The sequence below is a fragment of the Gossypium arboreum genome, chromosome 9 (genome assembly GCF_025698485.1).
Source record: "Gossypium arboreum isolate Shixiya-1 chromosome 9, ASM2569848v2, whole genome shotgun sequence".
Lineage (NCBI taxonomy): Eukaryota > Viridiplantae > Streptophyta > Magnoliopsida > Malvales > Malvaceae > Gossypium > Gossypium arboreum.
Genome location: NC_069078.1, coordinates 33,740,925 through 33,813,013, shown reverse-complemented (window position 1 = coordinate 33,813,013; position 72,089 = coordinate 33,740,925). Strand labels below are relative to the sequence as shown.

The 72,089-nt window shown below is 35.5% G+C and overlaps 2 protein-coding genes and 1 pseudogene across 3 annotated transcripts; 2 read left to right on the top strand and 1 right to left on the bottom strand.

Annotated features, from left to right (window-relative positions):
• The first annotated feature begins 38,507 nt into the window (after positions 1–38,507).
• Positions 38,508–43,791, top strand: LOC108456666 (short-chain dehydrogenase TIC 32, chloroplastic-like). Its single transcript, XM_017755238.2, has 8 exons — positions 38,508–38,802; positions 39,825–40,056; positions 40,277–40,356; positions 40,738–40,891; positions 41,259–41,337; positions 41,885–41,969; positions 42,124–42,170; positions 43,422–43,791. Exons 1-8 carry the CDS (start codon positions 38,697–38,699, stop codon positions 43,578–43,580), a joined length of 942 nt encoding a protein of 313 aa, XP_017610727.1. The 5' UTR covers positions 38,508–38,696; the 3' UTR covers positions 43,581–43,791.
• A 452-nt stretch (positions 43,792–44,243) lies between these two features.
• LOC108456667 (cell division cycle 20.2, cofactor of APC complex-like) lies at positions 44,244–46,946 on the top strand (annotated as a pseudogene).
• Positions 46,947–47,089: 143 nt separating this feature from the next.
• On the bottom strand, positions 47,090–54,050 carry LOC108456665 (mitogen-activated protein kinase kinase kinase YODA-like). Of its 2 annotated transcripts, XM_017755237.2 has the most exons (13): positions 53,937–54,050; positions 53,757–53,833; positions 52,071–52,829; positions 51,174–51,914; positions 50,813–50,900; positions 50,615–50,677; positions 50,145–50,305; positions 49,950–50,025; positions 49,696–49,755; positions 49,458–49,565; positions 49,096–49,335; positions 48,432–48,517; positions 47,090–48,334 (listed from the first exon to the last, which is right to left on the bottom strand). In XM_017755237.2, the coding sequence occupies exons 3-13, from the start codon at positions 52,625–52,627 to the stop codon at positions 47,824–47,826; spliced, it is 2,691 nt and encodes an 896-aa protein (XP_017610726.2). In that variant the 5' UTR covers positions 52,628–52,829; positions 53,757–53,833; positions 53,937–54,050; the 3' UTR covers positions 47,090–47,823. The 2 variants fall into 2 exon arrangements, with proteins under 2 accessions (XP_017610726.2, XP_052875197.1); XM_053019237.1 differs by having other exon boundaries at positions 53,757–54,050.
• Positions 54,051–72,089: the final 18,039 nt, after the last annotated feature.

The window sequence follows — 72,089 nt, the reverse complement described above, 5'->3', positions numbered from 1 at the left end:
CACTCTAACATGTACTTATGAATATTAGGTATTTTTACTGATTATGTCATTTTACTCGTTTTTACGAAAAATCACTTAGCAAAAGTTGTTTAACACAATCTCAAACTTCATATTCTACCATAAAACATCAAAATTCATACATATCATCCATGGGTAAAATTTTAAATATAAACCCTAGCTCAAAATATTGGTAGAAATAGGTAAACCAAGCTACGAAGATTTCAAAAATGTAAAGAACATTAAAAAGGGGCATAGAAATCACTTACAATCAAGGCTTAAAAGTGTTGAAACCCTAGCTATGGTGGAGAGAAAATTTCAGCAGCAACTTATGGAGAAGATCATCATTTTTGTGTTATTTTTCCCATTTTATTTCATTTAATATCTAAATGACCAAAATGCCCTTCCTTACTAAACTTTAAAAAATTCCATCCATGTCCAATTTTTGTCCATAAACTTAGAAATTGGTCAAATTGCTATTTAAGACCTACTAATTAATATTTCAAAGAAATTTCATACTAGAAACTTCTAGAATGCAAGTTTTGCAACTTATTCAATTTAGTCCCTAACTTCAAATTAAGCACTTTATGCATAAAATTTCTTCACGAAATTTTCACACAATCATGCAATCATATCATAGACCTCAAAACAATCATAAAATAATTATTTCTATCTCGGATTTTGTGGTCCCGAAACCACTATTCTGATTAGGCCCTAATTCGGGTTATCACACCGTAGCTGGGCTATTAGCATCGATATGAGATCCCATGTAAGACCATATCTGGGATATGGCATTGGTATGGTGCTATGAGTGTGAGATTTCTCAAGTATCTTTTAGTATTCCAAGTGGTTCAACGGGAATTGTAACAGAAATGTTAATGTTGGGAAAAATCATGGTATGTTGCAAGATGGTCAAGGTATGTACGTAAAACTTATGCTTAATGAGCTCGATATATGATGAATCCCTCGGTGAGGTTATGATTGTGCAAGCTATGATACTAAGGTTATAATAATATCCATGCCAAATTGGACTATGAAATTTATAATGACATATATGTTAAATCACTTCATGTTAATTGCATGATAAATGGGTGTTTATGATGCTTATTATTTGCATAGGAACTTACGAAGCTTTAAAGATTACTCCTTTTTTTCCCTTGTTTTATAGTGTCACCAAGCCAGCTTGGGGATAGAAGACTATTGAAGATCCATTCACACTATCAACTTAACATTTTGGGTACCAATGATTTTAATGTTTTGAGTTATGGCATGTATAGGGACTTGGTCTTTTGTTATGTGTCATAATTGATTTGGCCAAATGTGTTGGCTTATGTTGGTTGATAATTCATTTTGTAAATGGCCATTGAAATTGGCTATTATTGATTTAAGCATATACATATGATGTTACCTTTCATGGATATGGAAATTTGTATGGTTTAAGTTGAATAGCATGTGATGGTTACATGTGATAGATGATAGTATGTGAATGATGTGTGGATGCCTTGTTTGTGGCTGATTGGGTTGAATGTATATGCTTGGATTGGTATTATATGTTGTTGCGTAGGTTGTGCATGGAAGGGTGGCAAAAAGGCTTGGTAAATAGCATTATTTTTGTCTACAAGGGTAAACACACGGGCATATGCCTAGGCTGCCCATGTGTGACACACGGCTTGCCCCATGGGCGTGTGATCTGGTCGTGTGTCCCCTACACTTTACTTATTGCAAAACAAAATGCTCAGTATCAAGCACACGGGTGTGTGTCTCAGCCGTGTGGATGACACAGCCTCAGGCACGGGCGTGTGCGCTGGGTGTGTGAAGTCTGCACCTATTTTATGAAAAATTAGGAAAATTATATCGACCACACGGCCTAAGCACACGAGCGTGTGCCTTGGCCGTGTGACTTCCTTTTTGTTCATGGATGACAAACAGAGAGTTACACGGGGTCTGGACACGGGCGTGTGTGACCACACGGCCTACCCATACGGGCGTGTCCCAAGCCGCACGGGCATGTAACTCCTGTTTGATGAAAATTTTCTATGTGTTGTGAAATTTTCTAAAGTTCTCAGTTTAGTCCCAAACCACTTCCAAAGCATGTTTTGGGCCTCATAGGCTCGTTATAGGGACAATTTGAATGTATATGAGAAGTTTTAAATTTGAATGGAAATTTATGTTTCGATTTGTATGTTTGCTTACGTTTAAGTCTGGTAATGCCTCGTACCCTATTCTGGCGTCGGATACGGTAAGGGGTGTTACATGAATGACGAATACTTGAATTGATAAAATGTATGCTAACAAATGTTTAATTGTTTTGTAAGTTTGGTAATGTTCTGTAACCCTATTCCGACATTGAATATGGGTGAGGGGTGTTACATACATCATACAAGACCTAAGAAGAATAGATGCTGAATTTGTTTATGGATTTATTCACTTGTGAGCAATCATAGTGTGACATACCTAAATCCTGAGTGGATGACAGACTATGTATGTGTGACTTGTACACTTTGATGTAGGTAAAAGTCTAAGTTCAAATAAATAAAGAACCAAAAATTGGTGCGTTGGGTGTATGACTTCTACAGTATGTAGTGCCATACACAATAGTAGAATTCATAGCCCAAGACATGGTAAATGATATCCTCTCATTGACACTACATGGTTGATGAAAAGTAAACGTGGTCATGGTTCATTTGTCTTTGTGATGGATGACTTGATCACTATTTCATAGTGATTGACTTTTCATAAAGGAAGATGTAATGGTTTGTAACACCCCTAACTCGTATCCGTCGCTGGATTAGGTTAAAAGGTATTACCGGACTCGTAACTTAGATCAAAACAACCAAATATCAAATACCATCGCAATTCAATAAAATATCATTCATAAATGTTCATTACGAACTTAAACCGAGCATACAAGGTCTAATCCATGCATCTAGGACTAAATATATAACATGTGAACTTTTCAGAACTTATAAAAATTTTCAACTTTTAAAAGGTCACACGCCCATGTGAACAGGCCGTGTGCCTCACATGGCATTAGACACGCCCGTGTATCTAAGCCGTGGTGAAATAGGGCATACATACTGACTTGTCCACACGGCCACAAGACACGCCCATGTCCTAGGCCGTGTGAAAATTAGGGAGGCTACTGACTTGGCCACACGGCTGACCAGACGCTCGTGTGCCAACTCGTGTGCCACACACGACCAATAGACACGCCCGTGTGTCTAGGCCGTGTCAAAACTAGAGGGTATACTGCCTTTAATTCAGAGGGTACCCCAGGGGACACACGGCCGTGTAACATGACCGTGTGTCGCACACGGCTGAGACACATGCCCATGTCTCTGCCCTTGTGGACAAAAATAGGCCATTTGAATAGCCAATTTGCCACCCCAATTTGGGTCAACCTACAAGCAAAGAAATAAGCATATATGCACAACCAATTCAGTCAAATTCCAAACCAAAACATAAGCCACTCATGACAAACCAATTCCAATCAAATACATACTCATAAGCCTTACCAATCTATATCAAAACATAAGTCAAAAGCTTGTCAAAACATTTCTTTCTATACATCATTCAATTTCATGCTAAAACTTGCCAAAGCTTACCAAAATTTACCATTTCTTTTGTCCAACTAAAACATATCAAATATATCATATTGCATCACATATCTTATACCAAAACCATGACATATCCACAACCATACCAAGCCATATCACATGGCTAAATATATATACATCACAAAACATAATCCCACAATTTCTAGCCTATACATGCCATACTTTAATATATACATTTTCAAAGTACCAAAATGAGGTTCGATTGTGTGGTGATGATCCTTGACGATCCCCGAGCTCACAGTAGCTTCGATATCTATAAAACAATGCAAACACACACAAAGTAACTTTCAAAAGCTTAGTAAGTTCGTACCAAAATCATCAATAGTATATAAAATATGAAACACCAACACATAAGTACTTATAAATTCTCAACTCATCTATCAATTTCATGCCAACATCATCCATATGTTTACACCAATTCAATAAACTTTATATGCAAAATACCATCTACCACATAAGTATTATACTTACCTGAACATTCCCGTATTCATTCATTTTCATTCTCACCTCTTATTCGAACATTTTAAGACTTTCTGAAGATTACCAATGCTTTAAACATCTGCACAGTTAGTGCTTTAAAGATTAGCCGAAGCTATAATAATTCCGCACACTTAGTCCTTTCTCAATTAACCGAAGCTATCTCGGTATTGCACCGAAGCTAGTTTAAATCACACACTTAGTGCCAAATACCATTGATTTATTATCGTATTCATCCAAACTAAATGTATATACAATCTATGTATAAAAAAAGCATAAAACATACTTATAACCTCATGTTTTGCATACGAACTTATCTCGTACTCGAAATTGTCGACTTGGATCATCTACTCTATAATCTTCGACTTCCCTCGGTCTAAGTCTGAGTTCCTCTTTTCTTGATCTATGAGTATTCAAAATTAACCCTTTTATTCACTAAATTATTCAAAACAATCCATAAACACATATTTAGGGTATTTTGCAAACTAGCCCTCACATTTTCACATTTCGACACTTTAGTCCCTAATTCACAAAATCACAAAATACACAAAGTTTTCTTGTATACAAGCTTAGCTAAATTTTCATAGCTCTCATACAAATCCATACATTTCATTTATTTCACATTTTAGTCCCTCAAAATAACATTTTTTACAATTTAGCCCAAATTACTCAAATTCATCAAAAATCCAAAGACAAAACATGTAAACCCAACATCAAGCTTTCATATTTCAACATATAACATCACAAAGCTCATGAATTCATCCATGGAATATTTCAAAATTATCAACAAAATCAAAAATTAAGGCATGGGTTCGATAATATACTAAGCAACGATTACAAAAAAGTAGAAATAATCAAAAACTGAACAAAATCCATACCTTAATCAAGAAATTCAATGGTTGAACCCTAGCTATCCTTTTCTTTTCTTTTAAATGTGCTTTTCAGTTGATGAACATGAGAAAATGAGTTTTTTATAAGCTTTGTTTTATTTAACTTATATTATTAATCAAATACCAAATTTGCCCTTTATTAAAACATAGAAAAATCATTTGTAATAAAGCCATATATGTCCATTAACCATGTAAATGGCATAATTACTAGGTAAGGACCTCTCATAAATAATTTACATGGTAAGGACCTCTCATAAATAAAACCAAATTAATTAGGCACTTTTAACATCTAGCACACAGCTTTTACATTTTACGAGATTAGGTCCTTTTTATTAAATTAAGCATACAAACATTCAAATTTTCATACGAGACTTTCACACATGCTAATTCACACATCATAAACATAGGAAATAATATTTAAACACTTCTCTAACTCGGATTTGTGGTCCCGAAACTACTATGCCAACTAGGGTCTAAACCGGACTGTTACATGGTTACCATGAGATAAAATAAGATCATATTGGGAAAATGATATTATCTCAAAGAGATTAAGGATATCCTATGAGGGTAACACACTTATGACAATGTCATTTAAGGAGCATTGATCAAGTTATTTTCGTAATGGTATCCCATTAGGGAGAACTTAGACACGATATTATAGTAGAATGACTTCGTGACTAAATGAGTTTATAATTAATAGGTAAAAAGCTAGAACTTAATTATAAATCATTTGAGCCGTAATTGTATATGTCTAATTGGTCCCTCCGCTAGCTCGTTGAAACTAAAAATAAATTGCATGATGAATCAAATGAATAGAATTGAATAGAAATGGTGAAATCGAGAAATGGAAAACATTCAAGAAATGATTATGGTTTTCTCCAAAATGAAAATGAAAATGGAGAAAATGGAATATTTTGAAAATGAATGTGGTTTTCTCAAAATGGAAATGAAAATGAAATGAGAAATGAATTCATTTAAAAATGAACAAGGAATTCTCAAAAATGATCGAAAGATTGAATTTATGGCTTTGAGCTATTTTAAAGCTCAAAAATGAAAATAAATCATACGATCATATGAACAAGTTGAATGGTGATATATTAAATATATTTTCTTAAAAATTTTATCAGGGGTAAAATCATCATAATTTTACTAAGGGTAAAATTGAGATGAGAAAATTATTTAACTAAATATAGGTATTGAATTTTATTTTGAGAAATGGAAAAACAAAATTGGGTTGGATTAGATTACAAAGTACCGGGTTACAATTTTCGGGAAGTACTCGTAATTGAGCTCGATGTAAGAAAGGACCAAAATCCCCTCATAGAATATGATGGGACGACAGCCCTAGTAGGAATACTAGGGGGGTGTCGCCCACCCTAATCCTACTCTAAGTAGGAAGTGTTTTCCTATTGGAAATAAAATTCTCTAATTCAACAAGAGTTCTACCTTCTCTTCCTATAAATAGATGGCATCAATAAGGCTATTGACATAACTTTAAGATATCTTTATTCTACTCGTAAATAGAGAACTTTTATTCTTTAAAAATTAAATATATTTTTCGGAATAACGATTTTTCCAGTTTCTATTTGAGAAGAGAATTTTTGTTTTCACCCAAAAAGAAAAGAAAACTATTTATATTTTCTATGTTTGATTTAAATCATTTGAGCCCACACTCAAAGTAATTTGTGGTACGAGAATAGCAGAGAAGATCATTTCGTTGAAAGTTGGGAACGACAAGGATCCATCTATCAGAAAACACAAGTATAATTTTAGTCTAGGGTTTATTGCTATAAATATCACAAACCGGGTCGGTTTTTAAAATTTTTATTTTCTGTTGTGCAAGAAAATCAATTCTGAACTAGATTTTTTTCCAACAACCATGTCATGAGATGCATGATCCTAAATTTCACACATATTTTTTATTTTATTCAATTTAGCCCTTGAACTCGAGATAGACATATCTTTCAATTCCTAGCTTCAGATTAAAATCTGATTTCACATTCTTTCATTAGTGACCTTATAATTTCTATTCCTGGAATCATTTCATGATATATTTTACATTTTTTCAATTTGGTCATTAATGTTTCAAAAGCTAACAAACAAGCTTAATTAACTTTACAATTTAGTCCATTTCATAATCTAAACTCAATATCTATCAATTTCAAGTCTAATTCATCAATTCATCAATAATTAAAACTTGATAGAATTTCAAAATTTGAACAAATTGATACATGGGCTAGCTAAATCAAGCTCCTATTATCACAAATTTATAAAAATTACATGAAAAATAACTTGATTACCTAAGAATTTTGAGTATGGTCAAATGGATGAATGCTTGAAGCTTTCTCCTTTTTTTTTTTCTTCTTTGGATGGTAGAAGAAGATAAGCTTATAACTAATTAAGCTTAGTTAATTAATTAAATTAATGTTTTATTATACTTAATTAATCATTAGCTAAGCAAAGTGGAGTTCTACATCATCATCATCCACTAATTCATGATGGAAAATGGTTAAATAACCATTTTGGTCTTTAGGATAATTGCTATTTAGGTCCTCAAACCTTTTTTTATTTAAAATATTATAGCAATTAGATTTTTACAATTTAGTCCTTGAACTTTAATTAACTATTTTATCGCTAAATTACTTGACCATTCCTCAATATATTTTTACACTACCTTCGTAAATATTCCTATTTTATATTTATGGACTCAATTTACAAAAATGGGGTTCCGAAATCACATTTTTCTATACCGCTGAGAATCAGACTGTTATAGAAATCTTGGTTCAAAACTGAGGACCATGGGTGTGAACATTCTTTGAAGACTTTATTAAGTGTCAATTATTGATTCAACATACGCGAATAGGGACAAGTTAATTCAATTTAATGTACTCAAGCCACCACTTTTCAACTTTAGAAAATTAGTCAACTTGTAATGCTTTTTTTTTATGGGATCTAGGCATTTTTGGTCACGATGTCTTATAAATGATGAAATATTGATATTTATTAGCTTCGAAACATACTTTGAATCACTTGACTTCAAGTTTGGGAGCTCAAGTTATAGTCATTTTAGTGAAGATTGCACAAGCAGAATTTCTAGAATGGATTATTACGGGAATTACGAGTTTGCACAACATTAGCTTTTCCCAGGAATTACAGGAATTTCTAGATTGCCCAACATTAGCCTTTCTCGGGTGATAATCAATTACAAGCTCGTAGTCTTTTAGCAATTCCAACCGTCAGCGTTGTCTCAAATTCAGATCTTTTTGAGTCATCAACTATTTTAGGCTCTTGTGATCAGAATAAACATGACATTTCTCACTGAATAGATAGTGACGCCATATCTTCAATGTAAATACAATAGCTGTCAATTCTAAGTCATGTGTCAGATAGTTCCTTTCATGTGGCTTTAACTATCTCAAGGCATAAGCTATAACTTTGCCTTCCTGCATTAAAACACAGCCCAAACCATTTAAAGATGCACCACTATGAATAACGAACTCTTTACCCGATTCTGGTTGAACTAGCACTGGTGCTTCGGTCAATAAAGCTTTCAACTGATCAAGACTTTTCTAGCATTTGTCCGACCACTCGAACTTAACATCTTTCTGCAATAGTTTTGTCAACAGGGCTGTAATCATAGAAAAACCTTTCACGAATCGTCTATAATAACCAGCAAGTCCCAAAAAACTTCGGACTTCAGAAACATTCCTCGGAGGTTTCCAATCAAGTATAGTTGAAATTTTACTCGGATCAACCTGAATACCCGATGCTGATACAACATGGCCCAGAAAATTGACTTCGCTTAACTAAAACTCACATTTACTGAACTTCGTATACAACTGTTTATCTCGCAAAGTCTGTAACACAAGCCTCAGATGTTTGGCATGTTCAGTTTCATCACGGGAGTAGATCAAAATGTCATCTATGAACACAACTACAAACTGATCCAGATACTATCTAAAGATTCGATTCATCAAATCCATAAAAACAGTAGGTGCATTAGTAAGTCCAAAAGGCATAACCAAAAACTCATAGTGTCCGTACCTCATTCAGAAAGTGGTCTTCAGCACATCAAAGTCTTTAACTCGCAACTGATAATAGCCTGATCTCAAGTCTATCTTCGAAAACACTATAGCTCCCTTTAGTTGATCAAACAAATCATCAATTCGTGGCAACGAATACTTATTCTTTATAGTCACCTTATTGAGCTGTCTATAGTCGATGCACATTCTCATAGTTCCGTCTTTCTTTTTTACAAACAACATTGGTGAACCCCAAGGAGAAAAACTCGATCGCGCGAAACCTCTATCTGTCAACTCTTGCAACTGAGCTTTCAATTCTTTTGATTCAGTAGGTGCCATTCTGTACAGAGCTATGGATATCGGAGTCATCCCAGGCATTAACTCAATACCATACTCTACCTCCCGAATAGATGGCAAACCTGGCAATTCTTTAGGAAACAGATCCGGATACTCGCACACAACAGGTACTAATTCAATATTTCTTTCTGCCACTTTACTGTCAAGCACATATGCAAAGTAAGCTTCGCAGCCTTTTCTCAAATATTTCTGAGCTAACATTCAAGAAATCACTACTGGTAACCCATTCAGATCATTAGATTCAATCTAAATAATCTCATCATTCTGGCACCGTAAACCAATAGTCTTTCTCTTGCAGTTTACAACAGCATCATGCAAAGTCAACCAGTCCATGCCCAGAATTATGTCGAACTCATCAAATGGCAACAACATCAAGTCGCCGGAAAGCACGAATCTCGAACCATCAAGGGACAATTCTTACACACTTTATCAACCATAACACACCAGCCCAAGGGGTTTGACACTCTAATCACAAACTCAGTAGACTCAACACGCAGAGTCTTACTAAATGCTAAAGTCTTACACACATAAGAATGAGTCGAACCAGGATCAATCAGTGTAATTACATTAGTATCATAAAGAGTGAATGTACCAGCAATGACATCTGGGGACGAAGCCTCCTCTCGTGCACGAATAGCATAGGCTCTAGCAGGTACATGAACCTTAGATCTAACTGTTGTATCTTTAGTCCCTCTCTGACTGCTACTCACATTACTCAAGTTTCTAGGTGGTCTACCTCGAGCTGCTGTGTTACCCGATCTCGTATTCTGTACCGAATTTTCTTCAGCTAACTCTGGGTATTCACGAATGTAATGATCCATCGATCCACATTTAAAACAAGCCCAATCATGCAATCTGCAACTGTCGGAATGTCATTTACCAAAATGTTTACATTCGGGTTGATTTGGTCTAACATTACCCACACTAGCTACTAAGGTAGCTCTCGAGCTCACAGGTGGTCTGTTCTGATCTCGTTTAGAATAACCCGAAGTAGCTTTAGAACGGTTGAAATAATCTCAAAACTTTTTTGGTGCTGACTGGATTGACTTACTGAATGATCTCTTACGTGAATCTCTAGCTTCAAAGTCAGCTTTTCTTTTTTCTTTCCAGAGCTCTTCAGCTTTGCAGGCTCGCTCAACTAGTACTACGAACTCTTTTATCTCAAGTATGCCAACTAACATTTTAATGTCTTCATTCAACCCATCTTCAAATCTTTTACACATTATGGCTTCTGTAGAAACACACTCTCGAGCATACCGACTGAGTCTCACGAATTTTCGCTCATGCTCTGTCACTATCATGCAACCCTATTTTAATTCTAGAAATTTTTTGTGGTTCTGGTTGATAAATTTCTGGCTGATATATTTCTTATGGAACTCAGTCTGAAAGAATTCCCAGGTCACCTGCTCTTTCAAAACCACTAATATTAGGGTATTCCACCAGTGATATACTGTGTCTCGAAGTAAAAATATGGAACATTTCAAACACTCATCCAGGGTAGAAGACAGCTCATCAAACACACGGATAGTATTATCAAGCCAAAATTTAGCCCATTCAACATCATCATCAATAGCTTTAAACTCTTCAACCCTGTGTTTTCTAATTTTATCAACAGGTGGCTTATATAATCTCAACAGATCACTTACTTGAGGTATAACAGGCATTGAAGATGGATTAGTCAGGGGTGGAGGTTGTTGTGCAGCCAGGTTAGTCCGGATATATTCAGTAAACCAATCATTCATCATTTGATAGAAGGCTTGTTTAGCCTTACTCTCTTGATTACTCGAAGTCAGTCGAGAATCAACCGGCACTATCCCTTGCGTAGGAGCAGTCGTTACACTCTCGACATCATCAGCTTTAGCTCTGTCGGGATCCATTTACTATATGAAAACACATTTTTAAATGTCAGAAGTCATCACACTATCTCAGTATATAATATGGCATGTATGTTAGACTCACACGCGCTACATTAGTCCTAGAATCGACTAAACCGTATCTCTGATACCAATAAAATGTAACACTCCTATCCCGTATCCATCGCTAGGTTATGAGGCATTACCAATCATAATACAATTCATACAAAATATGCATTATAATTTACAGTTCAAGATTTTAATTTCATCAATGTTTAAAACTAAATCAAATATCAAGTCTTAAAAAAATTATATCATTTACAACATAGCATAAATAAATTATAATCCAAAATATATATCAACACAATTTATACATATACGTAACATATAACACATCAATAACTTCATTATTGAATATTAAACCTATTTTTATATAAGTCATGCGCATACTTTATACAAGCAAATGTACATCATTTCCTTTCATACAAATGATACATTCCATAATGACATTTGTTGTCTTGTTACTAACTCAACTAATTACACTACTCAAATAACTAACCAAAATTTACCAATAATGTACCATTAGGAACCGAAACTTACCTATACATATTTATTGATTTCGATTAGCTATCAAGCCACATAGCCAAACATATTTTTACTTTACTCAATTAGCATATACCAAATACATCTCATATAAATGACATGTATTTTAATTTACTTAAGCATTACATGTTATAACATAATACACATCCATTATTACTTCATAACCGAAACACATGATCAAACACCATTATAAATATATCCAAAAGGTCATGTACTTGCATATATCATTGCCACATTATGTACCAAGGCATATTAATATGAGCAAGAACCAAATTACAAGTCAAGTAACTACCTTATTTAAATTTCTACATATAACCAAACATATTTAGCAACCAAGCTTAATCATTTTTGTCCAACTTTACATAAGTACCCTAATTTAGAATGAACCACATTTTTGTCCAAATATTCCTAATATATATATTATAGCCAATACATTCATTCCACATCCAAGGTCATTAATCAACTTCAATGCTCAAAACACATATCATAATTACCTCCCATCCATGGCACATAGCATGATAATCGAAAATGAGCTCAAACCATAATTTAACCAGAACCGAACTAAAAGCATAGAAATTAAGCCATTTTCGCATGGCTCCATTTATACATAAACCAAAATACAACACCCAAAACATAGTCCAGCCTATACATGACATAGTTCCAAAAATTTAGCTTATAAAATACCGAAGACGGTCTATAGTGTGATAGGCTTAGCTTACGATCCCCAAGCTCGTAACTTGAATCCAAAAATCTACAAAATAGCGTAAACATGAACACATAGAATAAGCTATCATAGCTTAGTAAGTCATAAGCAAATAAATAACTCAATAATAGAGTCAACTAATATTAACTAAACGAATTACATTAACATTACCATGCTTGACCTCAAATGATACGATCACGGCTTCCCATAAGCCAAGTCCAAGCCGAGATCCGATGGTGCTACCTCAAGGGCCGATCACAAGGGCTCGTGCAAAACAATTTAAAGAAGTTTGTTATAGCTTTAGTTCAAGATGTGTGGGATGATGTCAATGCTAGACCTATCGAACCAGCTTAGTGGCCATTTTGGAAATCTATGCCGAACTTTTCTACAAGTTCATTTCAGCTCACCAAGCTCACCTTCGTTCAAGTCGGCTCCCATGTAGCTCCACACCAACTCATTAGCTCGGAACCACTCATTATCACCATGAGTTTAGGCCCCACTGGGTTTAGCTCATGAATTAACCATCACTCATGGAGTTCCTTTGAATTCATTTGACTACTATTGACTTTTTAATTAATAAGTTCAATAATTAGGTAATTAATATCCTACATATTAAATTTAGTTCACATTAGTTATATTAAGTATGTCTTAAAAGTGTTTATTGATGATAATTAAATTTGTCATAACCGAATTTAGTGTTGATATTTGTGTTCACATTAGTTTGAATTAATTATGTTCACATTTCTTGTAGGAACGCAATGGACATAAGGAGATTAAAAGCAAGCATGAATCTTGAAGGTGCATGGACGGTTGGGGGGCTTGAATCTCTTAGGTGCATGTTCGGCCAAGTGCATGTATGACCATATTCAATGTCTTTAAGGTTCATGAATGTTTCCATTCATGTATGGTGTGCTATCTCTTCATTCTCCAAGGTGACCATTCGGCCAAAGGGAACTCACACATGCATGAAGATAGCTTGGCCAATTAGCTTCCTCATGACTCTCCTTAATTCGTTCACACCTATGTTCACATGGCAAGACCATTTGGTTCACCTTGTTCACACTAGAAGACTCTTCAACATTCGGTTTCACACACATGATGGCCTTTGGAGTGTCCACAATTAATTCATACTTTTGGCCAAACATTACTTCATTTAACAAGGTTGGTAGAATCTACAAGTGACCATTGGATATCATGCATTCACTTTGAGTTTTCTTAAGCATGAAGATGCATTCATCCACCATTCCCAAAACCGAATCTGGTCATGCATATTCGAGTTATTTTTCTAGAATTTTCTTTTAATTAATGTGTAAGTATGAAAGGCCATTCGGCTACCTAGACTTAGGCTTATAAATACTTGTTCAATTTTCATGTAAAGGACTTTTGAAACTTTTGTTAATGTTATCTTTGCCAAAATCGTGAGGCAAACTTTTCTTATATTTCGCTCAAAGATTCGTTTGGCGCTCCTAACGTTCTAGTTGTGTCAACCGTGTTCTTTGTCGAACCCGAACTTATCACTATCGTAGTGTGGCGCTCAACATACCGAGGTTCCTATCTTGTTAGATAGTGGGTCGAGGTTTCCTTACCAAACCTATAACCGAACTCAAAAGGCTAAATCAACGGTCGATACCATTTCGTATTTGATTCTTGAAAGTACCTTTAATAGTTCAAACTCGTTCTTTCTTCTTTACCTAATCGAACCTAAACCGACCAATTTGTTCATACCATTTTGTTCCTACCTTTTCGTTCCTACCATTCCATTCGTACCCCTCTTTCTACTCTGATTATACCTTCAACTCAACTAATCCTAACGTAACTTCTCGTAGACGATCGGGCAATCTACATACGACTCGACTCTTCTCAAGACGGTTCGTATCATCTGGTATTAGAGCTACCTAAAACGAGAAGCTTAGACGTTCGAAGCGAAGCATTCCCGAGGTAGGTTCAGAAAAAAAAAGTATAGAAAAAAAAATTGTATACCGAAGTTTTCTTATTTCGATTAGTTTGTTATTGTGGCTATAAAAACAAAAATCTACGCAGCCGAAGAAAAAAAAATCGTGTACAAAAGTGATTTTATTGTATTTAGCTTGTCGATATAGTACAACAAAAAAGTTATACAAGTTAAAAAATCAAAAAAATTGAAAAAAATTGAAAAAAAGAAAAGAGTGATTTATGCAAATCAATTGATACTTGATCGTCAAGCTTTGATCCGATATAGTTCCGACCCTTCTTCTATTCTACTCTCCTTAATTCGCCACATTTTTTACCCAATTCCTATTCTTTCACCTACCCTATATCGAATACATCAATCACTTGCTATCCCTTTTGAACCGACCACCTAGACCAAGGACCGAGCCTTAACGAATCGCTACGAAATTACGAGAAAAGTCAAGAGAGGTAAAAGGCAAGAGAGCGTGGCGCGATTCGAGGGAGGTAAAAGCCGAACTAAGAGTGTAAACACGAAAAGCGAGTGTCATCAAGCTTCTTTCTTCTCGAAAGCGGATTGAGAGGATTTGTTTGTGAGGCTATCTTAAATGAATAGATGTCCCAAAATAGTGGACAAAACATGGAAGAACAACAAGGGCGACAACCCGTCAGAAACGTACCAGATTTGCAAATGCAAGCCCTTTTGCGTGAGATGGAATGATTACTTGATCAAAGGCTTAATCCTCTTGAAGATCGACTCTACCAAGTTGAGGCCCAAAGACAACGCGATGAATATCCTAAAGTTGTTAGGCAAAGACGTGAAGGGCCCGATCACCGACGAAGACAACCAAGGGTTAAAGATGATGTTGTTAATGAAAATAGTGAAGATGAAAGCGATCACGGGTCTAACATAAGCCTAGAAAAGAGACGTCCCCGAAATCGTGGACAAGTAGATCGAAGGCGGGAAGATGATGACTTGAAGAATATCAAACTCTCCATTCCTCCTTTCCAAGGTAAATCTGATCCCAAGGCGTATCTTGAGTGGGAGAAGAAAATCGAACTAGTGTTCGAATGTCATAACTACTCTGAAAATAAGAAAGTCAAACTCGCTGCAATTGAGTTTTCGATTACGCAATGATATGGTGGGATCGATTGACAACTAGTCGGAGGCGAACGGGAGCATCCCATTTCCACTTGGACCGAAATGAAGGCGGTTATGCGACAACGATTCATTCCATCCTACTATCATCGGGAGTTGCATCAAAAACTCCAAAATCTCATCCAAGGGATGAAGAGTGTGGAAGATTATTATAAAGAAATGGAAGTGGCTATGATCCGTGCCGATATACAAGAAGATCGAGAAGCCACAATGGCTCGCTTTCTAACGGGACTTAATCGAGAGATTGCAAATGTCGTAGAACTGCAATATTACATTGAGGTTGTGGACATGGTCCACATGGCTATCAAAGTGGAGAAGTAGTTGAAGCGAAAAGGTACCACCCGAGCCTATCCTAACACCAATCCTTCTAAATGGGGCCAAAGCACAAGCAAGGGTTTTCCAACAAATCGAACTAAGGATTCTTCAACAATATCTAAGGCGAATAAGCCTATTGCCGAGTCAAGTAAAGGTAAGGCTCCTGAAAGTTCCACCGCCCGTTCAAGGGACATAAAGTGCTTCAAGTGTCTTGGTCGTGGACATATAGCGAGCCAGTGCCCGAATAGATGTACCATGGTGATCAGGGCTGACGGTGAGATTGAAACGGAGGACGAGGAAGAGAATGATCCTGAATCGAATTCCGAAGTTGAGGAGGACTTAGAACAACCCGTTGAAGGTGAGTTGCTCGTCGTCAAGCGAAGCCTAAGTCTTCAAAGTGTGGAAGATGAACAACAATGTGAAAACATTTTTCATTCGAGATGTCAAGTGCAAGGGAAAGTGTGTAGCATCATAATCGATGGAGGGAGTTGCACAAACGTGGCAAGCACCCTCATGGTAGAAAAGTTAGTCATCAACCACCAAGCACCGAATCCATACAAGCTTCAGTGGCTTAACGATGGCGGTGAACTCAAGGTGACAAAACAAGTCCTAGTGTCCTTTTGCATCGGGAAGTATTTTGATGAAGTATTATGTGATGTAGTGCCGATACACGCGGGCCATTTACTTCTAGGACGACCATGGCAGTTCGACCGACGGGTGATGCATGATGGTTACACTAATAGATACTCCTTCAAACATCTTGGCAAGAACGTGACACTTGCACCTCTCACTCAAGCAAGTGTACGAGGATCAACAAAAACTTAAACTTTCAATTGGAACAAGCGAGAGAAAAGAAAAGAGGGCAAAAGAGAAAATTAAGGAAAAAGAGAGAAAAGACTAAAATGCGAGAGAAAATGAAAAGAAACAAAAACAAGTAAAAAGTGGAGAGGAAAAGAAAGTGGAAAAATGAGTGTGTTTGCGAGGGTTAGTGATATCCCATGACGATGTTTTTGAGATGACCTATGTATGTATTTGTGTACAAGGAGGCATTGTTGAATACTAACGAATTACGAAAACTTGCTCGCTTCAGTATTGTCTTTGATTCAGAATTTGAAGACATATTTCGGATGAAATACCAAGTGGGTGCCCCTATCCGAGGCATCGAACATCAAATAGACTTAGTACCCGAGTCGCACTACCCAACCGTCTCCGCTTATCGGAGTAATCCCGAAGAAACAAAGGAATTGCAAAAGCAAATTATGAACTCCTAGACAAAGGATACATCCAGAGAGCTTAAGTCCTCGTGCGGTGCCGATGTCTTGCTTGTACCCAAGAAAGATGGGTCATGGCGGATGTGCGTGGACCGTCGCGCCATCAACAAAATCACTATCAAGTATCGACACCGATACCCCGTCTTGACGACATGCTTGACGAATTAAGTGGAGCCCAGATTTTCACGAAAATCGATCTTAAAAGTGGCTATCATCAAATACGAATGCGAGAAGGCGATGAATGGAAGACGGCCTTCAAAACGAAATTGGGTTTGTATGAATGGTTGGTAATGCCATTCGCCTTACAAATGCTCCCAAAGACTTTTATGAGATTGATGAACCATGTATTACGTGCGCTTATTGGTAAATTTTGTGTTGTATACTTTGACGATATCTTGGTCTACAACCAAAACTTTAGAGGAGCACGTACCACATTTACGAGCGGTGTTGGAAACTTTACGAAAAGAGGTATTGTATGCTAATCTCAAAAAGTGTTCATTTTGCACTGATAAAGTTGTGTTTTTAGGTTATGTCGTGAGTGCCAACGGTTTGGAGATGGATCAAGAAAAAGTTCAAGCGATTCAAGAATGGCCGCGTCTGACGAACATTAGCCAAGTTCGAAGCTTCCATGGATTGGCTAGCTTCTACTATCGATTTGTGCCCAACTTTAGTACCATTGCAGCACCCTTAACAAGCGTGATTAAGAGAAACTCCGCATTCCACTGGTCTGAAGATCAAGAACGTTCATTTAATTTGCTTAAAGAATGTCTTGTGAAAGCTCCTCTATTGTCCCTTCCAAATTTTACTAAAACATTTGAAATTGAGTGTAATGCTTCAGGTGTAGGGATCGGGGCTGTGTTGACCCAAGATGGAAGACCGGTGGCGTACTTCAGTGAGAAATTAAGTGGCGCTTCCCTCAATTATCCAATGTACGAAAAAGAGATGTATGCCTTGATTCGATCACTTGAAACTTGGCAGCACTATCTAAGACCGAAAGAGTTCGTGATTCATTCCGATCACGAAGCACTTAAGTTTATTAAAGGTCAGCATAAACTCAACAAACGACATGCAAAATGGGTCGAGTATTTAGAGTCATTTCCCTATGTCATCAAATACAAGAAAGGTAAAGAAAATGTAGTGGCTGATGCCTTGTCACGGAGATATACCTTATTGACCACTCTTGATTCTAAGTTACTTGGTTTTTATCATATGAAAGAGTTGTATGCTAATGATGAGGATTTTGGAAATATATATGCTGCTTGTGAAAATGGGTCTTTTGAGAAATTTTTCAGTACGAAGGGTTTCTTTTAAAGAAAATAGGTTGTGTATACCACAAGGCTCCATTCGAGAGTTACTTGTGTTGGAGGCGCATAGTGGTGGCCTAATGGGACACTTTGGAATAAGCAAGACATTGTCGACCCTCTATGAACATTTTCTTGGCCATGAATGCGAGAGACGTGGAGCGGATCTGTGAACGCCGCCTAATTTGTAAGCAGGCTAAGTCGAAGGTCCAAACCTCATGGACTTTACACAAGACTTCCCATTCCCGACACCCGTGGACCGATGTCTCTATGGATTTTATTCTTGGATTACCAAAAACTAAGACAGGGAAGGACTCAAGCTTTGTTGTAGTCGATAGATTCTCTAAAATGTCACATTTTATTTCTTGTGCTAAAACTGATGACGCTGTGCATATTGCTAATTTATTTTTTAAGGAAATTGTACGATCGCATGGATTACCAAGAATGATTGTTTCCGATCGAGATACAAAGTTCTTGAGTCACTTTTGGCGGACATTATGGGGAAAACTTGGGACGGTTATTGTTTTCAACCACTTGTCATCCCCAAACGGATGGCCAAACCGAGGTGGTAAACCGAGTTTTGTCAACTTTATTTGAAGCGTTAGTGCGAAAGAACCTCAAGACGTGGGAAGAATGCTTACCCCACATCGAGTTTGCTTATAATCGCTCTGTTCACTCAACAACCAAATTCTCTCCTTTTGAGACCTGTCTATGGATTTAATCCTCTTACTCCTCTTGATTTATTACCTTTTCTGTTGATCAATTTGTCCATACAGATGCAAGGAAAAAGGCTGAATTTGTCAAGGATTTACATAGGAAAGTTCGAGAGAATATTGAATCTAGAACCGAGCAATACGTCCAACGAGCCAACAAAGGACGAAAACGAGTTGTATTTGAACCCGGAGGCTGGGTCTAGGTGCACATGAGAAAAGAAAGGTTTCAGCTCAACGAAGATCTAAGTTGTTGCGCGAGGAGACGGCCCTTCCAAGTCATCGGCGAATCAATGAAAATTGTATAAGCTTGACTTACCGGTGAGTACAATGTTAGTGCTAGTTTTAATGTCTCGACTTGACTCCTTTTGATGTAGATACTGACTTGAGGATAAGTCATTTTCAAGAGGGGGAGGATGATACGATCACGGCTTCCCATAAGCCAAGTCCAAGCCGAGATCCGATGGTGCTACCTTAAGGGCCGATCACAAGGGCTCGTGCAAAACAATTTAAAGAAGTCTGTTATAGCTTTAGTTCAAAGATGTGGGATGATGTCAATGCTAGACCTATCGAACCAGTTAGTGGCCATTTTGGAAATCCATGCGAACTTTTCTACAAGTTCATTTCAGCTCACCAAGCTCACCTTCATTCAAGTCGGCTCCCATGTAGCTCCACACCACTCATTAGCTCGGAACCACTCATTATCACCGCAAGTTTAGGCCCGGCTGGGTTTAGCTCATGAATTAACCATCAGCTCATGGAGTTCCTTTGAATTCATTTGACTACTATTGACTTTTTAATTAATAAGTTCAATAATTAGTTAATTAATATCCTACATATTAAATTTAGTTCACATTAGTTATATTAAGTATGTCTTAAAAGTGTTTATTGATGATAATTAAATTTGTCATAACCGAATTTAGTGTTGATATTTGTGTTCACATTAGTTTGAATTAATTATGTTCACATTTCTTGTAGGAACATAATGGACATAAGGAGATTAAAAGCAAGCATGAATCTTGAAGGTGCATGGACGGTTGGGGGCTTGAATCTCTTAGGTGCATGTTCGCCAAGTGCATGTATGACCATATTCAATGTCTTTAAGGTTCATGAATGTTTCCATTCATGTATGGTGTGCTATCTCTTCATTCTCCAAGGTGACCATTCGCCAAAGGGCACTCACACATGCATGAAGATAGCTTGGCCAATTAGCTTCCCCATTGTAACACCCTGCACTGAGTCCGTTCATCGAGTCGAACACAAGGTGCACACAGACTTAACTTAATTGTTTTCACAATCGAAAAAAATTTTCCAGACTAATTTGGTCATTTGCGTCACCGTCGCCTTAAAAATCATATCTTGAGTTTTAAAGCTTGAAAATCAGTTTTGTAATTTTTCCCTGAAACTAGACTCATAAGTCCATCAACATATTTTTTCTAGAATTTTTGGTCAGGCCAATTAGTATAGTTTAGTTAAAGTCTCCCCTGATCCAGGGTTCGACTACACTGACCTTCACGCATTAAGAATTGGATATCTCCCTGTTCAAGGCTTCAATACTGATTCCGTTTGCTTCTATAGAAACTAGACTCAGAGAGGAATCTATACATATATGGCATGACTCCTAATTCTCTCTGGTTAATTTACAATGAATTTCGAAAGTCGGAACAGGCGATCCAGAAACCGTTCTGGCCCTGCTTCACGAGAACTTTAATATCTCTTAACATACAACTCATATGACCGTTTCGTTTCTTCCATATGACAGTAGATTCATCAAGGTTCATTTACACAATTTATTCACTATTTAATACCATTCCTACTATTTTTAGTGATTTTTCACATCCACATCACTGCTGCTGTCGTGATCGCCTTTAAGGTAGGCCTTACCTATTTCATGATTTCCATGATTCAATTGGCCCTTTTGCATACATAGCACAAAGTGTGATCATGATTAACCATTCCAATGGCTAATCGTTTCAAAACAATTCCATACCTCATAATGATCAACATACAAACGATTATAGTACTATGCTAAAACGATATAAGCCATTTTCGCATGGCTATCCAAGTTTACACAAAACCGAAAGGTACATGACCTACAACAAAAGGGTAGTCCTATACATGCCATTTCAAAGTTCAACCAAAATTGTACCAAAATGGGGGCTTTGATAGTGTGGATGACTTGACTTCAATGATCCCGAATCCGATAGCTAACGAGCAAAATCTATAAAACAGAGAGCCAAAGCAACGGGTAAGCATTTTAATGCTTAGTAAGTCTCAAGTAATGAAATCAGCTTTGACTAAAGTATTACATTTACATAACTAAATGAATCACTTTATTAATACACATTCTCATAATCATACTTACTTCACATTACCGACCCTTATGTTCATACACAAAGAACAACTTAGCTAAAGGCGTAGAGCTCGTTTATCAACCGGCGAATACTTATTTGTAAGGACTCAACTAATTCAAGCACATACGAACATACCTCATTGCTGGAATTTTCACAAGTGTATAAACTGAAATTTTACAGCAAGATTGCTCATTTCGAGTCACGTACCTTGAGATTTAACCGGATATAACCACAAGCACAATTGCCTTGGTCTTAACCCGGATTTGGTAACTTGCACAATTGCCTTGGTCTTAGCCGGATATAACAACTCGCATACGAATGCCTTGGTCTTAGCCCGGACATAATCACTAGCATAAATGCCTTGGGACTTAGCAGGGTATCATTCAAATGCTCATGTACACATATATCAATAATCACGACACATCCATATTTCATTTTCATTACTAAGGCTCAAACACAAAATATTTATCAAACCTTTACAATTTCGGCTCAATAGCCACACACAAAGAGCATGATTTCAATATAATTCAAGTAGGGTCATTACTCGAAGACTTACCTTGGATGTTGTCGAGCGATTTCGACTACTATTCAATCACTTTTTCCTTTCCCTTATCCAACTGTGGTCCTCTAAGCTCTTGAGCTAATTCACACAAATTTAACTTATTAAAATCTAATTATGATAGCTTATGGCGAATATGACAAGGAGTTTAAATGGTCATATGGCCATCCTTTAGCTCAAATACACAATGGTCATGCACAATTTTAAGCACAATAAGCAATTCAATACAATTCATTCAAACATCAAAGTGAAGCTCAAGGTACTTAGCCCTTATACACATTAGACATTAGAGTCACATGTGTACGAAATCACGAATCAATTCAACACATTAGTTAGTACTCTCCTTAGCCGAAATTTCCAAGCCAAGAATAGGCATCAATATGCTTGCCTCTAACCGAATGCATGCACACCAACCCCCTTCATGTGGCCAAATATGCATGTCCATGTTGAGGCCAATTATGCACTTAATACCACACAAAACAGCATACATTTTACTAACTAACGATTACATATTGTAGCTCAATACACATCTCTCATGTACTTCATAACCAAACATCATCACAAGCAAATATATACCTTGAAATAGTATATATGTCATGCCAATACATCATGTGCAAACATATATACATATAGGTGCAAGGTAGAATCATAAGGATGACTACGACTATCTCATATATTTTCATTATGGCCGAATGCTCCTTCTACCCCATTTACCTTCACAAAGCATGAACTTCATCATCCAATTTACAAGCTTACAATGTCATGAAGTTTAACCTCATGGTATCTATCAAACTCTCACTCAAAAGTGTTAAAAGAATATTCAATAATCATCAATCCACCATCACATGCACCATTACAAAGCTTCACTTTTAGCATGCAAATGATATCAACACAACCTCACCTTAGCCGAATATCATCTCCATGACATAGTAAGGATTTGAACCATGGCTAGTTAGAACTCAAGCTAACTACAAAAACATACATGAATCTCATGGCAAAACATCAAACTTACATTAATCTAGGTACAAGTATGGCCAAACCTCCTCCTAAACCTCTTCCAAACCAACATGAAACAAGAATTCCTTCCTTCTTCCTTAGAATTTTCAGCCCAAAGGAAATGAAAATGATGAACAAAATTCTTCTTTCTTTCTCCACAACTCACGGCAATGGGCATGCATGAGACCATTTTTTCTCTTTTTTTTTCATTTCTTTATTACCCATGCTCATTAATTTATTTTTTCACCCATGATGCACCAACAAAACATGTCTATGACATGTTTTGCCCATATTCTTTGTCATGGCGGCCATCACTTGTAAAAAGAGGATATTTGACATGCAAGACCATTGTTTTGCATGCATGCTTTAATTAGTCATCACACATTTCCCTATCCTACTTTCAAAGTTTACTACTAGGTCCTTTCTAGTGAAATTCACATTTATAACTCTAAATTAAAGCATCAAGAATGTCACACATGAGTTAACACATACTATAGGCATCAAAATAAATATCAAATTATTTTTATGCCTCGGTTTTGTGGTCCCGAAACCACATTCCGACTAGGGTCGTTTTAAGGCTGTCACAACTCTCCCCCACTTAAGAAATTTTCATCCCCGAAAATCTTACCGGTAAATAGATTTGGATATCGCTCTTTCATAGAGTTCTCGGGTTCCCAAGTAGCTTCTTCTATCCCGTGTTTGAGCCATAACACTTTCACTAGCGGAACCCTTTTGTTTCGCAACTCTTTCACTTCACGAGCTAGGATACGAATTGGTTCTTCTTCATAACTCATATCGGCTTGAATTTCAACCTCTGATGGACTAATTACGTGCGACGGATCAGATCTATAGCGTCGAAGCATTGAAACATGAAAGACGTTGTGAATCTTTTCAAGTTCAGGGGGCAAAATCAAACGATACGCAACTGGGCCAACTCGTTCAGAGATTTCGTACGGCCCAATGAATCTCGGGCTCAACTTGCCCTTACGGCCAAATCTGAGTATCTTTTTCCAAGGCGAAACTTTAAGAAACACTTTATCTCCCACGATACTCAATGTCCTTTCGTTTCAAATCGCGCACGATTTACGACGATCTGTGGTCGCCTTCGGACTTTCACGGATTACCTTTACCTTCGCTTAGCATCTTTAATTAAATCCACTCAAAATTTTGTTTTCACCGAGCTCGGTCCAAAACAATGGTGTACGGCATTTACGCCGTACAAAGCCTCGTAAGGCGCCATCTTAATACTTGATTGAAAACTATTGTTGTGCGAATTCAATCAAAGGTAAATACCATTCCATGGACCATTGAATTCAAGGATGCAACATCTCAACATATCCTCAAGTATCTGAATTATCCGCCGGATTGACCATCGGTTTGGGGGTGAAAGGCGGTCTGAAATGCAACTTGGTACCCAAAGCTTCTTGCAATTTCTTCCAAAATCGCGAGGTGAACCTCGGATCTCTATCCGACACAATGTAAATCGGTACCGTGTAATCTCACAATCTGAGAAACGTACAATTCAGCTAGTTTATCCAATGAAAATCCGACGCACGACAGGATAAAGTGAGCCGACTTAGTCGGTCTATCAACAACAACCCAAATCGCATCCTTCTTACTTGTCGACAATGGCGGTCCGGACACAAAGTCCATTGTGACTCGATCCCATTTCCATTCGGTATCGTAATCGGTGAAGTAATCCTCGAAGGCACTTGATGTTCCGCTTTCACTTGTTGACATATTAAACATTTCAAAACAAAGTCGAGATGTCTCGTTTCATACCATGCCACTAAACCGACGTTTCAAATCGTTGTACATCTTCGTACTCTCGGTGGATTGCCATTCGGCTACAATGGGCTTCGTTCGAATTATCGAAATAAGTTCAATTCTTTGGAACACACAGACGACTTCGAACCTCAAACAATCATCATCATCAATTTGAAACTCCGATTCCTTGTTCGAACACACTCAAACCTATTTTGCAACCAACTCATCGTCAACTTTTCGAGCTTCACGAATTTGATGAGTCAATAATGGTTTGGCCTTTAATTGGCTACTAACACATTGTCGGGTAGAGTAGACGGTGTACATTCATCGTCAGTAAAGCAAATAAAGTGATTTCCGCTTAAGGCGCCCGCAACCACATTAGCCTTTCCCGGTGATAATCAATGACAAGCTCATAATCTTTTAACAACTCGAGCCAACGTCTTTTTCGCAGATTTAAGTCTCTTTGAGTCATCAAATATTTGAGACTTTTGTGATCTGAATACACATGGCACTTCTCACCAAATAAGTAATGTTGCCATATCTTTAAGGCGAATACGATGGCAGCCAATTCGAGATCATGGGTCGGATAATTTTTCTCATGTGGCTTTAATTGTCTCGACGCGATAGGCCACAACTCGACCTTCTTGCATCAATACGCAACCTAACCCAAGTAGGGAGGCGTCACTATAAATGACAAACTCTTTGCGATTAATTTGTACTAGTCTTGGACCTTCCGTCAAATGAGTTTTCAATTGGTCGAAACTTTTCGACACTTTTCCGTCCATTCAAACTTGACATCTTTCAAGCGGTTTCGTCATGGGTGTGGCTATCATCGAGAATCCTTTTACAAACCGTCGGTAAGTAACCGACAAGTCCCAAAAACTCCGAACCTCGAGAATATTTCTGAGGCTTCCAGTTAAGTATGGCTGAAATTTTACTCGGTCGACTCGAATACCCGATGCAGATACCACATGACCCAAGAAGCTAACCTCTCTTAACCGAACTCACACTTCTTGAACTTAGCGTATAACCGCTTATCCCATAAAATTTGCAACACTAATCTCGGTGCTCCGCATGTTCGGTCTCATCTCTTGAATAGACCAAGATGTCGTCAATGAACACAACTACGAACTGATCCAAATACGGTCTGAAGATCCGATTCATCAAATCCATAAATACCGTAGGGGCATTAGTGAGCCCAAACGGCATCACTAAGAACTCGTAGTGACCATACCTCGTTCTGAAGGCAGTTTTGGGTATATTCGAATCTCGGATTCACAACTGATAATAGCCCGATCTCGAATCTATTTTTGAGAACACTGAGGCTCCCTTCAGTTGATCAAACAAATCATCGATACGCGGTAAAGGATATTTGTTCTTTATTGTCACTTTATTAAGCTGACGATAGTCGATGCACAACCTCATGGTTCCGTCCTTCTTTTTCACAAACAACACTGGTGCACCCCAAGGTGAAAAACTCGGGCGAGCAAAACCTCTATCCACCAACTCTTGCAACTGAGCTTTCAACTCCTTCAATTCCGTTGGTGCCATACGATACGGAGCTATCGAAATCGGTGTGGTCCCAGGTATAAGCTTAATACCAAACTCTACCTCCCGAACAGGGGGCAAACCCGGTAATTCTTCGGGAAAAACATCCGGGTATTCACAAACCATCGGCACAGATTCGGGTTTTGTTTCTAACTCCTTATCATCAAGTACATACACAAGGTATGCTTCGCACCCTTTTCTTACATATTTCTGGGCCAACATTGATGATATTGCAGCTGGCACCCCCTTCAAGTCCGTAGACTCAACTCAGATCATCTCGTTATTTGCGCACCTCAAATTAATAGTCTTGCTTTTGCATTTCACAACCGCATCATGCACGGTCAACCAATCCAAACCAAGAATAACATCAAATTCATCGAACGGTAAAAGCATCAAGTCCGCCGGAAAACAGGAACCTCGAATTACTAGGGGGCATTTCCTACACACTTTGTCGACAAGCACGTAACGACCCAAGGGATTTGACACCCGAATTACGAACTCAGTAGACTCAATAGGTAAAGTCTTACTGGATGCTAAGGTTTTGCATATATAAGAATGAGTAGAACCAGGGTCAATCAAAGCAATCACATTAGTATCAAAGAGAGTGAAAGTACCGGTAATAACATCTGGCGAGGAAGCATCCTCACGTGCGTGTATGGCATAAGCCCTAGCAGGAGCGCGAGCCTCGGATCTGGTCGTAGCATCTCTAGATCCTCTCTGACCACCACTAGCATTGCCCGTATTTCTAGATGGTCTACCTCGAGCAGTGGTAGCACCCGATTTCCCACTCTGATCTACATTTTGTTCAGATAACCTTGGGCAATCTTTAATGAAGTGGTCAACTGCTCCGCACTTGTAACAGGAGCGGTCACGGAATCTACAACTTCCGGAATACCATTTGCCACAATACTGGCACTCCGCTCTCTCTCGACGATCATTTCCACCACTGGCGATCGAAGTGACTCGTGTGGTCACAGGGGGTCGGTCGCGATCTCGTCTAGAAAAGCCCGAAGTGTCTCTAGACCGGTCTAAGCCATCTCTAAATTTCTTTGATGACTGTGGGAAGGGCTTCCTCGAAGACCTCTTCTGAAACTCCCTTGCTCCCACTTCACTTTTCTTTTCTCCATCTTGAGCTCCTCGGCTTTGCACGCTTTCGCTCGACAAGAGCCACAAACTCTGATTTCCAAAATGCCAACATACTGACTTTATATCATCATTCAGGTCCATCTTGAGCGTTTACATCACAGTCATTCAAGAAATGCATTCCGTAGCGTCTGGCTAAGCCTCACAAATTTTCGTTCATAGTCGGTAACCGACATGGAACCTTGTTTAAGTTCAAGAAATTCCTTCCGTTTTGATCCATAAATCTCGATCGATATACTTTTTCCAAACTCGGTTTGGAAAAACTCCCAAGTTACTTGCTCTCGGCACTGTAAGTCGAGTACACCACCAATAGTAGGCGTAATCACGTAGCAAGGAGATAGTACACTTTAGGCATTCATCGGTGTACAAGATAGCTCATCGAAAATGCGGATAGTGTTGTCCAACCAAAATTCAGCTTGCTCGCATCGTCGCTATCCGTAGCTTTAAATTGATAGCCCGTGTTTTCGGATTCATCAAGCTGGGGCTTATTCGACCTTATTTGGTCGATTCACGGAGGCATTGTAGGTGCGGGGTTGTATTAGTCGGGAATGGAGGTTGTGGAACAGTAGTGTTAGTTCGAATGTATTGGTTGAACCAATCATTCATCACGCTATAGAAAGCTTGCCTAGCCTCATCATTCGGATTGCTAGCAATAGGTTGAGAGTCCGCCGGCGCTGTCCCTCAAAGGGAGCAGCGCCACACTCTCCACATCATCAGCTATCGCTTCGGTTGGGATCGGGATCCATTACTATAAATAAACACAAATTTTCAAATGTCAGAAATCACCACACTATCAAATAATCACATAAAATGGCATGTATAGCTAGACCCAAACACATTACGGTAGACCTAGAATCGACTAAACCGTAGCTCTGGTACCAATAAAATTGTAACACCCCGTACCCGAGTCCGTTACCGGAGTCGAACACAAGGTGCACACAGACTTAACTTAATTGTTTTCACAGTCCAAAAAAAAATTTTCCAGACTAGCTGGTCACTGCGTCACTGTCGCCTTAAAAATCATATCTTGAGTTTTAAAGCTCGAAAATCAGTTTTGTAATTTTTCCCTGAAACTAGACTTATAAGTACATCAACATATTTTTTTCTAGAATTTTTGGTCAGGCAAATTAGTACAGTTTATTAGTTAAAGTCTCCCCTAATCCAGGGTTCGACTACACTGACCTTCACGCATTACGAATTGGATATCTCCCTGTTCAGGGCTTCAATACTGATGTCGTTTATTTCTATAGAAACTAGACTCAGAGAGGAATCTATAAATATATGGCATGACTCGTAATTCTCTCTGGTTAATTTACAATGAATTTCCAAAGTCGGAACAGGGGATCCAGAAACCGTTCTGGCCCTGCTTCACGAGAACTTTAATATCTCTTAACATACAACTCATATGACCGTTTCGTTTCTTCCATATGACAGTAGATTCATCAAGGTTCATTTACATAATTTATTCACTATTTAATACCATTCCTACTATTTTTAGTGATTTTTCACATCCACATCACTGCCGCTGTCAGCGTCTGCCTTTAAGGTAGGCCTTACCTATTTCATGATTTCCATGATTCAATTGGCCCTTTTTGCATACATAGCACAAAGTGTGATCATGATTAACCATTCCAATGGCTAATCATTTCAAAACAATTCCATACCTCATAATGATCAACATACAAACGATTATAGTACTATGCTAAAAACGTATATAAGCCATTTTCGCATGGCTATCCAAGTTTACACAAAACCGAAAGGTACATGACCTACAACAAAAGGGTAGTCCTATACATGCCATTTCAAAGTTCAACCAAAATTTTACCAAAATGGGGGCTTTGATAATGTGGATGACTTTGACTTCAATGATCCCGAATCCGATAGCTAACGAGCAAAATCTATAAAACAGAGAGCCAAAGCAACGGGGTAAGCATTTTAATGCTTAGTAAGTCTCAAGTAATGAAATCAGCTTTGACTAAAGTACTACATTTACATAACTAAATGAATCACTTTATTAATACACATTCTCATAATCATACTTACTTCACATTACCGACCCTTATGTTCATACACAAAAGAACAACTTAGCTAAAGGCGGTAGCTCGTTTATCAATCGGCGAATACTTATTTGTAAAGACTCAACTAATTCAAGCACATACGAACATACCTCATTGCTGGAATTTTCACAAGTGTATAAACTGAAATTTTACAGCAAGATTGCTCATTTCGAGTCACGTACCTTGATTTAACCGGATATAACCACAAGCACAATTGCCTTGGTCTTAACCCGGATTTGGTAACTTGCACAATTGCCTTGGTCTTAGCCGGATATAACAACTTCATACGAATGCCTTGGTCTTAGCCGGACATAATCACTAGCATAAATGCCTTGGGACTTAGCCGGGTATCATTCAAATGCTCATGTACACATATATCAATAATCACGACACATCCATATTTCATTTTCGTTACTAAGGCTCAAACACAAAATATTTATCAAACCTTTACAATTTCGGCTCAATAGCCACACACAAGGAGAATGATTTCAATATAATTCAAGTAGGGTCAGATCAAGACTTACCTTAGATCTTTGTCGAGCGATTTCGACGACTATTCAATCACTTTTTCCTTTCCCTTATCCAACTGTGGTCCTCTAAGCTCTTGAGCTAATTCACACAAATTTAACTTATTAAAATCTCATTATGATAGCTTATGGCCGAATATGACAAGGAGTTTAAATGGTCATATGGCCATCCTTTAGCTCAAATACACAATGGTCATGCACAATTTTTAAGCACAACAAGCAATTCAATACAATTCATTCAAACATCAAAGTGAAGCTCAAGGTACTTAGCCCTTATACACATTAGACATTAGAGTCACATGTGTACGAAATCACGAATTTAATTCAACACATTAGTTAGTACTCTCCTTAGCTGAAATTTCCAAGCCAAGAATAGGCATCAATATGCTTGCCTCTAACCGAATGCATGCACACCAACCCCCCCCCTTCATGTGGCCGAATATGCATGTCCATGTTGAGGCCAATTATGCACTTAATACCACACAAAAACAGCATACATTTTACTAACTAACGCATTACATATTGTAGCTCAATACACATCTCTCATGTACTTCATAACCGAAACATCATCACAAGCAAATATATACCTTGAAATAGTATATATGTCATGCCAATACATCATGTGCAAACATATATACATATAGGTGCAAGGTAGAATCATAAGGATGACTATGACTATCTCATATATTTTCATTATGGCCGAATGCTCCTTCTACCCTATTTACCTTCACAAAGCATGAACTTCATCATCCAACTTACAAGCTTACAATGTCATGAAGTTTAACCTCATGGTATCTATCAAACTCTCACTCAAAAGTGTTAAAAGAATATTCAATAATCATCAATCTACCATCACATGCACCATTACAAAGCTTCACTTTTAGCATGCAAATGATATCAACACAACCTCACCTTAGCGAATATCATCTCCATGACATAGTAAGGATTTGAACCATGGCTAGTTAGAACTCAAGCTAACTACAAAAACATACATGAATCTCATGGCAAAACATCAAACTTACATTAATCTAGGTACAAGTATGGCCAAACCTCCTCCTAAACCTCTTCCAAACCAACATGAAACAAGAATTCCTTCCTTCTTCCTTAGAATTTTCAGCCCAAAGGAAATGAAAAATGATGAACAAAAATTCTTCTTTCTTTCTCCACAACTCACGGCAATGGGCATGCATGAGACCATTTTTTTTCTTTTTTTTTCATTTCTTTATTACCCATGCTCATTAATTTATTTTTTTCACCCATGATGCACCAACAAAACATGTCTATGACATGTTTTGCCCATATTTCTTTGTCATGGACGGCCATCACTTGTAAAAAGAGGGATATTTGACATGCAAGACCATTGTTTTGCATGCATGCTTTAATTAGTCATCACACATTTCCCTATCCTACTTTCAAAGTTTACTACTAGGTCCTTTCTAGTGAAATTCACATTTATAACTCTAAATTAAAGCATCAAGAATGTCACACATGAGTTAACACATATTATAGGCATCAAAATAAATATCAAATTATTTTTATGCCTCGGTTTTGTGGTCCCGAAACCACATTCCGACTAGGGTCGTTTTAAGGCTGTCACACCCATGACTCTCCTTAATTCGTTCACACCTATGTTCACATGGCAAGACCATTCGGTTCACCTTGTTCACACTAGAAGACTCTTCAACATTCGGTTTCACACACATGATGGCCTTTGGAGTGTCCACAATTAATTCATACTTTTTGGCCAAACATTGCTTCATTTAACAAGGTTGGCCGAATCTACAAGTGACCATTGGATATCATGCATTCACTTTGAGTTTTCTTAAGCATGAAGATGCATTCATCCACCATTCCCAAAACCGAATCTGGTCATGCATGAGTTATTTTTCTAGAATTTTCTTTTAATTAATATGTAAGTATGAAAGGCCATTCGGCTACCTAGACTTACGCTTATAAATACTTGTTCAATTTTCATGTAAAGGACTTTTGAAACTTTTGTTAATGTTATGCTGCCAAAATCGTGAGGCAAACTTTTCTTATATTTCGTTCAAAGATTCGTTTGGCGTTCCTAACGTTCTAGTTGTGTCAACCGTGTTCTTTGTCGAACCCGAACTTATCACTATACGTAGTGTGGCGTTCAACATATCGAGGTTCCTATCTTGTTAGATAGTGGGTCGAGGTTTCCCTTACCAAACCCATAACCAAACTCAAAAGGCTAAATCAACGGGTCGATACCATTTCGGTATTTGGTTCTTGAAAGTACCTTTAGTAGTTCAAACCCGTTCTTTCTTCTTTACCTAATCGAACCTAAACCGACCAATTTGTTCATACCATTTTGTTCCTACCTTTTCGTTCCTACCATTCCATTCGTACCCCTCTTTCTACTCTGACTATACCTTCAACTCAACTAATCCTAACGTAACTTCTCGTAGACGATCAGGCAATCTACATACGACTCGACTCTTCTCGAGACGGTTCGTATCATCAAACCTACAAATTCCATAATTAGTATATTTTCATAGACAATTACCCACCTTGGCCGAATACTCACATAGTCATTTTATCATATTATTAATCAACTTCCAAACCAAATAGTCATAATAAACCATACATACATTTACTCATATACACAAGCACAAGAATCATAGTATAACATCACATACATATATTACCTATATGGCCGAATATACCAAACCATATATGCACATATATTTAAGAAACATTTCAATGATACACAAGTTATTCATTCACAAGCAGAATACACATACCACATACACATATATTCTTCATTTGCATTGTACATAATTTGTAACAAATACCAAGTCACATACTTACCTTATTTCAAGTAGACAACAAGCTGATTCATACCTAACCATTTAGCTCGTTTTACACATTCGATCACAACTTATCTTTGCCCAATGAACCATTCGAAATTGGATAGGACACTCGGATAATCACACATATATCGTACAATGCTAACGTCCCAAACATGGTCTTACATGAAATCACATATCGATGCCATGGTCTTACTCGCACATCACATATCAGAATCCTATGTCATGACATATGTATCCTAACTATTCCTAAGGTTCATACAGGGCTTTCGGACATCTTAACTTGGTCGAAATGAAGTCGTAAACATAATTGCCAAGCTTAACAACATTCGGCTATTGCATATATAAATTCATGTATTTCATTTCAGCATAAATATACTTTGCATTTAATTAAAATTAAGTACGTCTATTTGCTTATAAACTTACCTCGGACAATATAAAATGGAATGGGACAGCTAGTCGACATCTTTCATTTTCTCCCGATCGAAATCCGATTTCTTTGGTTTTTGATCTAAACATATTCAAATTAAGCTTATTCAAACATATTTTCATTCAATTTAGTCCAAAAACACATAAATAGGCAAATTACCATTTTACCCTGACATTTACGCTTTTTACAATTTAGTCCTATTGCACAAAACACAAAATATGCAAAATTTCACTATACCCATGTTAGGCCGAATCTTACTCATATTCATACAAGTCCATATATTTCATTTATTTCATATTTTAGTTCCTCAAATTATTATTTTTTCAATTTAGTCCTAATTACTCAAAATCATCAAAAACTCCAATACAAAACATGTTAATCTAAAACATATTTTTCATATTTCATCATCAAACAACAAAAATCAAAAGCTCTCAACAATGGCATAACTCAAAATATTCACCAAAATAAAAAATTCAAGCAAGGGTTTATTAGTACTCGAAGCAACGATCTCAAAAATGTATAAATTATCAAAAACCGAGCTAAACACATACCTTGATTGAGCTTTGAAATAGCCGAACCCTAGAACTCTTTTCTCTTTTCTTTTGTTTAAGTTTCGGTGGATGAAGATGATAATATAAACCATATTATAAATTTTATGTTTTATGATATAAAATAACTTAACATTTAATTTGCCTTTTTAACCTTAATGAATTTATAACAAAACCATATAATATAAGCCTAATGCCGTCCATTTAATAGGTCAATGGGTTAATTGCAACATAAACCCTCCACATTAAAAAAAACCACTATTCAGCCCTTTTGCTATAAACCACCAAATTTTCATTTTACGCGATTAAGTCATTTTATTTAATCGGGCACCTAAACGACAAAATCAAATAACGAATATTTTACAGATATAAATTCACACAAAATAAACACAAAAAATAAATTTTAAATATTTTTCCGACCTAGATTCGTGGTCCCGAAACCACCGTTCCAACTAGGGTCTAAATCGGGCTGTTACATAAAAACACTCTTTGAAATATTTTATTTTGCAAGACTCAATTTTTGTTTTTGTTCATAAGATTTCAGAATATTTTATTTTGCAAGATTCAATTATTGTTATTGTGAAGAGAATTCTTTTTACTTAATCTTGTTCAAGATTTTGGGGGAAGTTAGTCAAACTCCGGGTTGCCAAGTATTCATTCTTGGAAGGTCGATTAAAGCCAGTGACTGAGTTTGTCAGAAAATCTTTTTTAAATGGTTCAATTGGATACTTATCCTTCTATTGATATCCATCTTCCTCCATTGTCTTTTCAATTTTTTTATTATCTTTATTGTTTAAATTCGTTTAATTCACATTGTTTTCAATTTCTGTGTTCTTAGGTATCAAAAGACCATCTTCCAAAGCTTAAAAACTCACATTGTTTGCTACCCAAGACACTAGGATTTGGTCTAGGCCACTGAGTCAAAACCGAGTCTTCTCCTTCGAAACAACTTAGAATCATCTTGAGACTTTTGGGACTTTGTGGATATTACCCTGTTATCATTTGGTATCATATTTCGAGAGCAAATAATTCATTTCATATAGAAATTAATGCATTTTTAATGCATGCCATATAGAATAGTTTGTGTGTTTGTCTTATATTATATCTAAACTTACCTCATATTTTACATAATTTTTACAATAATATTCTAGAAAAAAATATAATTCATACTGTGTTTGTTTGTTTCTTTTCATGTATTTAAGTTGTAACGAATTTCTATAAATTTTACATGCTAATTTGGAGCTTTGGAAATTAATTTTAATTACTCTATGATTTTTAATATATCTTGAGATTTTTTTATTTTTAAGTTTTTATTAGAGTGATTAAAATTTAAAAGTGATATCATACCAAAACATTGTTAAAAAAATCCACCTTTTAATAGAATTTTAGGTTTTTTTTCAAAATTTGGATATTTATTGTTTTCTAAAATTTATAATTTTTAATGAATGATTTGAATTTTTAATAATTTTTAAGATAATTATGATTTTTTAATTTTAAAAAGTTTGGAACTTTTATTAATTTTTTGAATTTTAAATAATACTTTAAAATTTTAAACTATTTTTCAAATTTTATTTGTATTTTATAAGATTTTATATTTTTTTGAAATTTTGGAATTTTTGATTCGTTATGATTTTTTCGACTTTTATTTTTTTGTGTGTTTAAAATTTTAAAATTTTAACCGATCATATATATCATATATATTGTGTTATTTACCTCGATTTTTATTATTTTGAAAATAGATTATAATTTTAAAATTATAATATATTATTTGAGTAATATTAATAATTTCTAATTTTAAATATTTAAAATACTTAAAATTACATACACAGTTATGCACGGGCTTTATAAAATTGAAAAAAATTAATAATTAAAAACGTCATATTAATGGATCAAACTTAATTTTATAAAACTACTAAATATATAAAATTTTAAATAATAATAAAAATTGAATATAAATAATTTATTTATATATTTATAAATTTAAATAATAATTAAAATCAAATATTAATTAATGGACATTGTCATCATTACACGATTATTTTCTTAAATTAATGAATATATATAAATTATTTATTTTAATCATAAGCATTATATTTACTTATTTAAATAATAAATTTGCTTCTAACTTTTAATGACATATTGAAAAATGATTTTAAAATAAATAAACAAGAAAAATATGCCAGTTCATTCAATTAGAATAACCAATATTATGTAAAATGGACTTTAAGGCAATAAAATAGAGATTTATATTTTTGCGAATGGTATCCATGCTTTGTAAATTATTTAAAGGTGTCCATTCCTAAATCACAATTTAAGTCCTCATTATTTCCAACCTTTTAAAATTAAGAAATTCCTTTACTAAAATTTAAAAATAGGCCCTATTATTTTCTTGTTTGTTCTTAAAGAAACCCACCTTTCAGTCAAAAATCAAATAATTTATGTAAATAATTATAAATTTTATTTTGAAAATAATTATCAAAGAAAATAATTTATTATTATTATGTTTGAAATTTAATTTTATAAATAAATATGATTATAGAAAATATATTTTTAATTTTATTACACTATTAGTAGAAAATGTTATATATATTACCATTTAAAAAATTAATCAATACAGGTGCATTGTACGAGAAAGAAAACTAGAATATAATTATATTATGAGGTTTAAGACCCTAACTAACATCAACACTTATTTTTTTTGACACATGGCATATCTATAATATTAACACGTGAACTTTCAATTTACTTTTATCATGTAAAAACGATAAATTATCTTATGGATTCTTCCCACCATATCAACTATGGCCCCTTTCTAATTATCTAATGACATTTCAATATTTTTTATGTCATTGACACATAATTTTGGTAATTCTTTTACCTCGAACCCAAAACCTTGATTTTATACCCTAAACCTTAAACTCAAACCTTGATTCCAAATTCAAACTCTAATCAAAACCCTAAATCTTGAACTCTAAACCCTTAAGGTTTAGGGTTTAGAGTTCAAGTTTGAGATTCAAATTTAAAGTTTGGGGTTTTGGTTCGAGTTTAAGGTTTAGGTTCATGGTTTGAAGTTCGGTGGTTATGTTCAGGGTTTGAGGTACTTAGTAAAAAAATTGCCAAAATTATGTGTTAATGACATGAATTTTTTTTTTCTAAAATATCATTAAAAAATTAAAAAAATGAAAATAGATAATGGGATGAGAAGAGTCAGTAAAATAATTTATCTGCGAAAGCATATCATTTTAAAAACAAATTGGGATAATTTTCGTTTCAAAAAAATTGGAATAACTTTGTTTTTCAGTGCTTTCTACATTACTAATTAAATAAGTTAACAATTGTTTTGAAAACTAACTTAATTTTATCCAAATTACTAATTCTTTATATTTACAAAATGTTTACCAAATACAATATTGAAAATTATTGAAAAAATAATTAAATAAAACATATTTAAATAAAATACACATGAAAGCACAAGTAAGAAAAATGTAAGGAATAAATTAATTTTTATTATCATATATTAACACCGTTATTAAATTTTTTTATTTACTCACTTTCAGAGACTAAATTAATTTTTTAAGAACTGATTTGTCGAATTTGAAAATTGACAAAACCATACATAGTATTTATACTTGAATAGATGACTTACCACACAAAATTAGCACGTGTTTCACTGCTTAAAATAATAAAACTGTATTAAAGGTAGCAAATATTATTATATGTGAAGTAAAAGAACTCTATATAAACGAATTTAAAAGATGTTCAATGTTTTTTAAAACTATTATTCTAATTATTAGTTAGTTATTATGGGCAGAGACATTTTCTTTCTTTAACAAAGTAAAAGACAACAAAATCATCACATTATTGAGTTGTCAATTACTTAATATTACGTGTTTATAGGATGGTCTACCTAGATTTGGGTCAAATTTAAATATAATATTTATATATTTTATATTTGTTTAAATTTATTTTACTTAATTTAAAATATAAGTTTAAAATTTTGTTAAAGCTCGCTAATACTTACAAATGATTAACCAAAATCTAAAATCACTCATATTATATTTTTAATTTTTAAAAAATTATGTTATTTTAATTTAATATTTTTATTTATTGAAATTTTTATATATTTATTTTAATATTTATATTAGACTAATATTATATATTTAGTATAATTTTATTTATCTATAAGTTATAAATTACATAATGCATATATATAAAATATTATGTACTTGAAAACAGGTTAGACCAAACTTAAACCTTAAATGTTTGAGTCTAATTTATTTTTAAATAAATTTAAATTTTTCTATCTAAACTGATTTTTAAATTTAATATTTTTATTTTTACTTTCTCAAAATTTGAGCGAGTCTTAATGCTGATAGTACGTACGTGTGAACAGGTAGACCCCCATACTCAATATTCAATTAAGGCTTCACAATGCAATGGGAAAGCTTTTATATTTTCATTAAGCTAATTTCACGATAGATAAGTACGTTCACCCTGAAACGCAGCCGTTTCTGATGATTTTGCAACTATTGTTGTAGGGTCTAGATAATGTACGTCAGGTTGGCTTGGCAAAATACAGACTTCACAACTCACTGTCTTCAAGGCTGTGTGACCCTCATTCCTCGTACACATTTCCTACTTCAAATCTGTCTTTATAATCACAGTCGAAGAGTCCTTGGAGTTTGTGAATGACCCTTATTGCATACAGGTAAAGAGTCTGTTATTTACAAACATGTGGCTGTTTGGCAGAAAAGGGCCATCTGGGTTTTCGTCATCTTCCACAGCTGAGGAAGTTACACAGGGGATCGATGGCACTGGTCTCACTGCCATTGTTACAGGTTTGGCGACTTTTAAAATTTCGCATGCAGTGAGGAAACTGTTTTGCTATGTTCTTGTTTCTCGCATGTAATGTAATTTTCTTGCAGTTTTTTTTTTCTCCTGATGTTTCTGTTTTGAGTCTTTGACATTTGGATGCATAATTTATGTTGAAGTAGAAATTTTATGGTTTCTGTTCTGCCTAGTTTGTGTTTGTTACTTTGTTTGTATCTTTGTCTTTGGCCTCGCTCCTTACATGATTCTGGCATGAACAGTGAAACGAGATCCAGATGAGGGAAGTGATTTTTTTTTCTCAGCTGTAAACAATTCCAATACATTTCTATTTCTTTTTTAATTATTCTACTTAAGCATGTTACAGTTCAACGATGATGCGATGTCCTATAGTGTGGTCAGTAGCCATTGATAGATATTCTGGTAACCAAATTAGGGGGAATTTGCCATTCTGATATCATATGAGTTTAGCTTCCATAGCTGCCTTTAGTGTTGGGTGTACCTTGCTTCCTCTTATTGGTAAGGTTAAACAAGGAAACTATCCCTTTTCCCATTTTCAAACCCTGAAACTGAGACCCTTTGCTAGTCTTTGTCATGCTAGGCCACAGGTCTCACCACCTAAGTTCACAGACTTCTTCAGACTATGGACATAAATAATGAGTCAAAGACAGTAATTCTTCCTGGTTGATCTGTTTGGTTATGTAGAAATATTGCTGTCATGGGGCAACACTTCAGTGTTTTAGGGATGTGGCTGAAGGTCTTTGGTTGCAGATTTCTCAAACTTTAGGATGAGTATAACTCATAATCTTGCATGGGGATGCAGATGTAAGCATTTATGAGACCCTTGACCTTTAGGTATGTTGATTGAAAAAAGGTATTGGTTTGTTGGCCATGTTCCATCATTTATTGCTTGTCTTTGGCTTGATAGGTACTTAATCCTAACCATGTACACGTTGCATAAGTTGTTTGGTTCAATCGTTTTCTTATGTTTCTAACAAGCATAATTTCTCTTTCATGGTGAACGTAATTATAGGAGCATCCAGTGGTATTGGCACTGAAACCGCACGTGTTCTTGCTCTGCGTGGTGTTCATGTAATTATGGGGGTCAGGAATGTGGCTGCTGGTAGAGATGTTAAAGAAGCAATTGTGAAGGAAATTCCAACAGCTAAAGTTGATACAATGGAATTAGATCTCAGTTCAATTGCATCTGTGAGGAAATTTGCAGCAGATTTCAGCTCCTCAGGTCACCCTCTGAATCTCCTTATGTAAGTAGACAATGAGAGTGGGCAGCCTTTTATATATCAATTCCCAGCCACAGTAGTGACTAAGTTTATAGTCATCTGCTTGTTAAATCTGCTATTTGTGACATCAATCTCCAACTCCCAGTCTGCTTACCGATGTATTCATGATTAAACAACTTCCTGCAATAGTCTTTTTAGGCAATCATTTAAACAAGAATATAAAACTTGTTTTCTTTGCTGTCAGCAATAATGCAGGAATTATGGCAACTCCTTTCATGCTTTCAAAGGACAATATAGAACTACAGTTTGCAACCAATCACATAGGTATGTTAGCATAAACTTGATCCCAATGGCATTCTCTTCTTGACATTTTGAAGCTTGAACATACAACTCTGTAATAGAAATGGATAATCTTTTCCAGTGTTTACTTTATGGAAGCAGCCCATTTTCATAGTGATGGTGAATTTAGAACATCTAGGTATAAAAATACATCTAGGTATAAAAATAGTTTTTTCCATCTCGTTTTCCTCTCTCTGAACTCTAAATCTAAACATAGCTTGTTTTGCAACCTCTACAATTATTGTTCATGTTTTCTGTTGCATAGAGTTTAGTTTTGGATAATTGCTTCAGGAAAGGGGAGGAAAGAAACAGAAAACTAGGCCATTGTTAAAGCTTTGTTGTATAACTTTTTTTGAACAAAAACAGGTCATTTTCTTTTGACAAATCTCTTGCTGGACACTATGAAGAAAGCTGCACGGACAAGCAAAAGAGAGGGAAGAATTATAAATGTCTCATCAGAAGCTCACCGTTACACTTATAAGGAAGGAATTCATTTTGACAAGATTAATGATCAATCGGGGTAACACCATACACCCTCTCTAAAATGCATTCAGTTATGCCCTTATTATCTAATTAGAGATTCTGAGGAAAAGCAAATTTCAATGTCTTCTTGGGAAAATTACATGTTTGTTCCGGAAGAAGAAATTGACTATTATCTCTTAAACTTTGACATGATGACTTTTCCTTAGTTAACATATGTGTAATGGTTCTTATAATGATATTCTACTATCAATGTCATTTAGCATTACTTGTTTGATATTAAAACGGAAGTGAAATGTGTTTATGCTTATTCTAAGATACAGCTATCGGATAACTTCCATTAAGCAGAATAAAATTATCTTTTGTCATTGCTTTTTTTTTTTTTTTTTAAATTTGGTAATGTACAGGTACAGCAATTTTGCTGCATATGGCCAATCAAAACTTGCAAATGTTCTGCATGCTAATGAACTAGCTAAACGCCTAAAGGTATGTGATCTTTTCTATGGCATCGAAGATTTTGATCAGTAGTAAAGTTTCTGGTGTCTGAGGTCTTTTTGGTACATTTGAATTAGTTTAAGGTGGAGGAAGCTGAACTTGGTCCTTGACTGTCTATTAGAGGAGCCTTACAATTTTGTACACAACATGAAAGTATGGCATAAACATGAATGTTTTATAAACTCGAGCTATGTAATAAATACGACATGCACTTTTATATATGTATCGTTTTAATAATCCCTGTTATGTTTATGTTTACACAGTTGGCACAATTTTATTTTATTTTTAAATATGGGACACAACACCCATACAAGGATTGCCATATCTAAAACTAAATCTCAGTTGTTGCCATTTTCTGTTTCATTCTTCAGCTTGCCTCCACTTGTCTGTATATATTTTGTGTAGCTGAAGTTCCTTTTGAAACAGATCAAACATTTTATTCAGATGTTTTTCTTGATGCTCAGTAGTCAATATGATTTTTATAATTTGTCTTACAAAGCACACTTTGCATAATGATGTTCTCTAATTGATTGAACAGGAAGATGGAGTGGATATAACTGCAAATTCACTTCACCCAGGAGCAATCGTCACCAATCTATTCCGTCATATGGGTCCTATTAGTGGTATCATTTTAGTGTTTGATTTTATGACTAAAATTCCTTACTTATAATTGTACATTTGCTACCTACAAAGAAAAGGAACTCTCTACGTTATTAACATCGCTGCATTATAAGCAGCATGCATCTCATTCTCACATTTGTTTCGGTCTTGATGCAGGTCTTGTTAATATCTTTGGTAAGATTGCACTAAAAAATATTCAGCAGGTAATCTCCTTTTGCATAGCATTACCAATGATCATGCACTGGCAACTAATCGTAGCATATAGCCTTCGATCTATCATTCTTACTATGTACTTCAAAAATATTTGGTAATCTTTCTTGCTGGAAATTGGAGGGTTTGGGTTTAAACTCAAGTACCTCATGCTATTTGAATAGAAAGATCGAAAACAAGACTCGGTTGGTTCATGCAACCATCCATAACAGGTGGTATTCTGCTGGTTTGGGGTTCGAATCCCAATATCTGCAAGTTCCTCCCCTATCACTGAGGTGAGGCTCATACATTTTATAGTAACTAGTATGATTCCACCCATGCTCAGGTTAATTATTTAATTATTTAATAAATTATAGTGTAAAAATTTAAAGGTTATATTATGCTCAAAGTTATTGCATGCTTTGGATATTTGGAATTTCATTTTATACTTTTATTTTCAGGAATTTAGTCTATTTATTTTTGAATTTAAAAGTTTGGGTCTAGTGTTAACATTGTTAAAATTTTTCTATTAAAATTGCTGGTTTGAAATTTTGAAATAAAAAAATTCGGTATCCATATAACACTGTAATGGACTTGAATTTACTAGAGAATTTTAATATTGTTAGCAATTCTTAGAAAATTCACATAAGCTTTTTAATCAAAATAAAATGTTTAGACTAATTAATAACATTTTAAAAGTTGAGGTACAAAATTATGTCAGAATTAAAGTATAGAGATTAAATCTCAAATTTGAGTGAAATATTGAAATCAAAATTGAAATTTAATGATTCTTATATAATCTCAGAGGATTAGAATTGAAATTTAGCAATTATCTTTTTCATGTAAAAAACAATGGACAAGTGTCGAAAGGACTTTGGGCCTTCCTTTTTATAAATAGTAGTAATGCTTATTTTCATACTCATAGCATGTTATGCATCATTTGGGGCTGTGGCTAACTGGGGCGCCAGAAAAAAACATTTTTGACTATAAAATTGTAATTTAGTAAATGTTTAAATTATATTTTCACCTCATAAATTAATAAAATTTTAATTTAACCCTTTAAAAAATTATATTTAAAAATTTATAAAGATATAAACTAATATAACAATAAAATTATATTTTAGCTTTTATAAAAATATATAAATTTAAAATCTTTTCTAGCTTTGCCTTTGTGTATCATGTTGTTTGTAAAATTGCTGCAATTGTTGGGGAGTCCACTGAAATATTTTTTTGAAATGCAATAATATACTGTTATCTGGTTACAGGGAGCTGCTACAACATGCTATGTGGCATTGCATCCACAAGTAAAGGGTAGAAGTGGTGAATACTTCAAGGACAGTAATATTGGCCAAGCAAGTGCACATGGAAGGAATGTTGAGTTGGCCAAGAAACTCTGGGATTTCAGCATGAAGATGGTTAAATAAGAAAAGTATATAGCAAGTGGCAATCGCATATGAACCAAAATTATGTATTAGAATTGTAGGACCAATACAGTCAGTTAGAAAAAGAAGCCACAATCTTAAGAGGTGGAGTTGGAGTGAAAGTAGAGCTCCTTTATTTTGAACTTATAATTAAAAGGATAATTCTATTATATAGCTCAAGGTTATTTGAAAATATATATATCTTTGTCTCAAACATTTCATTCCCCTTATCCCTATCATTATTTGGTTTCATTGCCGCGAAATGAAAGATGGTGGTAACCACTCGTAGCACTTCCAACTTACAAATCAAAGACCAAGACGTACATCCCTCATCCATTGACCTAGATAGTTGATCCCATTACCACTCACCAATCGTCATAGCTCTTAAAAAGAACCTAATATTAAAAATATATTATATTTAACATATAATTATATCAAAATATAATTTAATTTAATTTAATAATAATTAAAACAATGTATAATTAACTATATTTTTATTATTTTTAATTTAAAATAATTTAATACAAATATTGAAGATAAAAAAAATAAGTAGAATAATAATTAATTAATAATGGTAAAATTGTCCCTTAAAATTCATTTAATAAATAAAACTTTAGTGTAATTCTTCATCAAAATCTTTGGAAATAAACAGGTATTTTTAACAAACTGAATTTCAGGTTTAAATATTTTACCATAAAATGAAGCCCAATTAGCAAGCCGACGGCAGTGGAACATAATACGAGATTGAGTGAATCATAAGGGTTCTTTGCGGAAAAAGTAGCCGTTGTCGCTTTTCATAAACTCTAGAGTCTAGATAGATATATTCCTTAAACAAAGATTAAAAGCAATCTAAACTCCAAAAGGCGAATACATCTGCTTATATTTGTTTGACACTATGGATGCAGGATCCTTGAATCCTTTTTCAAAATTGAGGGGACGATCCAGATGCCCACTTCAGGAACAGATTCTCCAGAGAATAAATTCTAAAGAAAATGTAAGTATCCCAACTTAATATTTTTTTTTATTTAATTATTGCAAAACAGGGTTTTCTTGCCCTTGATTTACTTGGGTTTTCAATTTCACAAAGGGATACGAGTAAATTTTGGTCTTGAATGATTTTAGGAAACACGTTTGTTTAAATTAAGACTTCAATTTTACAGCTTGATAAATTAGACTTTGTGATGACATGCAATTTGAATGCTTTCTTGTCCTTGATTTATATGGTTTTCCAATCACACAAAGGAATATAAGTAAATAGTAATGAAACCTTGGGTCTTAAATTTTGATTCTAGGAAACAGATTTGTTTAAAAAGGACTTCAATTTTACAGCATGATAAATTAGATTTTGTGATAACCTTCAGATGAATGCTTTCTTGTCCTATATAAACTTTATTTATATGGTTTTCCAATTTCACAATGGAATATACGTGGAAACCTTGGTCTTAAAATTTTATTTTAGGAAACTGATTTGCTTAAAATTATTTCTTGATAAATTACACTTTGTAATGACATTCAAATTGAATGTTTTCTTTGTACTGGCAGCTGGATAGATTCATACCAAATCGTTCAGCAATGGACTATGATTATGCACATTACATGTTGACCGAAGGGAGGAAGATCAAAGAGAACCAGACAGTTTTCCCACCAGCCAGGGACGCCTATAGGATGCAGCTAGCTGAGGCCTTGAACATGAATAGGACTCAAATCTTGGCTTTCAAGAACAAGCCACCAACACCTGTCGAATTCTTCCCTTCCGACCACACAACTTCTTCTGTTCACCCAGCGAAACCTTCGAAGCCCCGAAGACACATTCCCCAGTAAGCAGAACATACATATGCAATTTAACTAGTTTGGACTTTGGACATCAGGTTTTGGTTCCACAGACGCTAATGCATTGTGATCATCATTTGGTTCTTCAGAGCTCTGAGAGGACATTGGATGCTTCTGACCTTATGGATGACTTTTACTTGAATTTATTGGACTGGGGCAGCAGCAATGTTCTTGCAATAGCACTTGGAAACACTGTTTATTTGTGGGATGCTTCAGATAGTTCTACCTCAGAACTTGTTACCATTGATGATGACAATGGCCCGGTAACAAGTGTGAGTTGGGCTCCTGATGGTCAGCATATTGCCATAGGCTTGAACAATTCTGAAGTACAATCATGGGATTCTGCTTCAAACCGGCAGGTTTGTATAATCTCTAAATATTAGCAGTTTCTTTTTGTTTCCCAGTTCTGTCATTTATTCCAACACAATCCTTTACTTTCTAATGCTTGCAGTTGCGCACTCTGAGAGGTTGTCACCGATCGAGAGTGGGTTCAATGGCATGGAACAGTCACGTTCTTACAACTGGAGGAATGGATGGTATGACAGTTAACAATGATGTAAGGATTAGATCCCATGTTTGTAAAACCTACAGAGGACATCGGCAAGAAGTTTGTGGGCTGAAATGGTCAGCTTCTGGACAACAACTGGCCAGTGGAGGCAATGATAATCTTGTTCACGTATGGGATATGTCCAAGGCATCTTCAAATTCACCAACACAATGGATACACAGGCTGGAGGATCATACTTCTGCTGTTAAAGCCCTTGCCTGGTGCCCTTTTCAGAGCAATTTGCTGGCCTCTGGTGGAGGTGGAGGTGATCGAACCATAAAATTTTGGAACACACATACAGGTGCATGCCTGAATTCAGTGGATACTGGCTCTCAAGTTTGTGCTTTGCTGTGGAACAAGAATGAGAGGGAGCTTCTGAGCTCTCATGGATTTACTCAGAATCAGTTAATTCTTTGGAAATACCCATCAATGGTGAAGATGGCGGAGATAATGGGTCATACATCTAGAGTTCTTCACATGGCTCAAAGCCCGGATGGTTGCACAGTGGCTTCAGCTGCAGGGGATGAGACACTAAGATTCTGGAATGTTTTTGGGGTCCCAGAAGTGGCTAAACCTGCTCCAAAAGTACACCAAGAGCCATTTTCTCACTTGAACCGCATCCGTTGATAGAGAAAAAGACTAGGAGGTGAACTCTATCAGTTGGTCCAGTGGTAGTTCCTTCAAAACAATAAATCAAATTATCTTAAGGGTAGCCTAGTGTTCAGTTGTCCATTCCAATTGAGAAAACCATAATGATTATACACTTTAGTGCTCAAATGTTCATGATTTGTTTTCGGCAGGTGATGAGGGGGGATATCAGTTACTATCGTCAAAGATTCACTACATCCAAACTGTCGAGGAACATGGTTGGTTTTTTTTCTTGGTGTCTGTCCGTGGAAAGCCGAACCACCTAAACTGTTGTTAGCCTTTTCTTTGAACTATTTAATTTGAAAATCTTTAAAATTGTCAGCTGCTAAAATGATTTGGCTTTACTTTGGTTCTTATGGAAGTTTGACTTGTCAAATACATTTTGAGGTGTTTAGAACATAAACTTCAATTACTCCACTCTGCCATTGAGACAGTGGATCTGAAATTGTATGATCCATCTGATAATAAAACTAAAATGCAAATTCACTTCACGGTTGAATTTTGGATGCTTAAAGCAATTTGGTGTTAAATCTCTTTCAGTAGTGCAGGGTCTCTCTCCTCAAAGTATAATGTACAGATGCAAGCTTTAAATGCAACAAGATCGTGAAGCTACCAAAACCTGTAAAATAACCACCAAGGGTCGTAAAGTGCATGAACCACGGAATTAGATTTCTTCAATCTACTGGTACTGTACGTACAATGAATCATGTCGAGCACTAGAGCATTAGAATTAGTTCAGATCCTTTTACTGATCACAAAACTCGGAATTCCGATTTGGTTCCTAAAAACATCTGTACAACTGTGTCTACCGAAAGCCGATGATCTTCCCCTTGATTTGCAGCCAAGACATTTTTGCCAACTAACTTCAAACCACTGCAGTTCAGTCAAGCATTAGTTGATTTACACACTCAACCCTGTACAAGATTCATGCCGTACGGCAGCAACATTCTTATTTTCCGGGAATATTTTCACCTGAATAAATGGTCTATTGAACATCTAACTGGAATCAATAAATGATCTATTGAACGCCTAAACCCCGATCCTTGGCAAATGACCTACCTGCCACCTCACTTCCTTGCTCTCCAACCTTATTCCTCGAATTTCTGTTCAGGTTCCATATTTGACCCATATGCTGCCTTAGACGAAGTTAAAAGTGATGAATACAAATTGATCCCGTAAGACCCAAAAGACATTCTGATCGGTGAATCTTCAAAGCTGAGTTTAGATAATAACACTCCGGTAAGGTAAAGGAGAGCTGGGACTTAGATCCAGGGATGGGCTCATTGCTGCGTGATCCTTCAGAAGCTGTCGAGAAACACGATCAGCTAATACAGACTGTCCATCATACGATTCCCCATGGACTGATCTTCCAGTTCCTAAAATGTCATTTTCTGATGGCACCAGTTCAGAAGAGATGTGAGAACTTGCTTGCAAGCCTCGAAAAATGTCAGGATTATTATCATGACAGGAAGAGCCACTGACATAAAGACCATTTGAGGGCTTTGGCATGCTACCAAGACCCTCCTGAAAGTAAGGCGATTGTTTCAGATAACCATAAGGTATAGCACCACTGCCACCTGTCAAGGGTGTAGACGAGCCTGAAGTGGTCCGGGGGCTAGATATGGGAGAAGGAGACATTCTTCCGTTTAGTTGTTGCGGTGACCTTGAATGCAGAAGAGGGCTTCCTATGGGTGAAACAGGGCAAGATACATTCCTTGGAATATTGATATCACTGCATAATAAGGAATTGAAATGAGACTTAACAACCATCATTTTTATCATCTATATTCGAGTTTGTGTATGTAAGAGTAAGAGAAAGAGAGAGAGACCTAGCATGCAGTTTCGGAACTCTAGATGAATGAACAGCAAGTTGCTCTGACTCCAGGGAGGAATAATTCCTGGTTTGTCCAATGCCCTGATGGCAAAACATGAGAGAATATTCCAATGAGATTTAAGGTCTGAAATACCAAAATTCCAAGGGGAGTATTGAGGAGACCAATTAGGCATATCTACACATTTCTGCGTTACATGGTGCTTCATTCACAGTCCTTATTACACACGGTAACCTACACAAGGCAAGACCTCTACCCGCCACAATAAAAAAAACAAGAAAAAAGTGCAGCGAGAATGTCAACTTAAGGAATATGATGCCTCTTGCACGGTTTGTAATCCCAAAATCAATATCATATCATACCTTCAGTTCTTGTCCAGCTAACCATGGAGATTTTCAATATGAAGTGATGGAAACTTGAAAAGTTATTGTGCGCTCAGAATATATCATTCAAGGTCCAATGTACTACTGCAAATCATTTTAGGTCTGGAAATTACAGCAATGACTGTCACCCGTTTTACATTTATACAGAAATTTATTTCAATTATAAAAAATATATTTCATCCCTTGAATGAACTGTTGAAGGAAATGAATGCAACCATATAATGCATGCTCAAAACCTAATAATGGATTAGATAAAATAATATGAAAAAGAAAAATACCAGAGTTTTCACCCCACTTGTCACGCCAGGGGTAGGATCTGGAGGCTCAGCATCTGGAATAGGCCTTTCCAAAGGTGCAGCATATTTTACAAATGGGTGGCCTAAAAGCTGAACTGCAGTAGGACGATGTTGTGGGTTGCGTTGCAAACACTGGCGCACAAAATCTTTTCCTTCATCTGAGAGGTAATCTGGAATTGGTGGAAGTTCCTTGCTATTTCCAATCTTGAACATAGCCGCAACCTGACATACAAATATCACACAATAAATAGAAATAAAAGATACAAAAAAAAGTTGCTATTATTAAAGGCAAATTAAACAGCTTTGAAATTAAAATCTCCCATCTTTCTATTCTTATAACAGACCCCTTCATATTGACTCCAAGGAGGTTTCGTTGTAGCCATTTCCAAAACAGTGCATCCAAGACTCCATATATCCACAGCAAGGTTGCAACCGCTAGGGTTTCTTATAATCTGGGAAAATAATAGAAAGAAAACTTCAGAACTGGAGAAAGCTCAAACCACATAAACCATGTCAGTTTCCCCTTTGCAATGGATTAGAAAGAACTTGAAATAAACCCAGTGAGAAAAAAAAATGTCTAACCTCAGGTGCCAGCCAGTAAGGGCTTCCTTTAAATGAAAGTGGACATGACTGTCCTGCAATCTGCAAAGCATGCCTTATAAGTTGGAAATAACCTCACAGAAAAGATCTAATCAGGAAATAGGAATGTAGAATTAAATAAGTCATAATTTGATCTTCAAGCTTGGGCTACTACAATTTTTTTTAGCCAAAGAGCTGGCTACATTTTAATCTGATTAAGTTCATTTCTAACAGAAAGTGATTAATCCTAGACTTACATGCTTTGCCATCCCAAAATCTGCCAACTTAACTCGACCATTTGGGTCTACCAGTATGTTTGCTCCTTTAATATCCCTGTACAAGAAATATAAGATAGTAAGATGAACAATATTTTCCTTGATGCATATTTTAGTAGAGATGCCATGAAGTTATAGTTCTAACATATCGAACAAGGAATAGATAACCTGACTCACCTATGGACGGTAGACTTAGAATGTAGGTAGGCAAGCCCAGATAAGATCTGTTGAGTATAACTGCGAATTGCTAGTTCACCAAGCTGCCCATACTCCTGGAGGATTTTATAAATAGACCCACCAGATACATACTCGAGGTATATGTAAAGCCTGTCATCAACCTGTTCAGGAATTTATTCATAGTTCTGTAAGAGAAGCATAACAGTAATTTGCCCCTATTTATTTTTTCTAAGAAATTGCTTAACAACTAATAGTGTTTCGTGGTTAGTAAGTTAAGTGAGCATAAAAATAATTCCCAAAAGTTTCATAACATCATATGGTTCACTATTTCTTCATATATAAAAGAATAACTCTTTTGGACAAAATCCATTAGTCAATGCAACTTCCCAATATCTCAATAACAACTTTCAGTAACCATAATAGACAAGATGTTAAGGCCAATAAAACAAATTGTCGAACATAGGACGCACCTTTTCAGAGCCGTAGTATTGCACAATATTTGGATGCCATAAACGGCTCAACAGAGCAATTTCCTGTCAGAGAAATAAGAATATGCATTTCCTTCAAAGCCATATAACCAAGTTTAAGAATAACAAGGAAACAATTATTTCCTTTCGCTTCATCTGGACAGTTGAAAACATATTTAAACTGGCAGAAATTTGGTTTACCTGCATCAACTGCTTAGTACTTTCTTTTGACTTGGCATCATCAGAAAATAACGTAACCTCTTTCATCGCACACATTTCACCACTCTCACTGACATACAATGAAAATGAAATCAGATGTAGGCATAGTAACAAATGGCAATCATTGGCAAATATTTCAAAAGAGCAGACATGCAGAAATCTTAGATGCCCACTGGATTATATCATGTAAGATATTTCAAATACATGTAATTGATAAAATATTATAAACAAAGAAACATCAGTCTCTATTACTCAGCTAAGGATGATACGACATAAACCATTGGGCAATAGATGTCGTTTTTAAGATGGGAAATTAAACAACTATTCCTTTGGACGATTATACCTGTTAAAACCAACATAAACATGACCAAATGTGCCTCTACCCAGAAGCTTCCCTTTTTTCCACCGCGACCCAGTGTTTACAGGATTCTCTGCCCCTCCTGGACTTCGTGGCACAGAGGGAGATGTTGCTGCTGAATTTGAATGGGAGAAAGGAGAAGAAATGGAAGTTGTTACAGGAGGAAGGGGCAATCTGTGGCTTTGTTGTTTTCCATCATCATGCCAACTAGTATGTGTTTCAGTAGCTGTTCCTGCTGATCTAGGATGAATAGGGGTGACAGCACCACTATGAATTCTCGAACTGGGACCAGCACTGGTCATCCTAGGACTAGGTATTGGAGAATATTCAGGGCTGCCCCTACTTGGTTGCCAGAATAGCTGTCCTGACATATCTCCACCCATTGAATTATGCCCAGAATTCTGACCTGACCCAGGACTGGAGCAGTGGCCAGATCCAAGCAAAGTAACATCAGCATAAGTCTTTCCAGCCCAGAAAGGGGAGTTCATTATTTGCTCTGAGCCAAAAGCTCTCAATGGGCTTCTAGATGGACTTGACATGGAGCTGTCAGGAGCACTGCTGAAAGCACCATTATGTGGGATCTGAAGATTTGGCATATGATTGCTTAAAGGTCTTCTTTTAGGTGTTTTTGGAGAGATACTACAACCGAATGAAATGTTAGTCTGTTTTTTTGCCTCTCTTGAGTTACTTTGGCTGACTGCAGAAGATTGATCCTTGAGCAACAAGCTTCAGCAAGAAAATAAGTAAAATTTTGTCAAGGATAAGATTTTTAGCAAATGGATAAGAGAAGAAAACCAGAAGTAAAACATAAAATAATACAATACCATGCTTGGGCAATAAGAAATCCTCATTCTAGCACTAACAAGACACATATAGGCTTACCTGGAAGGGCTGTTTGCCGCAATTCTAGTCCCATTGTCATAATCAGTTGCTTGCAGACTACGATGATGTGAGTCGGTGGGATCATCACTTTCAGCTGAGCTCTCACTGAAAACTGAAGCAGTAACGCAATCTCCATCTGTATCATTAGGATTTAGCCTATGACGTATGCATGCAGGTCTTGGGAGAGGCAGAAATAATGATGACTTGTAGCCTTTTCCTGGCCTTGATTTTGATGATATGCCAATTCCAGAGTCTGTGCGACCCACTATTGCAGGATGCAGATCAGGAAGTGGCAGTGGCTGAGCATGAGGCCTTTGGACAAAACTTTGACACCTAGATACCTGTTTAGAAGGTGAAGGAGACCTAGATTCTGGTCGGGATTGAGATCCCTTTTCTGAAATTGTGTCATTGCCATGTCTACGAGATACTCCTGACCTACTGTTTGGTTTACCTTCTGAAGGAATCTTAAATTTCCGGTGTAAGGTATCAATGAAACTTTCCTTGTTTGTTTTCTTCTTCACTTCTTTGGATGATGACTTTCCCCACCAAGAAGGCATGTTTCAATTTTTTTTGATATGATATACCACTTGGCAAGTGTTCCTAAAGCAAATCCATTTCCAAATACTGAAACCGTAGAGCTCAACAACAATAAAGGATTCGGTTCTTTAATACAATCAATTCACAATAGTGAAGCTTTGAAGAATTCTGGATTGTGAGCTGGAATCCTATGAGCCTCACAACCAGCACAATAACTGGAATCTGCAGACAAAACGGAAAATAGAAGTGCAGAGGAAAGACTAAATGCTTAGTTTTTGTCAAAACCTTTGCATAAATACTCAACAACCATCACAATATCACAGTCATAGTCCATACCACACACGAATTACCTACTTTGAGTACTTAGACAGAAAAATCAGTTAGTGCATCTTAGACAGAAAAATCAGTTAGTGCATCTTTGTCTATCTTCTACAACAACAAATTTCATCGGATAGATAGAAACAACAATCTTTAGAAAGCATGCCTCAAAGAAACCACGGTATCTCATTTTCTTTATTAAAGGAATAGACTACATGGTATGCATGCCACTAAAAGATTCAGAACAGATGTTATCATAAATCTGAAAAAAAAGTTCTCTTAAACCTCACTCTCTACTGCCTTCAGCCTTTGGTGTTCCTCAGATAACTACTTTAGGTCCCAAAACAACCAGGTTCAGACTATTGCACTTTTACTTCTTCGAAAACACAACAGGACAACATTTTGATTTCACCAATGTAAATAAAAGAGAAACAATAAAAAGTAATCACATCTATTTTCTATAACAATAAACAAACTCAAATTCAATCCCTATCTGAAACAAACATCTCCCAAAATCCATATTACAACCCAAAAACACAATATTGTGAATCTCAAACTTTTTTTTTTTTTTTTTGCTGTTGAGACCGTGATTTAATACTCTAACTTTTTCTTTTTCCTCTCCAATTTTCTCCGAAACCAAACAAAAAATTACGATCTGAAAACTTCTCGAAACCGTTAGTTCCAACCAACAGATCTACATACGAACTCCAAAAACATATCAGAAATTTAAAAAAAAAAAAACACTCCAATGAACACCAAAATTAACAAAAATAATAGCTAACATATATTGCTAAACACCAAATAAAACAAAACAAAGAAAAAGGAACTTACTTCACATGCTTGGAGCTACGAATCTGAGCTCCATCCCACTGATAAATTTGCGAAATTTTGGTTTATATCATCGCAAGCTAAGAAGCAAAAAGCATAACAGAATATTTAAAATAAACCCTAGAAATCTAAATTGAAACAGATGAAAATTTCAAAACTTTGAACTTAAGTTTTTAGCTTTACAGAAATTGTGAGTCAGTTACTAGATCGCGTAGAGAGAGATTGACAGAAAGGGCGAGAGAGAGGATGTCTGAGCTAAGAAATGGAGTTGTCTGAACGTTGATTTTAGAATATTATAAATAAATAAATTTTATTAATCATAAATAAATAATAATAATTAAGTAAGAATAGCTGCAGCAGTAAGTTTCCACGTACACTTTTTTTTTTTAATTTTCTTCTTTGTACGATCGTTTAAACTCACGAGAATAACAATATTTCTTTTCTCAAAAAAATCTATTTTTAACTTTAAAAGCAATATATTTTCAATTAGTTTTAAATTTATTTAAAATATTTTACTCTATAACTTAACTTCTATGGCCCTGTTATAAAATTTGTATTGAAGTTTAATTTACATTAAAAATAAAATAGATTTTAAAATTATAAGAATTGAACAATTAATATATTTCTTAATTTAATTATTTACGAAATATATATTTATTTTTAAAATATAAATGAAACAATGAGTATCCATATATGATATATGTAAATTCAACTATTATTAGTATGAAAAATTATGCATTGTAATAGAAAGACATAATTGAAATGCGTTAAACATATTTTTCTTTCGATTTAAAGTAAATATTTAAAAATATTTTTTTCGATTTAAAGTAAATATGTAAAAAATTTATTAGTAGTAAAAAAGGTATGATTCAAATTTTTATTTCTTGACGAAGTAAGAAAAATAATTAAAGAAAAGAAAATGTGATGTAGTGGAATTAATGAAATAGATTTTTGTTTACCAACTAATGGATGCTGGAAGAGAAAACAAAGTAACTGACTTTTTTTTTTCTCCCTATTGTTAATGGATCTTAAAATAAGAGAAATTCGTTTTATTTCTTCAAATCTGCATGCATTAAAAACATATATATATATATATTTTTTTTTTTTCTTTAGTGCTTTCTTTCATTGAAAATTATTTTATTTATTCCGTTTTTTCTTTATGTTATGAAATTACTTTATTTTTATCAGTTCTAGGTTTTCATTAGTGAATTTTGAATAGTATCTCCTTTTGTAAAAGCTTAAGAATCATTGATTGAAATTAGAATTTTTATATTATAAATTTTGACAAATTCGTGGTTCAAATGGTAGAATGTCAACTTAGGTTGGAATTTTTTATCATTAAAAAACTTAGAGTGGAATAGAAAAGACAGCTTTAGTTTCACATTTGCTGAAAATTAGTGTGATATTTCATTAGTAAAATTAACTTTATTCAAATACATTATATTTGAAAAAAGAAATACATATGACACAGAAATAATATATTTAATACATGATATAAAACTACTGTATTCATGCTGAAAATCTACTCTCTCTCTATATATATGTTTTATAAATAATTAAATTAAACGATTTTCATTGTTTGAAAGAAAAAAATTATTTATTTATTTTGTAGTAGTATTTGTTTATCTTATTATTTCCACGCTGAAACGGTAGTAACGATGCATGGTTTTGAGTGTGGAAAAATTCAAAGCCTTCAAATTTAGACCTATCTCTAGCTGACTGCCGCTCTAAATTTAATTAAGCTTTTGACGATAGTATCCAAGTCAATTTAACCTAATCTAACCACATATATTTACACACGCACGATATTTTTATGGTCCACTCTTCCATGCATTTCTTCTGAAAAGATATTTACGTTTCTATCAAAACCCTTAACCTTCGCTTTGTCAACTGAATTTAGGTGAATACAGAATATCAAAACGGAGTTAGAAAAAACAATGATGATAAAAACACGGAGTTAAAAAGAAAAAAAAATGTTTCTATTTTTTCCAACTAATAATTCAAATAAAATTATGGTGAGTGAAAATCATTCTGAGTGATCAAAATTAAACACTTCGTTATTAGCAAACTAGATAATTTTTTTAGATAAAATATTGGTTTATGATGTACACACAAGTTTCAAGTCAAAAGTTGATTTTAAAAATTTAAAGTCGAATTTGTAAATTTGAACTAGATCTGGCCTTCAGAACTGATATGACGTTCTTCAAAATTTTTCAAGTGCTTGGACTTATTTAGAGAATTATGTAGAGATTTTATGAGTTTTTTGAACTTGTCAATATGTATAATATAGCTTGAGTGACCTATTTTTATAGTGTCAATTACTTGAATAAAATAGAGTCATTGTGAATTTAACTACTCTATTCAATTATTCTTCTAGAAATCAAACTCCTTTATTTATTATTTGTTATTTTTTGAAATAAGATCTGGGACATTATTATAAAATGGGCCTTGGCCCTATTTATTATTTATTATTTATTATTTATGTCTTATTAATTTAATTAATTAGAAATAGAATAATCATTTGATATTATGACGCATTGTTTTATTTTTAATTAATGATAATATAAAAGATAGTATTTATCTCTTAATTAATTTAAATTAATTAAAAATAATAATTATGACATAAATATGATATTATCATTTTCATCCATGATAAATTTGGTTTTGACTCACAATAATTCTAGCCTGATACATATCGTTTTATAATTGGATCGTAAATTTTCTGTCTATAAACGCTCCTTCAACACTTGATCATGTACACGAATTTTGAAGTGGGACAAGTCAACTAATCTTGAAATTACATCTGCATTCTCAACTTGATTTATTATTAAAAAAAATTATCATTCTTGATTTAGCAAATTTTATGTCAAAAAAAAAAGTTTTAATTGTTTTTTAATAAATTTGTCGCCACCAAATTCCTTCAATCAGCATGTCCACATCAAAGGGTCCACCAAATCAAACATTTCTTTTTTTTTTCTAATCGCGTGCATCGCCCTTCCAATTGTAATTTGAGATTTCTACTTTGTTTTAAGAAATTAAAAAAACCCTACCTTCAGTCATACATTCACCAGGACTCTGATTATCGCCAAAGTGATTCCAATAAACTTAACTTCAAATTCAGCTTCTAGCATTGCCTCATACTCCTATCGAGACTCTATTTTGCATCATTATAAATAGAATCCATAGGTTTGCATTTTTTTTCTTATCCCAAGGAGCATCCCGGTCATGCTAAATTCATCACTTCTTCTTGCAGCTAGTCTCTTGGATGATGCAACAAATCTTTGGAGTTGACTGTGTCGATGAAGCAAGCAAAAGAGGGGAATAGTACTCAAGTTTTTTAAGCTGTCGTTCTCTCAGAACTTTGGTTTGCTTTATGATTTTGCGTCGAGAACGATCACTTTGCACTTGTTCATACAATACTTTTTTTTTTTCTTTATCTTGGCTTGTTTGTGTTTTTAAGCTCATCATGATGTATTTCAAAGACCACAATGAGTATTTTCATCTATAATCAATCATTGAAGTCGAAGGCGTACCACTAGGAAGGGAAAGCAAGTTGACTTCAATATTTTTGAGACAATGAAAAATTTTGAGCATGGGCTAAAGATATGTTATATCGTTCCATCAAAACTTTGGCGATGGCCAAGGCACTCGAGCATTGATCAACCATTGAATTCAGTTGACTTCAAAAAATATTTTGAGACTTCAACAAATATTGGAAGTCGATCGAATATGTGTTATATTATTCCACCAAGACTTTGGCGATTGCTGAGGTATATGATGTTGTGGCGAGGCAAAAATCAATTTTGATTTTTTTTTTCAACACCGACATGGTGAGGTGGGTGGCATTCGTGATGACCAAGGTGGACCCGTTATGAATGGTAAGGAAAGCTTTTTTAACTTCAACATGGTGAGAAGATGACCCATTCCAAACTTTGTAGAATCAACATGGTGGGAAGCAACTTTGCAGCTTCGACATGGCGAGGGGATTCATTTTGAACTTTGCAACATCAACATGGTGGGAAGAACCTTTGCAACTTCAACATTGTGAGAAGAGGACCCATTTTGAACTTTGTATCATTAACACGGTGAGAAGAAGTTTTGCACCTTCAGCATGGCAAGAAACTTCAACATGGTAAGGGGAGAGCCCATTCTGAATTTTGCAACATCAACATAGCGAGAAAAACCCTTACAACTTCAACATGGTGTGAGAAGGGCTCAACACGTGGGAAAAATTTTTGAACCCTCAACACAGCGAGGGGAGGACCCATTCTGAATTTTGCAACATCAACATAGCGAGAAAAAGAAACCTTGTAACTTCAACATGGTGTGAGGAGGGCCCATTTCAAACTTTGTACCATCAACATGGTAAGAAGAATTTTTGCACCCTTAACATGACGGGAGGAGGACTTATTTCAAACTTTGCACTATCAACATGGTAGGAAGAGCCTTTGCAACTTCAACATGACAAGAGGAAAGCCCATTTTGAACTTTGCAAATTTAGTTTGACAAAAGACAAAACATCTTCCAAAGAAGATCCATCCCAGATTAAAAGCAATGAGGTGGAGAATGATTTTCATAGCCCATCATGACTTAGTAGCATCAAAATGATGAAGCATAGTTCGTACACAAGGAAGGTTCGTTTCAAACTTAGTAGTGTCAGGGTGATGCAAATAGCTCATTCGCAGTGAAGATGATCCGTTTAGATTTTGGGGCTCTAAGGTGGCTAAAGACAACTCATTCATCCATTGTGGCAACCAAATAAGATTCACCCCAAGTTTGATGCATCTAGAGGGTGAGAAATTGAGCTTGGAGTGCCTTCTTGTAACATCCTACCTAGCGCAGTCTAGGGTATTTGAGTACTGTTTATAGAAATAGACTTATAGACTAAACTCTAAGCAAATAAAATGTTAAAAACTCATTGAGTGTTTGAGGACTATGAGTATACCCTCGAGTGAAGTCCATGTTAAGGTGAGCCTGGTGGTTGGCGAAGCTCCTTTATAGAGTACATGCCACCCCAGTTGATATAAAATTAGTGCTTATTTTTTAGTATGGTTTGTCTTAGTATTTTGGTTGAACTAGATAGTTGGCTTGAAGAGGGTTAGTTAGAATGAGACGAGATATTTGATATTTAGGGTACAAACATTTAAGAAGAAAAAGAAAGTTATTAGTCATGGTTGTTGAAGGATGGGTGGTGAGGAGAATGAACTTGCCCACTAAGTTCCCTCTTGCATCCTCGTATAAAGCCAGTATTGGCTTCCTAACCAAGCTTTGTGCTTTATTTGGCAAACTTTATTTTCTCTCTTTGGATTCTCACTGTAACGCCCAGGAAAACTCTAGAACTAAGAATAGCTTGAAGGTTTTGGGTTCATTGTATTCAACAAACTCCATTAACGTTTGATACCTGGTAAGAATCGACGAACCTTAAACTATTATCATAGTTATTAAAGGGGTCTTAGAGTTTCATGCTCTAGGATTAGTTAGAAGGAAACTTCTAGGTTTTGGGTTTCTTAATTTAGTATACTTGAAAACTTGCTTAGCCTTTCTAAAGGGTGTAATGCGATGAGTTAATTATTTATGTCATAGCTCAAGAGACTCCCAAAAGCTCTCGAGACAAAGGTAATAGACCTGCGGTCTAAGCCTTGCTATATTTTCTGGTGAGTTCCTTTATACCCCATGTGTATGCATCGTGCTTCTGTTCATGTATGGTTCAAGGTAAGCTCACATGTCCGGTGAAAAGTCAATTTTGCATGTTTGTGAAAATGATGAAGAACCTTACTTTTTGTTGAGTCATTACCCCTTTCAATCTGAAAAAAAGGAACCATATGGTCAAAATAAAGAAAAGAATTCATGGAGTTGCCTTTGATGGAATATCCATTGAACTGGCAGATTGCGGTACATGAAACATGACTCTATAATGAATTCATGGCGTTGCCTTTGATGTAGAGTGCATTGAATTGACAGATTGTGGTACATAAATAATGGTTATGTAGCCTCCAGTAAGGTAGGTACATTGCAAACCAGATTGACTAGCATGAAAAAGAAAATGAAAGAAATGATTGATCTCTGAACACGGATTCGGGTTTGGCTAACACAAAGAAGGTTGTCTGCATGAATGTATGGACATAATTTATGTGCTAAAAAGCATAGTCTGTTATGAATCTGTGAAGTTTAGTCTTTTCCAATGGGTGAATTGTGTTTACCACTAAGGAGTAAGGGTCTATTCATTTGTCAACACATAGTTATTCGGAGTTCACCTTGGAACACACTAAGTTCATACCTGTTTATCTTTCCTTCTCTATATCACCCAAGGAGTAGGAAGACTTAAAGGATTTCACCAGAAGATACTTTTTGCTCTGAGAATTCTGATGTTTAGTACTTTTCATGACAGACATGAAGGGAGACGAGTTCATTGATTTACTCTTTTTCAAAACTGTTATTTTATAACTAAACTCTCACAAGCTCCCAATCCTAGTGTCCTTTATTTGTTTTTGGAAAACTTTCATAATCTAAAATGTTTTAGCCTACTAATTATAAATGTTTAATATTATTACTTTATGCATATCTAGTTGAACAAATGAAACTCGAGTCTCCACCCAATGCACTTCTAAAAAGAAGAGATTTTCTTTTGGTAGTAACGTGCCAATTCTAGACCCTTTACGGGGGATAGATTTAGGCCGCTACACTTCCCCATCGATTGGAATATTGTGACCCTCGCATCTCTTTTAGCATATTTGTGACACTAACTTTTAAGCCATTTCTGGGCACCTTCTTAACATTTTTTAGTTCCAATATATGAAAGAAGTCGAGTTAGAGCTTTCAATTCCTTTTGAAACGATATATTATGGGCCAGAAATGGAGTCCTATAGCTCAATATATGGCCAAAACACTAAAGCAATGTAAGTTTGGAAGTGGAATCCACACAACTTGCTATAGGACTAGAATGATATAAAGTTGAAAACCTTAAATTGTTGTGAAACATGTTAGAAACTCCAAAGAAAGTTGAAAGCTTTTAGATCAAGGCTTTTTGTTCTTTTTCAATGTGCCCAGAAATCTTTTTTAGAGAACTTTTTTGAGTTGTACTTCATCTTCAAGTTTGAAATGAATAAATTTTTTCCATATGTCAACTTAGAAGTGTTATAGAGTGTGTCATATCAATTACCAACTACATCTCCTAAGAAACTTAACTCGTAAAAAAAATACTTTATATAAATAGATTATGATACGAAAAATAATTTTTCAAGTAAAGTTTTTTTGGTTCGACTGAACTTGGAGATAAAACCAAGCCACCTCAATTTTGAAGGATCAAGTCATAACATAGTTCACTTTTTTTTTTCTTTTTTTGTTTTTGCGTACTAATTTTTTCTTGAGTCATTCAAAGAAGGATTTTCAACTTAACAAGTATTTTATTCATTTTTTTCGCTCTAACTTCTGCTTAAGCTGTCCTAAGAAGGATTTTTTTAGCTTCAGGAACTTTCTTGTACAATTTAAACTCATGCTCAGGAGCGAAAACCTTCAAGCATAGTAGCGTTTTAAAAATTTCCCATTGATTGTCCAATTTTGACGCCATCTTGATCAGCAATTTTATATGCACCATTAGTGTAAATTTCACGAATGATGTATGGCCCATCCCACTTTGACACAAACTTGTTACTCATATGATGTGAGGTGTTTATGGGTCTTCTCATAGGAAGATGTGACACCCCGTACCTGAGTCCGTTACCGGAGTCGAACACAAGGTGCGCACAGACTTAACTTAATTGTTTCACAGTCCATAAAAAAAAATTTTCCAGACTAGCTGGTTACTGCGTCACTGTCGCCTTAAAAATCATATCTTGAGTTTTAAAGCTCAAAAATCAGTTTCGTAAATTTTCCCTGAAACTAGACTCATAAGTCCATCAACATAATTTTTTCTAGAATTTTTGGTCGGGCCAATTAGTACAGTTTATTAGTTAAAGTCTCCCCTAATCCAGGGTTCGACTACACTGACCTTCACGCATTACGAATTGATATCTCCCTGTACAGGGCTTCAATACTGATGCCGTTTGTTTCCATAGAAACTAGACTCAGATAGGAATCTATACATATATGGCATGACTCCTAATTATCTCTGGTTAATTTACCATGAATTTCCAAATTCGGAACAGGGGATCCAGAAACCGTTCTGGCCCTGTTTCACGAGAACTTTAATAGCTCTTAACATATAACTCATATGACCGTTTCGTTTCTTCCATATGAAAGTAGATTCATCAAGGTTCATTTACATAATTTATTCACTATTTAATACCATTCCTACTATTTTTAGTGATTTTTCACATCCACATCACTGCTGCTGTCAGCATCTGCCTTTAAGGTAGGCTTTACCTATTTCATGATTTCCATGATTCAATTGGCCCTTTTGCATATATAGCACAAAGTGTGATCATGATTAACCATTCCAATGGCTAATCGTTTCAAAACCATTCCATACCTCATAATGATCAACATACAAACGATTATAGTACTATGCTAAAACGTATATAAGCCATTTTCGCATGGCTATCCAAGTTTACACAAAACCGAAAGGTACATGACCTACAACCAAAGGGTAGTCCTATACATGCCATTTCAAAGTTCAACCAAAATTGTACCAAAATGGGGGCTTTGATAGTGTGGATGACTTCGACTTGATGATCCCGAATCCGATAGCTAACGAGCAAAATCTATAAAACAGAGAGCCAAAGCAGCGGGTAAGCATTTTAATGCTTAGTAAGTCTCAAGTAATGAAATCAGCTTTGACTAAAGTATTACGTTTACATAACTAAATGAATCACTTTATTAATACACATTCTCATAATCATACTTACTTCACATTACCGACCCTTATGTTTATACACAAAAGAACAACTTAGCCAAAGGTAGGTAGCTCGTTTATCAACTGAGCGAATTCTTACTTGTAAAGACTCAACTAATTCAAGCACATACGAACATACCTCATTGCTGGAATTTTCACAAGTGTATAAACTGAAATTTTACAGCAAAATTGCTCATTTCAATTCACGTACCTTGGATTTAACCGGATATAACCACAAGCACAATTGCCTTGGTCTTAACCCGGATTTGGTAACTTGCACAATTGCCTTGGTCTTAGCCGGATATAACAACTTCATACGAATGCCTTGGTCTTAGCCGGATATAATCACTAGCATAAATGCCTTCGGACTTATCCGGATATCATTCAAGTGCTCATGTACACATATATCAATAATCATGACACATCCATATTTCATTTTCGTTACTAAGGCTCAAACACAAAATATTTATCAAACCTTTACAATTTCGGCTCAATAGCCACACACAAGGAGCATGATTTCAATATAATTCAAGTAGGGTCATTACTCAAGACTTACCTCGGATGTTGTCGAACGATTTGACTGACTATTCGATCACTTTTTCCTTTCCCTTATCCAACGGTGGTCCTCTAAGCTCTTGAGCTAATTCACACAAATTTAACTTATTAAAATCTTATTATGATAGCTTATGGCCCAATATGACAAGGAAATTTAAATGGTCCTATGGCCTTGGCCATCCTTTAGCTCAAATACTCAATGGTCATGCACAATTTTTAATCACAACAAGCAATTCAATACAATTCATTCAATCATCAAAGTGAAGCTCAAGGTACTTAGCCCTTATATACATTAGACATTAGAGTCACATGTGTATGAAATCACGAATCGAATTCAACACATTAGTTAGTACTCTCCTTAGCAATTTTCCAAGCCAAGAATAGGCATCAATATGCTTGCCTCTAACCGAATGCATGCACACCAACTCCCCTCATGTGGCCGAATATGCATGTCCATGTTGAGGCCAATTATACACTTAATACCACACAAAAACAGCATACATTTTACTAACTAACGCATTACATATTGTAGCTCAATACACATCTCTCATTTACTTCATAATGTAAACATCATCACAAGCAAATATACACCTTGAAATAGTATATATGTCATACCAATACATCATGTGCAAACATATATTCATGTAGGTGCAAGGGCGAATCCCAAGTTGCTTATATCCAAATATAAACACATATCCAAAGCTCAAATCTTACCTACCATGCAACATGCATGAATCATACTTATGGATATACCATGGCGAATACACCACAACACCATACCGTTTCAATTTGGTCATGGTTAAACAAAGAACTTAGTATCTCATTCAAAATGCTAAAAGAAAATCTAAGAGTCCTCAATCCCCATCGCATGTATCATTATCAAGCTTGATATTTAGCATGCAATGGCATTAACACCACATCCCTTTGGCGAATATCATTCCATGACATAGCAAAGTTTGAACCATGGGCTAATAAGAACATCAAGCTAGCAACTAAAAACATGCATGAATCTCATGGCACAACCTCAAACATACCTTAATCTTGATGCAAGTATAGCCAAATCTCTTCCTAATCCTCTTCCAAACCAAACATGAAGCAAAAATTCCTTCCTTCCTCTTTAGTATTTTCGGTCAAGAGAGAATGAAATGGATGAGCAAATTTTTTCTTTTCTTTTCTTCAATACACGGCAATGGGGAGGGAGAAGCCTTCACACACATTTTTTTTCATTTTTTATTACCCATACCCCTTAGTTTAATGTTTCCCTAATGCACCAACAAAACATGTCTATGACATGTTTTGCCCATCCTCCTTGTCATGGCCGGCCACCTCCTATAAAAGAGGGATATTTGACATGCAAGGCCATTGTTTTGCATGCATGCTTTAATTAGTCATCACACATTTCCCCATCATATTTTTAAAGTTTTCTACTAGGTCCTTTCTAGTGAAATTCACATTTATAACTCTAAATCAAACATCAAAAATGTCACACATGAGTTAGCACATATTATAGGCAATAAAATAAATATTAAATTATTTTTATGCCTCGGTTTTGTGGTCCCGAAACCACATTCTGACTAGGGTCATTTTAAGGCTATCATAGAAGAACTAGCTCCCCAACTTGAAAATATCATGGCTTCACTTTCTTATTAAATGCCTTGGACAACCGAGCTTGGTAGCATTCTAGACATTGTTGTGCTTCTAATTTTTTTCTCTTCCAGTGCCTCCAATTCTTCCAAATTTAGGCTCACATTGCCTTAATTAGAAAGACCTTGGATTTCAATTCTCAATGATAGGATCTATCACTCAAGTGGTAGGACAATATCAACACCGTAAACAAGTGTATATGGAGTTTCTTGACTCAATGTGTGATATGTAGTTTGATATGCCCATAAAGCTTCTTCCATTCATTCATGCCAGTATTTATTTGATCAATTCACAATTTTCTTGAGAAGATTGCACAAATTTTTGTTGAAAGCTTATGCCAGACAATTTTCTAGAGCAAGGTTCATCAAAGAGTGAAATTGCTTGAAGTCAAATTGCACACACAACTTGCATGTCAAATTGCTTCCTATTATCAGTAATAAGGCATCATGAAACACCATACCGACGAATTATGTTTGTTTTGATGAAGTTTTCGATGATTTATTTATTCATTTCTCAATAAGGTGATGCCCCTACCCATTTTTGAAAAGTAATTTGTTCTAGCCAATATATACATGTGACCTATCAAACTTTTCAACAATGACCGCACTGAGTCAAGACCTTAAGCCAAATGGCCAAGATATGATTGTTAGATATAATGGCTTAAGAGGTTGTGGGTGAAGTTATCATGAAATTGACAACCTTGACATCTTTTATTATAGTCCATGTAGTCCTTTACCATTTCCTGCCAATAGCACCCCATCTTTTTTATTTGAAAATACAGCATAGCCCTGACTGATATGCTCCACATACTCCACAATTATCTTCGTGTAAGGCTTGTGGTGTCTTTTTTTCTCCTAAGCATTAAATGAAGACTCTATCAAATGAGCTTTGATAGAGTGTACCTTTGAAATAAACAAATAGAAGAGCTTGACATTTCACATCCATTTTGTATCTCAAATCGCTTGGTAGCTTCCTATGCTTTAAGTAAACAATCAATGATTACTCCAATCTTCCTTTTCAACTTCAAGGACTGAAACAACATTTAATTCACTATCTTCATCTTTAATGGATAGAATTGGTGGTAAAACCCATCACTTGCATAAAGGAACTTTTACTTCTAGATTTAGAATTGCAAGAGCTAATGCAAGGTTGGCAAGAGAATCTACTTGTTTATTCTTTTTCCTCGACATGTGCTCCGAGCTTACATTATCAAATTACTCTAGAAGTTTCTTTTCATAGTTGACATATGGGTGTAATTTCGACTTTTTGACTTCATTAAGTGAAAGGAGTTGGTTGATGGCCAACTTTGAATCTCCAAACACTTTGAGCTATGTGGTTTTCATATCCATGGCCATTTCCAATCCAATGATGAGCACTTGATACTTTGCCACATTTTTGGAGTAATTTTGACTAAGATTGAATGCATAAGGCAATACATCTTCTAACGTGATGAAGACAACACCTACACTGACTCTTATTGTGTAACATCCTAAATTAGGGTCTAGTCAGAATAGTGGTTTTGAAACCATAAATTTGAAATAGAAATAAATATTTTATGGATATTTTATGGTCTATGATATGATTGCATACTTGTGTGAAATTTTCATGAAGAAATTCTATGCCTAAGATGTCCAATTTGACTTTAAGGACTAAATTGAATAAGTTCCAAAACTTGTGTTTTAGAATCTTTAAGCATGAAATTGCATTGTATCATTAATTATAAGTCTTTAAATAGCAATTTGACCAAGTTCTAAAATTTTAGACAAAAATGGGCATGAATAGAAAAAATTGGAAAGAAAGGCCTTAAGGGCATTTTTATCTTTTGGTAAATAAAAGAATAAAAAGGGAAAATGAAGTGAAAATCTTGTCCACTTCTCAAGCCATAGCCGAATTTTACAAGGGTTCCATAGCTAGGGTTTTCAACTTTTCAAGCTTGATTGTAAATGCTTCCTAGCCCCGTTTTTAATGTTCTTTGCATTTTGAAGTCCTTGAAGCGTGATCTATCCCTTTTCTAGCTATATTTTGAAGTAGGTTTCATATATGAAAATTGATCCATAGGTAACATGGTTGTGTTTTGATGTTTAATGGAGGAATATGAATGTTTGATGTGTGATAAACATATTTTGCTAAGTGATTTTTAGTGAAAGCACTTAAAAAGGACTTGTTTGTAAAAGGTGTAAAAATGAGTAGTAGAAATGTGAAATAAAGGAAAATATGGGCTAATATGAGATGGAATATGAATCGGCTAGGTTTGGGTAACCAAGAAAATGCATGCATTTCATTTTACGAGCCTAGGGACTAAAGTGTAAATAAGTAAAAAGTTAGGGGTAAAAAGGTAATTTTACCTAAGTATGTGCTATGGGTCGATATGAGTAATTTGTGTATTGAACGAGTTAAATTTGGCATTATAGATTAAGAAAAATGTGATTCGGGTCTTGATCAAGGGAAAAACAAAGTTTACGAGGATTAGGCTCGTTTCTATCATTTTGTACCGAGGTAAGTTCATTTATAAATAATACAACATGTACCACACTTTAAATGCTTTAATATTGCATGTATGGTAAGTACTTACATAATTGATATGATATTGTATCATGTGTTTATTGCATATATATTATCATGAATGATGCTTTGATTACTCCATGAGTATGTGATTGATGCTATGAGTATTGAAATCGACATTATGAGCAAGCTCAATAGAAATGTGATATCGAAGAATCCCGTTTGAACCTTATGAATAGTTTAGGATATAAGTGACATGTCACTAGGAATTATGTAATCTGAACTCATTGAGTTGTGTCTGAGTTCATGAAATATGTGACATCCGAACTCATTGAGTTGTGGTCTGAGTTTGTGATATATATGACAGATGTTTTGGTGCCTGGGTACTGGTCTCGTATATTCTATTGATAGCGAGGTAGTTCGGCATGTGTTGCGGATACTTGATGGCCTGTATGAACAGTCTCGTGAGTAGCTCGAAAGCAAGCAACATGTGATTAGAGATATGAAGTAGCATTGGCTACATATGAGGCAATTAGGTGCGAGCTTCTGATGTATCCGATAGTATTCCAAGTGTTCAATGGGTAATTCAAGAGAAATACAATGAGTAATCTTGAAAATTGCATTAAGACAAGAAAGTAAGTTATTATGTGCAAGTGGGCACAGGTATGTACAATGAACTCATGTGAATGACATGAAATATGATGAGCTTGTGTTAAGAACAAGTGTATATGTATATGAGAAGAATAAGTTTATGAGATTTGATGAAATGCAAGATTATGTTCATTATGTTATATATATGATTATTACTTGTTTAAGTTGCATTTTATTTGCATGTGAACTTACTAAGCTTTATGCTTACTCCCTTCCCTTTCCATCTATTATAGTTCTTCCAAGCTAGCTCAGGAATCGAAGGACGTCAGAGACACGATCACACTATCAGTTAAACAATTGGGTATAGTTAGTTTCATCATTTTGGATATGGCATGTATAGGGACTTGGTCTTTTTGTTATGTGTCATATTTATTAGCCAAATGTGTTGGCTCATGATGTTATTATGGTTATTTTGTATATGGCCATGAGAGGTGGCTCATATTGATTATTTGGATTGTAACCCTAATTATTGATGCATGCATGCAAATGTCTTTAATGTGATTATAGTCGCTTATAGTGTGATGGTTGACATGTATGTTTGATGTACGAAATATGATTGCGTAAGCAATATGTGAGATGCAAATATATAACTTGAAAATAAGTTAATAAAGATGATAAATAAATATGAAATTGTTGTGGAATGCCATATAAAAGCATAATAGTTTGGATAGGTAATATGTTGATATTGTCAAGTCATAATTTATCCATGAATGTATATGCTTAAGAGATTAAATGTGCCATATTGCATGTCATGAAATGGATTTGAATATGTGAATGTTCAAGGGTGGCAAATGGCTTAGAAAATAGCCTAGAAATTGTCCACACGGTCTTCCCCTATGGGCGTGTGATCCGGCCGTGTGTCCCCTGTACCATAATTTTGCAAAACAGAATGCCTAGTTGTAAACACACAGGTAGAGACACGGCAGTGTGTCTCAGCCGTGTGAAGGACACGGCCTTAGGACATGGGCATGTGCCTAGGCCGTGTGAAGTCTGCACTTAATTTTGGAATTTAATTCGCCACACGGCCTAAGCACACGGGCGTGTGACTTGTCTGTGTGACCTTATTTTGTTGATGACGTCATAGTCAGAGAGTTACATGGGCTGAGGACACGGGCGTGTCCCAAGCAACACGGGCGTGTGTGACCACACGGCCTACCCATACGGGCGTACGACTTGTAACACCCCGTACCCAAGTCCGTTACCGGAGTCGAACACAAGGTGCACACAGACTTAACTTAATTGTTTTCACAGTCCATTTAAAAATTTCCAGACAAGCTGGTTACTGCGTCACTGTCGCCTTAAAAATCATATCTTGAGTTTCAAAACTCGAAAATCGGTTTCATAATTTTTTTTCCTGAAACTAGACTCATATGTCCATCTACAGATTTTTTTCTAGAATTTTTGGTCGAGCCAATTAGTACAGTTTATTAGTTAAAGTCTCCCCTATTCCAGGGTTCGACTACACTGACCTTCATGCATTACGAATTGGATATCTCCCTGTACAGGGCTTCAATACTGATCCCTTTTCTTTCTCTAGAAACTATACTCAAAGAGGAATCTATACATATATGGCATGACTCCTAATTATCTCTGGTTAATTTATAATGAATTTCCAAAGTCGGAACAGGGAATCCAGAAACTGTTCTGGCCCTGTTTCACGAAAACCTAAATATCTCTTAACATACAACTCATATGACCGTTTCGTTTCTTCCATATGAAAGTAGATTCATCAAGGTTCATTTACATAATTTATTCACTATTTAATTCCATTCCTGATAATTTTAGTGATTTTTCACATCCACACCACTGCTGCTGTCAGCATCTATTCTTAAGGTAAACTTTACCTATTTCGTGGTTTCCATGGACCAACTAGAGTTTTGTCATACATAGGTCCACATATAATCATATGAGCCATTCCAAGGGCTGATCATTGCCCAACACTGCCATTCCAGTCCATAGTCACATCATGAAACCATATATATATACATAAACACAAATGGTCTAATGCCATACTCCACTTCTACGAGCCATTTTCGCATGGCTGTACACACATACATCACAAAAAGTACTTGAAAAACAACAAAGGGTAGTCCTATACATGCCATTTCAAAGCTCAACCAAAATTTGTACCAAAAGGGGGCTTTGATAGTGTGGGAGACTTCGACTTCCAAAAATCCCGAGTCCGATAACTGACGAGCCAAAATCTATAAAACAGAGAACAAAGAAACGGAGTAAGCAATTTATGTTTAGTAAGTTTTGAGCAAAGAATTTAAGCACAACAGAGGTATAGCATTCATATAACTAAACGGACAATTCCGTATATACATATTCTCAAATCATTCCTACTTCACATTCCAACCCCTGAATTCATACATGAGGGATCATCTTAGCCAAATACCGGAAGCTCACTACTCGACTGAGCGAATATTATTCGAAGGGAATCAACTATTCCAATGCACATACGAACATACCTCATTGCTGGAATTTTTCAAGCGTATTAACTGAAATTTTTATAGCAAGGTTGCTCATCCCCGAATCACGTACCTTCAGAATTTAACCGGATATAGCTACTCTGTAACACCCCGAACCCGAGACCGTTGCCGGTGTCGGACACGAGGGGTTAGCAAGTCAAAACCACTTATAGCAACGACCAACTTGACATTCCCAGGCAAGCTGGAAAACTGCGTCACTGTGGCCTTAAAAAGCATATCTCGAGTTACAGAACTCGGAAACTGATTCCGTAAATTTTACCTGAATTTAGACTCATATATCCATCCCTGGATTTTTTTCTAGAATTTTTGGTCGGGCCAATTGGTACAGTTTATTAGTTAAAGTCACCCATGTTACAGGGGTCGACTACACTGACCTTCGCGCATTACAACTTGAATATCTCTCTGTACAGGATTTCAATACTGATGCCGTTTGTTTCTAATGAAACTAGACTGAAAAAGGAATCTGGACATATAAGGCATGTCTTCTAATTCATTCTGGATAATTTATGGTAAATTTTCAAAGTTGCGACAGGGGACCCAGAAACCGTTCTGGCCCTGTCTGACGAGAACTTTAATATCTCTCAGTATACTGTTCATATGATCGTTTCGTTACTTTCATGTGAAAATAGACTCGTCAAGGTTCGATCACATAATTTATTCACTATTTAACACCATTCCTACAAATTTTGGTGATTTTTCACATCCACGTCACTGCAGCTGGCAGCCTCTGTTTTTAAGGTAGGCTTTACCTATATTGTAGTTCCCATGGACCAACTATAGTCTAGTCATACTTAGGTCCACATATGATCATATTTAGCCATTCCAATGGCTGATCATGTGACCAACTCTCTCATTCCAAACCATAATCACATCATGAAACCAAATATAATTACAAACCACATATGGTCAAATTCCATACTCCACTTTTACGAACCATTTTCGCATGGCGCACACATATACATCACAAAGTACTTAAAACAACCGAGGGTGGTCCTATACATGCCATATCCAAAACTCAACTAAAGGAGTACCAAAAGGGCTTTGATAGTGTGGTTGACTTCAACTTCTATGATCCCGAATCCGATCGCTAACGAGCAAAATCTATAAGCAGAGAAACAAAGAAACGGAGTAAGCAATTTATGCTTAGTAAGTTTGAGCCATAATATACACACAACCAAAGCATAGCATTCAAGTAGCTAAACAATAATTCATATGCACAATTTCTCAAAGACATGCTTACTTCACAATCCCAACTCTTATATTCATACACAAATAACGGCCTAGTTAATGCCGATAGCTCATTTATCATTAGAGCGAATATTCATACGCACTTACTCATAGTGTGCGAAGCACACACAAAACATACCTTGTTGTTGGGAATTTCACAAGTGCATTAACTGAAAATTTTCCAGCAAGTTCAAAGTTCTCGAATCACATACCTTCGGAGTTTATCCGGATATAGCTACTCGTTCAAACGCCTTCGGGACATAGCCCGGTTATGGTAACCCGCACAAAGGCCTTCGGGACTTAACCCGGATATCACAATTTGCACAATTGCCTTGGGCTTAGCCGGATATCATAACTTCGCCTAATTGCCTTGGGCTTAGCCCGATATCATAACTTCGCACAATTGCCTTGGGCTTAGCCGGATATCACTCGAAC

Bases quoted from the DNA above. Each gene is read 5' to 3' on its own strand.
- LOC108456666 (XM_017755238.2), top strand. From the start codon at position 38,697: ATGTGGCTGTTTGGCAGAAAAGGGCCATCTGGGTTTTCGTCATCTTCC. The intron at 40,057-40,276 runs GTAAGTAGACAA...CTTTGCTGTCAG, and splicing joins CACCCTCTGAATCTCCTTAT to CAATAATGCAGGAATTATGG. The intron at 42,171-43,421 runs GTAATCTCCTTT...ATCTGGTTACAG, and splicing joins CACTAAAAAATATTCAGCAG to GGAGCTGCTACAACATGCTA.
- LOC108456665 (XM_053019237.1), bottom strand. From the start codon at position 52,627: ATGCCTTCTTGGTGGGGAAAGTCATCATCCAAAGAAGTGAAGAAGAAA. The intron at 49,336-49,457 runs GTCTGTTATAAG...TTTGTATGTCAG, and splicing joins CTTGGAGTCAATATGAAGGG to GTTGCGGCTATGTTCAAGAT. The intron at 48,518-49,095 runs GTATTTTTCTTT...TTTTGCCATCAG, and splicing joins CAAGTGGGGTGAAAACTCTG to GGCATTGGACAAACCAGGAA.